General features: G+C 35.7%; 3 gene segments (V, D, J or C); all 3 read left to right on the plus strand.

The window, feature by feature from the left end:
• The first annotated feature begins 8,164 nt into the window (after positions 1–8,164).
• On the plus strand, positions 8,165–18,545 carry LOC111719793. The segment is given in 2 exon segments: positions 8,165–8,433; positions 17,393–18,545. Coding segments are annotated over 2 exon segments (369 nt in total).
• Positions 18,546–23,587: 5,042 nt separating this feature from the next.
• Positions 23,588–25,257, plus strand: LOC100928752. The segment is given in 2 exon segments: positions 23,588–23,912; positions 24,031–25,257. Coding segments are annotated over 2 exon segments (348 nt in total).
• A 37,057-nt stretch (positions 25,258–62,314) lies between these two features.
• On the plus strand, positions 62,315–63,067 carry LOC116421017. The segment is given in 2 exon segments: positions 62,315–62,433; positions 62,643–63,067. Coding segments are annotated over 2 exon segments (477 nt in total).
• The last annotated feature ends 9,022 nt before the right edge of the window (positions 63,068–72,089 follow it).

The raw sequence follows: 72,089 nt of genomic DNA on the forward strand, positions 1-72,089 counted from the left end.
GACAGGAATAGCCCGTCTAGGGATTCCTGGGTCCCAGACAGAAGAATCAGCTTCCTCCCAGATTTCATATGGAATATGGGAGTGATGTAATATGATTTTGTGGTCCCCTGATTTTAGGGGAGCCTTCTGTTCTAACAATAAATCAATAATTCTAAATCTTCTGGCTTTGGAGTCTGCCTCAGGGACTTCCCACACTCCCAATCTAAGAACAGCAATCTGTCTGATTCTGATTAGATCACTCCTCAATTCATTTCTGACTGTCAGATAGTGTCTGGCCTCAGGATAGTTCCAGGGACCAAACTCCTGAGACAAAAGTGATAATCTTGTCAGTGATACCAGATTTTGGAGACTACTCCTGAACTGCAGAATTAGCATGTCAGTGATAGAAAGCTGGATAAAATGTGTCTTCATACTTCTGTTTCTCTGCTGAATTCTCTTAGAATTCAGTCCGCTTGTAATAGTGTTACAATTACAATAAACTTTGCCCCTTGGCTAAGGAGATGGGATCAAGCCTGCAAGTTCTTTCAAGACACCTCCTGACACTAGTCTATGATGCCAAACTTTTGGGGTCCCCTTCCCAACTTCAACAGGAGGGCTTTGAGAAATGCACAAAAAGTGCACCTGGAATTCTGAGAAGAGAAAGTTGGGTTTCCAGTTTTACCCCTAAGTCACACCCCAACAAGGGGGCAGGACAAGAGGATATGATAAGAAAAGAGTGTTTAAATAATAAGTCACCAAACTGAGAAGGCAGAGGGAAGGTCTCAAAACAGTTCTTAAGTTTTCCTTTAGTTCCCATCACCCTATGAGCAGAGGGGCAGGTGGAGCTAGAGTACCAGGTCAGAACACAAGGTTCCCATAAAGTCAAAGAGAAATTCAATGAACACATCCATAACCATGGGTTAGGCCATTGTGATGGAGCAAAGGAGGACCTGGCCAAATCCCAGGCACCATCACTTCCAGACCAGACCAGAGAACAGGGCATTTGGAAGAGTAGTTTGACCCCACTGTGGGCACTCTTTTTCTGTGCCTCTCCTGTTTAAACTATGGCACAGGCTGGGGGGTTTCCTTCAAGAACAATCCAAGACCAATGGCCGGTGGTATTTGAAGCATGAACCCCGCCATGGTTTCCAAATATGGCAGTAGCTAAAATCTGAGCCTGCTCTCTGATCTTCACCCTACCTCTGCCTTCTCCCTCCTCTACTGTAGATTGATACCTATTATTGAAAACTCTAAAGGCTGTTCCCAACAGCTGTGTCTGGAGAGTTTGAGGACCATAGCTAACTTCCCAGCTTCCTCTCAATGTCTGGGGCAGATTGACTAATGAAATGCATGTTGAGGACAGTGATCCCTTCTAGAGAAGGGGGGTCCAGGTTAGTGTATTTCTTTAGAGCCTCTACAAAGCACCCTGAAAGAGGGCAAGATTTTCCTCAGCTTTTTGGGTAATTTCCTTAAATTTTTCATAATTAACTTGCTTCTTAATTCCCTTAATCAGGGAGGCAGATTAGCAAATGATCCCTTCTCTCTCTGTCTCTTCTTCCTTCCTGATAATCCCACCCAGGATCCCCAAAAGGGAGAGCAATAGCCTCTGGGGAGTATCAGAGGAGAAGGACTCAGCCATATCTTCCCTAAACTTTGAACAAGAGCCCAGATTCTTTTTTTCTCTTCTATGGTGCAGCAAGAAGAGATACTTTTGTTAACATCTCCTCAGGCAAGGTCAAATTGAAGGGAAAAAGCTTTATAAAGTCCTCAGTATATCTAGTGGATCCTCAGAGTAATGGCCAAATTTCCTTAATCTGGGAAAAGTCTGACACTGAAAAAGGCATATGACTATTCCACCCCAAGAGTCTGTTAATAACAACAACAACAAAAAGAAAGCTACTTTTTTCAGTGAACAGAGTTTAGAAGAGATGGATGAATCAGGATTCTGAGGGAGAGAAAAAGGAATCCCACTTTGTGTAGAGAATGGATTAAGGAGCCGGGCCAGGAGGTTTCAGAATGTAATTTAAGAAGTAATGATGAGAGCAAAACTCTGACCTGAGACAGCCCTATAAAGTTATGTAATATCACCAACAAAAAGTTATACAAACTCAAATGGTCTTACATCCTCTGGAGACAGGATGAATCTCCAGAGAATTACTCTTTTCATATACAAACTCAAATGGTCTCACACCCTCTGGAAACAGGAAGATGAATATCCAGAGAATGTCTCTTTTCATATACAAACTCAAATGTCTTACCTATTCTTAGATTTCTGTATAAAACAGGCCTTCAGAAAATGTCTCTTTGCAAAATCACTTCTCTCTTGAGAATGAAATTGCTGCCAAGAAAGCCTTTATCTTGGTGTCTCTCTAACAATAAAAACTTTTTTATCATAGCCTTTGAGTAAGTGAATTTCTTTGCTAGGAGCCCATGCCTTGGAGAACAAGGAAATCTCTCACCCAATCCTTCCATACCTCTCCTTCACGACCTTCACGACCTTCACGACGAAAATGGGTACAACTGCACTTCTATCACTTCTCACTTCTACCTTTAAACCATAAAATTATCATATCAATGACTTGAAGAATCTGATCTTTGTTTCTTTTTCCTATAAATTTATCTTCTTGCTTCATGTTGCTTGCTAAATTTTCTTTGGAACTTAGTCTACTGTTAGCAGCATAATAAATTTTTGCCCTTTAACTTGGAGACAAACTGAGTTTTTGAATTCTTTCACTATAACCATGACACTGACCTGGGGATCCTGTGTCTTCCACCTCAACAATTTCTTCTAGGAATTATAACTGATGTTGTCATGCTTTCTTTTTCCTTGAGGATTTTTTTGTCAGTATTTTAGAGTTATTCTCTTGTTCTTTGTTTGAAGCTTGGACAGACTTCAGAGCATAATAGTGGTGTGTCTCTTTTTGTTTACTTTTTTTGGTTTTGCTTCCAAGATTGGGATTTTCTGTTCAGATCAAACTCATTATGTAATGCCAAAGAAACTGAGCAAGACAGAGATTGGAGACCAATTCAATAATTTATTAAATGGAGAAAAATACTAGGACCAATGGATCCATGTTGATCCCAGGGCTAGACGAGACTATCATCTCAAAGAGTCTAGCCCCAGTATCAGGGCAGCAAGCTTTTTATGGAATAACAAGAACAATGACATTACTGATATTCTAATGACATCTGAAATGGATAAACCTTTATCTTGTCAAACATTAAGGAATGTCTATAAAACCTTTATCTCAAACATTAAGAGGGGACGGTTATAACCTAAGGCAGAGTAACAAACTAGGACAATTGGAGGAATTGGGTCACCCCATTAAAAGGGGACTTTGGCATAACAATTACTATTTAAGACAAATCTAAAATGGTCTTTTATGGTTGGAGTGTCTCATCTTGGATCTTGCCTTTATATTTGAATTTGAGTATGGTATTCTTTATGGAACACAGGCAGAGCTTGCAACAGAGAACTTTAAATTTTCTTTGTGCCCTCTAGGGTCTATCTGATCAATGGCATAGTCTGATCTCTGTCTTTCTGGATTTTCCAGGATCTAGACCCTGATTTGGGACTAATCTTTGTAGTTATAGGCTTGCCACTGGAGGGGGCTCTAGTAGAAAGCTAATGGGCTGTAGGTTCAGAGTGAACACATTGTGTGCATATTTCTGTTATGAGTCTGGGGTTGATTCCAAGAAATTCATCTAGCTGGCCTAACCCTGTTCTAATTTTCCGGTTGAGTCCACAATTGCACTCTTGGGCCAGAGCAGCTGCTCTGTGACTCTCTTCTAAATCTAGATCTGAGTACAAGATCCTGTTATAGGGTCAGAATGATGAGATATGGATTGTGGCAGGAATATGGGTTGGTCTCCTAGTTCTCCAAAACACCAAGTTAGGGCGGGTTCACAGGGAGAAATTCGCTACACAAATGGCTGTGATAAGAAAAGGCACTTTATTAAAGAGAGAGACACCAAGATGTTCACTTGGTGGGCAATGTCAAAGAATTGCAAAGAGACATTTTCTCAGGGCTTACTTTTATACAGAAACAAAACAATTTAGGTTTTGTATCCGAAAGGAACATACTTGAGATAATGTATGGGAAGAGAATCTTTCCCAGGGAATGTAGATGTTCTTCTGGGCTAGGCTGTATTGTCCTCATAAAGAGTAGTAGCACTATGCTAACTGATAACTGTTTTGAGCTCAGATGTGGAGTTTTCAATCCTGATCCTTTCCCATTTCACAGTTTCTACACTTATCACTTAGCTGTGAGTTGAATGTGATCTTGGGATGGAATGATGATCTACTGTGATTTCCCCTTACATCTGCCAATTTCTAATTGGTCTGCCCATCTTTTTTGATCTTTATTAGAACTAAGTTGTAGAGGGAACTGGGCTGCATAGCTAACTCTGAAATCATTGCTGATCACCATTTCACAGTATTGAAAAAACATTTTACTTTAAACCATATAAATATTTGACCTAAATGTATTCTTTCAATGACACTGTGTCACACTTGGACAATTGCATTAGCCTCCTAATGGATATCCCTCCTTCACTTCTTTTACTTCTCCAATTCATACTCCATATAGCTGACACATTGTTATTGCTAAAATATAAATGGATCACATCACTCTCTAAAATAAGAAGCTTCAATAATTCCTTATAACCTCTAAGATAATATCCAAATTTCTATTTGTTGGCCTGCCATTTATATAATTTAATTCCCTTTATATGATTTTACTTTGTTATGTATGTACTTCGATAAGCTTTCTTTAAAATTGTTTTACTCTCCATTGCTTCTCTCTGTTTACTGCTCATGCTCAATTGCTTCTGCCGTCCTCCATAAGATTTTATAAACGAGTTTGTTTCAAACAAGTATTGTTTCTTTCTGAAACAATGGTCTAATTTTTAAAAAACTAATATGCTAATATGGCTGTGAGTTAATAAATACCATAGCTTTACATTTTAAATTGCAGTTTACCCAGAAAATAGTCCATACGCTCCACTGGCATACATATAACTTGAGATTTTGAGGAAGTTTCACATTATTCTGGGAACAGCCCTAGAAAAGATATGTGGAATGACACAGGTATACTGTATACTAGTGCAGCATAATTAAGTGTAGATAGATGTCAAGTTGTAGCTTTAGAGGAAGTACTAGAAGTATCAGCACATAATAGGTGCTCAATTAATACTCTTTCCTTAGTGGACTGATTGAATCTCAGATCTATCAGTATGCTGAATATTCCATCAGTATATCCCTTTATTAGACAGCAAAGTCCTTAAGGGCATGAAAAATATATAATATAAATTCGTATCATCCCCAGGACACTGTTTCCAAATCTGATTTATATCTTTGATTTTAAAATTATAAGAAGCTCAAAAAAAGCCTAATAATTTGTCATCAGTTCATGTATCTCCCACTAGGGGGTGGTGTTGAACATGAAAAATTCTTAAAAACTATTAGAATACCACAATTGCAAGAACATGAGAGGATATCTAGTCTAATCCTTAACTGAAAAAGAATTCATTATACATTATATCTCCCAGGTGGTAATCCAGTCTTCCATGTTCAACCACGGTAAACTTTTTAGACATTATGGAATTGATTTGGTACAGTCAATCAAAACAAGATTTCTTTAATAAAGACTTCTTTGCTGAATTATGAATCAGCTTCACTACATCTCCAAACCATTTGCAGGTGAAAATTAAACTCCTCTGTGAGCTGTATTTTTCCATTTGTGCAGTGCTGTACTCATCAGTCATTTTTAACATCATCAAAAACTTTTATAAATAGGTCACTCACTATGTTAGAGTAGAAGTGTTAAACACACATTGCTTGGGGGATTTTGCAGAGGCAGTAGTCACCAGTGCTGCCCAAATGAGATTAAATGTAATTGAGAAATATTTAACAAAATATATAAAAATACAATAGAAGTTAGATAATATTAATATGGTGTTTTCTAAGTGAATATGTGACTGGTAGTGGAACTCATGCACAGTTTAGTGTCCTTATTTCACCATTAGTAGACTAAGCATATGCTGTTTCTTCTGTGTAGAGTTTTAAATATTTACTCTTTACGATCCTCCCAATATAAAAAAAAAATTTTTTTTGTTGCTGTTGATGTTTTGGCTTAAATAGCTAATTAGAGTTTCTAAAGTCACATCCAAGGAACAAAATATGTTAAAAGCAAAAACAAATGTTCTCTATAACATTATAAAAAATATTAGGTCAACTTTATTCCATTTTTGGATAGGATTAGTTATTTCCATTCTGTCCTGATAATGGAAGGAGCATAAAAGATCATTTAATCTAATTTTAATAAAAGATCTTCTACTGCCTGGTACCTGAGACATTGGTGCTTAAAAAATGCTTCATGTCTTGATTGGTTGTTTGATTGATCCAGCTTCTGTTGAGAGACCTCCAATGAGGACTTTACACCTTCAAAAAGTAGTCCATTTCATTGTTTTAATTGTTTTAGGAAATTCTTCCTTACATTAAGACAAAACCTGACTCTGTAAATCTCTATATTTCTCCTTTTTGTAGTCCTGCTACATAAGTCTATTACAATTGCTGTCATGAATTCACCATATCATCTAAACCTCACTGGTTCATTAAATGATTCTTATACAACAGTTTCAAGTTCCCTCACTATTTTTGTCCCTTTCCTTTAGACATCCTCCAATTTGTCAGTGTCATTCTTAAATATAGAGTCTAGAATATTACACAATAGAATTCTTTACTTAGAGTTGTCAAGGCTTCTTCCAATTATGATAATTTTTCAATTTTCAAGTAACACTATAAAAGCATATGAACAGATTGTGTTAAATATATTAAGTAGTAATGAGTAAGGTATATTAAAGGCACTATCCAAAAGAGGAAATTATGCTCAAATGCACTGTGAAATATATCTTAAAAACTTCTCGATTGTCTTGTTTCTTCTAAGGGACAAGAAACCACCAGTCAGTATTTGTACTTTGTTTTAATATTGATAATACTTTAAATATCTAGGTGGAAAACTATGGATGGTATATTTATGTGGTTTTTTTAAGGGTTATCAAGAATAATGATCCCATTCCAGAAGGAAGACAAATATTAAACAGCTCCTTTGTTTGGACAGTGGAATTATGATTTCATCAGTTTTAAGAACTTCTAATAAGAAAACTCCTCTTACTCATGATCTAGTTAAAAAACCTACTGTGCAACTTATAAGGAGTATATATAGAGTTTAGTGCCTGTGACTACAGAGCTGCTATCCTCATTTTACAGGTAACAAAAAATTGCTGCACAGGTTAAATAAGTTTTCCAAAGTCACACAAACAGTAACAGGCTTTTGACTTCAAGTCCAGTGTTCTTTTCACTAAATTTCATTGTCTCCCTGCTAAGAGAAACTTTCCTAGGACAGAACTGTTCCTTGTTATTATTCAATCATGTCAGTCATGTCTGACTTTTTGGAATCCATCTGGGCTCGGCAATGCTGTAGTAGATTATCATTTCCTTCTCCAGGTCATTTTACAGATGAGGAAACTGAGGCAAGTAGGGTTAAGTGACTTGCCCAGAGTGATACAGACAGTAAGTGTCTGAGCCCATATTTAAACTCAGGAAAATGAACCTTCCCAACTCCAGGTCAGGCTCAGTGCTCTATCCAATGTGCCACTTGGCTGCCCCTAACTATTTTTTAAAAAAATATGGATTAGATCTTATTTCAGAATTTCTGTACTTATTATTACTGAGGCATTTTTATACCTTCATCAAAGTATCTGTGTAATGTAGCATACTTGCTTTCAACTTAGGAATCATCTTGGGCATAAAACTTTTCCTGATTTCTACCTTCCCTAATGACTAGAGGCTTCACTTCAAAAGATCTTTACTTAATTTGCATCTTTTCACATTTATTAACGCTACACTTATGCTATATGTAGTTTATATATGTATGTTGTGTTCCCCCTTTAGAATGAAAACTCATTTAGAGGAAGGATTGAATCATTCTAATTTGCATCCCTAAATTCTGGTATATTGTAGACTCTTTAACAAATACTTGTTTATATGATACATTCTTTTCTAAAATCTTAAAGGAGAAATGCTTGTTGAACAGGTATGTTTGTGTAGTTGCTAGATGAAACAGGAAATGTGTCTGATTACAGATGGTACATAAATTTGGCTCATTCACTTAGCCTCTGATTGGTACACAGTTGCATTAACATAAAGACTTTCAATAAACCTCATCTACCCTGAAAGAACTTCAAATGCATTGAGTTTATCAGTACAACAGTACATGGAAGTGTTGAACTGGCTGAGTGGCAGATTCAGAAAAATTCAACTGTCTTTATTATTCGGGTAACTGCTGGCTGCATTTGAAACTAGGATTCTGTAAACAAAATTTTAAAATATGAGTACTGAAAGAATTTTTGCAAAAGTGCTGATTGGGCTTCTCTTGGTCTCCGTTTTGAGGGGTAAGTAACAATAATACTTAACATCTCCATAATGCTTTAAGATTGGCAAAATGTTTTATAAATATTATCTTATTTTAGCCTCACAAAACCCTGCTATTATTATCCCCATTTTACAGATGAAGAAAATTGTGGCACAGAGATCTTAAGTAATTTGCCCAGGGTCACCTGGATAAGGATCTAAGGCTAGATTTGAACTCAGGGCTTCCTATGTTCAATAACACTGTTCATTTTTGCCAACTATTCTCACCTCCTTCCCTCCCTTCAATATGGGCTATAGTAAGGACTTTGATAGACTAGGGATCATTTTCAAAGTTTTCCCTGCTTATACAGTGCTTTAAGACAATTGTCAAATTAAATTTCAATGCATGATTCATATGTCACTCAATATTCAGCAAACATCCTTGAAATATTTATTACATACAAAGTATTATGCTTAGTTCTGAGGGAATAGAAAGATGAATAAAATACAATGTCTGTCTCCAAGGGGCTTACAGTTTAGTAGCAGAGATACATTGACAGGCAGGTACCCAATGCCAATGGTAGAAACCATTTTCATGTTATTTTCCCTGTTGCAGTTGCAGAGAGCCAAGTATCTCAGCCTCTTTCTGCAGTGTCCTCTGAAGGAGCTTCAGTGATACTGCCCTGTAACCATTCTGTGTCCAATGGTTATAGTTTCTTCTGGTATAAGCAGATCTTGGTATCTGCTCCACACCTCATCATTTCTGGCTCAAAGGCAATGCAGAAGGAGAGATACAACATGACATACACACGATTCTCCTCATCTTTGGTCATTCATCAGGTGCAGAGGGAAGATGCTGCCGTGTATTACTGCGTTGTGACAGACACAGTGACAGAGACTGTAGGGGATGCTGAACCTAAACCTTTGAATTCTATCAGCCTTTGTAAAGCAGAAAAAAGATACTTTCATGTTGTAGTTAACTGTCAATTCTTTAGCTTCAGAAAAGCATTTGATAACACACACAGAATTCTAACATGATTTCACTTAAGAAGAAAAAAAAATCACAGCAAAAAATAGTATGTTAGAAATTGGAGGATTATGGGATATCATTTAATCCACCTCTCTCATTTAACAGATGAGAAATTTGAAATAGTGAAAGTTTAAATAACTTTTGTAGGATTCCATAGCTGTTCAGTGGCTGTCTTCCATATAGTCAAAATAAGTAGGAATGTTCATTTTTGGGGGAAATTAAGGGTTTTTCCCTTTTTTCCCTTTGTATTTAGCTGAGGGGGAAAGGAGAAGAATAGAAGTGTAGTGGACAATTCAACAATGAGTGAAATTGTGCCAAGATGAGTAGCTCTTTATCTAGAAAGTCTGTCTTGAATTTCCTTAGGAATAGAGGAAGAAGGCAGACTAGGAAATTAGGAGAAGGAAATTGTGGTATAGGATCCTGGGGGTGGTAGTATGGGAGGCAGTGTGGTCATGTTGTCCAGATAATAAAGGAATAGAATATATGGGGATGACATTCTTTGGACCACTGCGGGAAGGAAATGCCCATCCTTCTCTACCCTACATGACCAAGAGGAAGTACATTTCCAGTAGATAACAGAACCCTGCAATAAGCTCCTTGTCACTTCACGCTAGTTATGGCCCTGACTCTCTATAATTATTTATAGATTACATATAATAAAAAACAACTATGTTAATGGTATAAGATTCTTACATATCCTGGGGAGGTAATTGTGGAAAGCACATGTCAATAACTGGCAAGATTCTGAACTATGAAAAGTGGCTACTATGTTATTTAGTGGAAAAGGAAAAGTGGAACATGCAATAATGGATTTTTTAAAAAATCATGGTAATGTTCTGGTTGCTAAGCTAATTTTCTGGGACAGTGTGTGCTAACACCACCAGTTATATCGAGTATGATAATAATAAACTTCTTCCCTTTCCTTTTTCCCTTTTTTTTGATCGTTAGCTCCCCTTCTTATTTCTCTTTTCTTCCTCATGGCTGACATGTTTGACCTGATTAGGAATATGATCATCTAAGAAATTCCATGTAATTTTAGAATTTCTCAAATTGAATAATTCTATTTACAAACATTTCTTTCAGTACAGTAAGGGACAAGACAGCAAAATAAATAATCTGTAAAGTTCTCTGTTTCTATTTTCTTAGGGTCTCTGGGAACAGCCATCCTTTCAGTTCAGTAATCACCACAAGTACAGCCAGGGATTATAAAGTCCAAATCCTTTATTGTCTCTTTCCAAGTCTTGTCTCCTTTTCTGGGGCCCGGTTAGCTTTCTTATAGTCCAGATCCTTTATTATCTCCTTCTTGGGGCTGGACAGCTTTCTGGAGAGCCTTTCAGTCTGGCCTTGGTTTTAGTGGGGGAAGTGTAGGAGTCCAGGCCAGCCTCCAGGAAGATCAAAGATCGAATTGAATTTCTCCCCTTGGTTCTGAGAGCTTAAGCTCCTTCTGCCAGTCCTTTGCCTTCTCTCCAAATGTTTCTGAATCTCCCTGGATGAGGCTGCTAGCTTATATGCTCCATACTGAGTATAAACCAATCATTATATCACTAGGAAACCATTCTTTGTTGTAGGATTAAATCAATGCTAAACTAGATTTAACTATTGTCTCCTCAATTCCACTTAATATGTTGTTTCAAGTTCTGGCTCATAACATCTCCTTATAGGATTAAATCAGTCATACTGAACCAGGCTAAATTAGATAACCGTTGTCTCTATCAATTCCACTGACTTAGTACCTTGTAAGACTCCTTTGTTTCAAGTTCAGAGTTCTGGCCCATAACATCTCCTGCTTTCTTTTGTTTTAGAACATAGGTGGTCATAACCTGACTTCTCAAAAAAAAAAAAGGGGTGAAAACACCATAAAAGTTGGTGATCATGCCCTCCCTGACGTCTCAGGAAGGGAGATGAAAACACCAAAGGAAATAGGAAATCAAATCAGATTAGCGGGTTTCTGAAGGGTCTCACTCTTAAAACAGACATACATAAATCTATCAATATGGGAGGTATTACATATAATTACATAAATTATATAAGCACATAGTAACACAGGCTAGTAGCAATGTAACAAATAACATGAATCAACATGAGGAATTATACATGTCCATAAGTCATAGAAATAGTCTAAAACCAATCTATTGTCCGTTAGTTCATATGCCAGGAATCTAATAATTCCTGCAAGTTTTGAAGTCCTGCAATAGTCTCGTGTTAGGGAATCCAATGATTCCTGCAGATTTTGTTCTTAGGTCTTCTCTTTTGTTTTGAGGTTTTTCTCTTTTTCTGTCTCTCTGAGCCAGGTGCTGTTGGCACCCATCTGATTCTTTCTCCATCTGTAGAAATACAAGCAAACCCTTTCTCCCAAGCAAATAATCTATCTAGTCCCTTTTATTTACATCAGAGTCCTGAATTTCTAAAGGTGAACCTTGGCTGCCATCATGTCCTACCTGTCTTTTGTTTGATATATTGGAGTTGGGCCCTGCCTCTCATTTCCCTGGGTCACTTTAGATTCTGAGGCCCAGTGGAAACCATGGTTGTATTTTGGACATGGGGTTTTGGGTCTTCTCACACCCTGTCTTCTCACTCTATCTCTTTGCCTGCATTGAGTTCTCAGGTATCCTATTTTTCCACATTGAAAGAATCAACGAGTCTCTCTAGAAGTCCCTTGCCAAGAGGGATCCTGTCTTCCCAGGTTCATCATCATAGCATGAATAGTATTTGTGCCCACTGTGGCACAGCCTCTTATGATCTCCTCTAAAGGAGCATCTTTGTGTAGTCATCATATAATTCTTCTACAAACCTTATTAGCATTTTCCTTAGCCAGTTGTCTTATCATAATTCCTATAGCTGCATTTTCTCCAATGGTTCTTGTGACAGATGTTTGCAGACATCCCACAAAATCAGCAAAAGGTTCATTGGGACCTTGCTCTATTTTTGTGAAGGCTTCCCCTACATCTATTCCTAGGAGGGAATCCCAAGCTTTTATACCAGCAGCAGCAATTTGCTTATATGCTGCTATGGGGTCATTAATTTGTGCTGAATTGTCTGCTACTGACCTCACCTGCTAGTTGGTCAAAGGTGACTTGTATGTTAACTCCAGTTTGCTTATTGCTTTGGGCTTGTATCTTGCATAATTCACTACATTCAGAAAGCCACAACAAGTTTTGTCCAGGTTCTAAACATGTAGCCCCATAAAGAGTGCAACCCTTTTTCAAATCCTTAATTTTTTCCAGATTAAAAGGAGTGTATCTTCTCCTTTGTTGACCTGAAGAGTCAAGCTCTTCAATCACAGGGGATGCATTTATTAAATCAGATATATCCTGTTCTTCTCTCTTAGCCTTAACCAATGCTTTTTTGTAATCTTGTCATAGGCTGCTTCATAGGTGGGGATGATTGTGTTACTGCATCTCCCTCTCCTCCTTCTCCCTCCACCCATGAAGGGTTAATTGAGGGAGGTAGGTCAGGGGATGGGGAATGCTCTAATGGCTCCTGCTGTGAAGCACCACACTCAGAATTGTACTTATTTTTATCTGAACTCCTTTCTTGTCTAATTCTTCATCCTTTTCACCTAGTTTATCTGGATCCTCCCCTGCTCTTTCTTCTTTTTTCTTATTCTAAGACTTATATAATTTCTTAAAGTCAGTTGTATTAAATTATATGTATAAGTGTTTTTTTGGAAATTGAGTCAGGTCCATTATCATTGTAGTATTCACATAATTGCTCTCCTACTAATTTCCACTCTTCTGGAAATTTTTTTTTCCTTAGAGAGCCAAGGAGATATGTACTGTATGATTTCTAAAAGTTCAATGATCTGCTCCCAAGTTACACTCAAACCTGATTTTTCATAAGTCTGACAATGTTTTCTATGCATTTTCTTTGAATTGGAAAAGAAGGCTGTTTTCTAAATATCTGTTCCGTTTCAGCTGAAGCACTAGTTTAGCCCTTTACAAAGTTTCCTTTTTTTAATCACCCTAATTTCTAGGTCACAGATGAAGATTCTTGGTCCCACTTTCAGGTGCTAAAATGTAATGTTCTCTGTTGAGATTTTCTTGAGGTCTCTGGAGGCAGCCTTTGATGCCGTAATCACCCTAAATGCAGCTAGGAATTAAGGTCCAAATCCTTTATTGTCTCTTTCAAAGTCTTGGCTCCTTTCCTGGGGACCAGTTAACTTTCTTAGAGGCCTCTCTCTTTGGTTCCAAGAGCTTGAGCTCCCGCCTGCCTTCTCTGCCCTCTGAATCTCCCCAACTCCCAAGGGTTTGTGCTTCAGCCCCCAGCCACACAAAGATGGACGATAGAATGAATCTGTTTCAGCCTTGGAGAGCTTCTAATGTGCTTGTCTTTTTTGGCCCTGAGAGCTTCTAGCTTATATGCTCTACACTGAGTATAAATCAATCATTATATCACCAGGAAACCATTCTTTGTTGTAGGATTAAATCAATGCTAAACTAGATTTAACCATTGTCTCCTCAATTCCACTTAGTACCTTGTTTCAAGTTCTGGCCCATAACATCTCCTTGTAGGATTAAATCAATCATACTGAACCATGCTAAATTAGATAACTATTGTCTCTATCAATTCCACTGATTTAGTACCTTGTAAGAATCCTTTGTTTCAAGTTCAGAGTTCTGGCCCATAACAATAATCTATTTTCATATTTCTTTATTTTTTAGAATTAGGTTTCATTGGTATAGGCTACTCCTGATGAGGAACTTTATATGCCAATGCAGATTGGTATCTCTCTACAACTAACAGTTTCAGAATTAGGGGTGATGGGAAGACATTGGGAAGTCAAATGGTTCCATAAGACCACACAGTCAATATTGTCAAAAGTGGGATTTGAACCCAGGCCTTCTTAACTTTGAAGCCAACTCTCTCTCCATTATGTCACATTCTTTCTGTGTCTCTCTGTCTCTGTCTGTCTCTGACTCTGTCTGTCTGTCTCTCTTTCAATTGTGACTTGTTTCAAACCAGAGCTGCATCCTCTGGAATATGTTCATAATCTGCTGAATAGATATAATCTGAACACTCAGCTGAGTTATAGGATTCTAGGTTTAGAATTCTAAGGGACCCTAGAGGTCATCTCTAGTCCAACTTCCTCAGGCTATAGATGAAGAAACCAAAGTCCAGAGAAATGAGGAAATTTGTTCAGTGTCACCGAGGAAAGTGATAATCTTGCTACAAAATGATGATATTTATCACCATTCTCCCTAGTTGCTCAGTCTTGGAAACTTAAAACTACTTTTCCTCTTCCATCTCACTTTCCTCTAGTCCCTATAATTAAGTAGCTGTCAAGTCTTATTGATTCTAACTCCTCCATATCTTACACCTCTTATAATCATCTATATCATCATCACTTCTACTTTAAACTATTATAGTCATCTCCTATTCTTCTGCACTCCCAGGCTATTCTTTTTTTAATTCATAATTTAAAATATTGTTTTAATTGAAATATTTTATTTTTATATAACACTCCTTTCTGAACATTCCTTCCCCTTCCCCTTCCTAGCAAGCCATCCTTTGCATTAAAGATTTAAAAAGAAATTGTGAGAAAAATGCAGCTCAGCAAAATCAGACAGGATATTATCCATGTTTGATAGCATATGCAGCATTCACAACTCCAGCACTACACTCCCATCAAAGAGAAGGAACTATGTTCTGATTCATTTTTTTAAACCAAACTACTATAAATTTTCTTAATGCAGAAATTTAAAACAAAAATAAATAAAGATCCTTTTAATATCTCCTTATTATTTATAGGACTAAATGCAAATTCCTTTTCCTGAAATATTAAGAGCATTGACAATCTGGTTCCAAATTCCCTTACCTCATTCCATTTCCCCTCGTGCAGGTAATAGTCTGACCAAATTACACTGATGATGGTTTTAACTAGTTTGATATATCACTTTAAAATGGGCAAGCACTTTATAAATATTGTCTCATTTAATCCTCACAATACCTTATGTGATAGGTGGTGCTATTATTCCCATTTTTACAAACTTTTACATTAAAAAAACTGAGGCTGAGAGAAATAAAGAGAGTTGCCTAGCGAGTCATGAGGGAATTTTCTAATATATCTTTCAACTTTAACAGATTGTAAAGCTGTTTAGCCCCGAAACTGGGTCTAATGGAAAAGAGTGACATAGAAGAGAGTGGCAGAAGAGAACCCTTTATCATTGATTCATTCTCTTGCCCACTGGAGGGCACTGCTTTTCCAGAGCAGACATACAACCAGAGTCAGCAAGAGGAATGCTAATTCTGCATCCTACACGAATCACACTATTTCAATCCTTCTTGAGAAGTAGAAAGTGAGGATCTTTACCAATAAAAGTCATTATTAGATTGAAGAGCTGCCACCATCACAATCACCATCATCATCGTCATCGTCACATTTAAGATCTATAAAATATGTTATGGATGTCATTTTAGTAGATCATAGCCAAGTGCAACTCAGGATAAGGTGTCGAGGTCGATTAAGATACTCAGGTCTTTCCAAAGCCTTTTCCAATGCTCCTGCCTCAGTGATGGATATCCTACTACTATTTGGTGACGAAAATGTTATTCAAAATTTTGCATTTTTTCCACTTACCAGTTTGATTAGTAAAATCTAGTTTCTTATTAAATCCTACTAATTTCTCAAATTGATTTATTCCACTTAAAACATTTCTTTCAATAAAGAGACAAATGAGGAAGAGAAAGGGAGAATCTATTATCACATTGCTTTATATATTTTTTTAAATTAAATTTCATTGATGTCTGGTAGAATTGCTGAAAAACTCCATCTGCCAGTGTAGATCAGCACCTTCTCTACATCTGACAGTTGTGCATGTCTACTGCAAGAAAAAGCCAGAATTCTCTGGACAAGAAAGATCAATCTAAGCACCTTTCAGGGGATTTCTTAGCTCTTCAGTTAATAGGCCTTCCCACTCATGGCTCTCGGCCCTCGTGCCTAATTTCCAGCCACAAAAAAACAAAAACCAAAAAACAAAACCTTAGTCTCTTTCATATATGTTTCTGCCTATTTATCCTTATAACCTCCACAATAGTAAAGGCTCCCTTTGAAATTTGCTAGGAAAATTTCAATAACTTTCTTTCTAGTTTTTGTATCTATTCTCCCCTTCCTCTAATCTATTCTTCACATTGTTGCCAGATTGATCTTCTTTATGTACACATCTGATCATCTTATTATTCTGCTGAAAATTTTCACTGGCTCTGTATGTCTCCTTTGGGATTCATTTTCCTCCACTACTTCTTATCATTCCAGCTTTTCATATTCTATTCCATAAATGATATGTTCTGGCCAAACTGAGGTACTTGTTGCTACCATTTATATCCCATACTGTCCCACCTCACCACATTTGTGCTAACATCATTCTATGTTCTTGTAATGTCTTCCACTTTTATACTATGCATTTTTAAAAATCCTATCCATCATTAGTTTTTTCAAATATCATCACTGTCCTGCTTCCTTATTCTTTTTTCTATCCCATTAATTAATACTTCTTTCTCTTCTGATACAAGATGGCAGAACATAGACCTTAGATGTCTTACTTAGTAGGTACATATTTGGAAAACAGATTTTTGTCTCTGATTGGTTGGTTAGCCAAGCTGAGAGTCTTTTTACTGAAGTAGGAAATAGGGTAGAGAAACAGCCTCTTTGGTAGTTAAGGATGTCTGCTCAACATCTCTGACAGTAGAACTAAATTTTTGGCAATTCCTTGGAGAAAGACAAATGGAGGTCTGGAGAGTCTCATTAATGATCCTGTGGCTTCAGTTGATCTGTAAGTTGATAGTTTTCTAGAGATGGAGAGAAGACCTAGAGAACATTTCTCATAAATCAAGAAGAGGAAGATAAGGGCACAGATAGACTCCTCTGGGTCTCTATAGCTATTATAGTAAGAAAATAAGAATTCTAGAGCTTTCATCTCTGGATTCTTGTCTGATTAACAATATCTCATGCATGAAATTATCTTCTTGAACAGGGTCAAGATCCCAAAATAAGGTGGAACAGAGTCCTCGGCTACTGACTGTGAAGGCAGGAGAAGATTCCACCTTCAAGTGCAGTTACAAGATAACCCCTTTTAACAACTTGCAGTGGTTCAAACAGTCTCCAGGAAAAGGCCTTGTCTTCCTGACATTTACTCGTTTTTCTGATGAAACAAAATCAAATGGAAGATTCAAAGCCACAATCAATGCTACCTCTGAAGAGGGCTACCTGCGTGTTACAAGCTCCCAATCTAAAGACTCAGCCACCTACTTCTGTGTGGCAAGCGCACAGTGTTTCTGAGCCACCTGCAACCTGCACCAAAATTTTGAATCTATAGCTCCAATACTACTCTTTGCCTTATGTGATAGGCAATAATAGCTAAATAAAGCATAATAATAATTTGTTATAAAACATGAAAGTTATTATAGAAGCAAAGCTCAATTTAGTACTATTAAAATACGTTGTATTTATAATTATGTTCCTCTATATAGACATATTATATACCCATTATACCATATTGCCTCCTATATCTGTGAATAACTAGTTTTTTAGCTATTGTCCATCACACATGGAAGAAAATGGGATGGGCAGAGAACTCTAGCTTCTGTGAGAATGGTATGAAGACGAATAGTGAAGTGGAAAAGATACTGAGTTTGATTAAAATCCCATTTATGCCATTTGTTTCTTATATGGCCTTAGACAATTAACCTCTTTTCATATAGTCATTACAAACACAAAGAGTTAGAAGGAAGACCTGAGGATTGGTGAAATGGAGGTGGGGGGTAGTATAGTAGCAAGAGGAAGGTATGATGATAAAAAGAGGGCAGTTTTATTGTGGGTAAAGTCTCAGCATGGGTAGGACAATATGGTATTTCATAAAGCAATTAGGAGACAGTGAATTATGTGGTTTCTTCCATTCTTTTGAAACTGGCTTTAACTATCCAGTTCCCAGCCTTCAGCTTCTCCAAGGCTCTAGCTCAGTTCTATCAAAATGTTCTTTTCTTAGGACTCACATGAACAAAAATGTTTTTGGCAGCCCCTTTTGTAGTGACAAGACACTGGAAACTGACTGCATGTCCTTCAGTTGGGGAATGGCTGAATAAGTTACAATATATGAACACAACGGAATATTGTTGTTCTGTAAGAAATGATAAGCAGGCTGATTTTAGAAAAGTCTGGAAAGACTTACATGGACAGATGCTAAGTGAAGTGAGAAAAACCAAGAGAATATTGTACACAGTAACAATAGGATTATGTGATCAGCTGTGATGGACTTGACTCTTTTCAACAATGAAGTGATTTAGGATAATTCCAATAGACTTGTAATGGAAAATGCCATCCACATTTAGAGAGAGAACTATGAAGACTGAATGTGGATTAAAACATATTTTTATCTTTGTTCTTGTTATTTGCTTGTTTTTTTCCCTTCTGATTTTCTTTTTGTGCAGCATGATAAATATGGAAATATGTTTAAAAAACTTTTATTGGATTGCTTATTGTCTTGGGGAGGGGAAAGGAGAGGGAGAAAAATTTGGAACACAAGGTTTTGTAAAGATGAATGTTTTGCATGTATTTGTGAAAATAAAATACTATTTTAAAATGTTCTTGTCTTTTTCCATTATTTAGAAGTGTCTTTACTTCTAGCGTCATTCTTTTATCAGGTGATTTAGTTACATTTGCCTCCTCCTCACATCACTGAGAGATGTGTCTTTTTAGAAGCTCCCATTGGCTCCTACTTTTCCATCTCCCATATTTCTTTGGGGGAGATGGCCTGGGTTATTCAAATTACCTAAGGGATGATTCCAGAAAGATTTCCAAAATGGGAAGGGTGAAGTAGAGCTCACTATTATCAGAGAAGGAGATTTCATGAAGAAAGAGAAACTTATGCCAAGAGGTGATTTTTGCAGTCCATGATACATTTGAAAGACATCTGTTTAAAAAAATTCATTACTAAATTATCAAAAAAATGAAAAGCTGACGACTACTGAAAAGAACATTAGTATTGCATCTTGATAAGGGAAAAGAAAATTTTCCTTTTCTGTCATCTACCCATCTATCCAACTTGAGATAAGGAAGTCATAATTTAAAAGGACTGAAAATGCACTGTAGTCCCAAAATACAAGATCAAAAAAAATCACACTAGAGAAGAAAGTAGTAAAATATTCAAAGAAGACAGGTGGTGTGGAGATGGGATGGGAGGCAGGGGTAGAGTGGTATCTGGGCTCTGTAGTGTCAGACTTAATAAGAATATTTATTTGGAGTGCTTTATATAAAATGAATCAGTAATAGATTTATAGAATCTTGGAGTTAGAAAACATATCAGAAGTCATTTCATTTTATGCCTACCAAATAAACCTTCCCAATAATATACCCCAGGAAGTGGTCATCCATTCCTTGATTAAATACTATTCAGTGAAAAAGAAAATATTCCTCCCCTTTGATCAAGTTACCATTCTTGTGTTGGATACCTTTGGTAGGGAGTTTTTGATTACCTTGAATTGAAATATCACTCTCTAAAACTACTTCACACTGTTCTATATCCTCTCTGAGTATAAATGGAACATGTTTAGTCTTTGATCCTATGTAAAACAATGAAAGATATAGCCATCTCTTTTATTTTTTAATAGTATGACACTGTATACTTAGGTTTTGGATATATTTGTAATGTATTGTGACTAAATGCTTTACAGTTGTCTCAGAAATAAATGATATTTTTTCCAGCTGTTTGGATTTGTGGGTTTAATGAATCCTGACACATGCATGTATATATACATACACACATATATATTTTTATTCAATTTTTTTTTGGACAAATACCAAACACAAAGTCATGGCAGCAGGGAGAGCAGAAAGCTGGAACTGTGTATTTGAGTCAGTAAATACAGAGTGACAGTGTCTTAGGGACAGAATAATACCTAGGACATAGTGACTCAGTTTCTCCTTGGAGCATTGAATTTTGGGAGGTGCTGACAAAAGTCATGCTCCTTCTAGAGAAATCTTAGCACCTAGTTAGCAAAAATAATTAGACTAATAAACTAGTCAGGTCCATTTTGCTGTATTAGAAGACAAATGAGTTACTGTTCCATTTCAAATGAGTAACTATTCTGAAGAAATATGTGTAATTTAACTTTAAGAACATATTTTCTCACAGGAGATTTCAAGTAAAGATAGGGATATCTATTACATATATAAGTTTACATATATTAAAATATGAGTGTACATATATGCAAATATTTATGTTTTATATAGATATACTATAATACTTTTGCTCACTTGCTAAATATTTATTAGCATATATGTATGTATATGGACACTAATATAGCAATACCTTTTGTATGTTTCTTGCATTCTTGAAGAAATTTTTCAGTACAGATTTCCCAACCTTTCAGTTTTATGTACTTGTATAAGATAAATAACTGTCTGCAAGGTTATGTGGGTAAAGTTATTCACCTGTATAAAATAAATAACTATCTTCAAGGCCATGTAAGTAACCAACCAATACACTCAAATTGTCTCTTTGTTCACTTACATATATACTGTATGCTATATTCAATGCTTCAAAATTAATCACAAGCCAGACCAGCCCAAATCAATTACAATGGCCCGAGATGCTAAGGCAAAAATTGACACGTTTAGGTAAAATATAGCACCTTGTCTTCTTACCAATTCAAATTTAGGAAAATACAGAAGTTAAAAGCAAATTTTCGCACCTCACCTCTCACTTCCCAAATATAAAAGCAAACCATAAATTCTCTTTTCCTATGAATGGACAGATATTGAATCAACATGTTTACTGAAGGGAATAATCAAGCCATGTTTTACCTTAATTAAGGACCAGTTAGCCATGGAATAAGTGACATTTATATGTTGCTAAATTAAAGAAAACAAAAAGCTACACACCATAGAAGTAGAAAGGCAATGTGGTAAAGTGAAAGAATGCTTAAAAATGGTAAAGGGGAAAGGATGCTGATTTTGGAGTTAAAGAATTAAGGTTCCAATCCTGCCATTTACTATGTTTGTGACTCTGGGCAAACAACTCAACTCTTTGAGAGTCAGTTTCCTTAACTTTAAAATAAGGAGATTGTGCTGGCTGGCCTCTAAAATCTATAATCTGAGGAAGGATTGCTCATCCTGCTCACTTTGGGACAGGTTATGCTGGTGTCTGATTGGCTATTGCCAATCCGATATTCCCAATTTGGCTCCTCTGCCCCTCGCTGTGGTAATCTCCCTAGTAGTGATTGTTTAATGGTCTCAGGTCTCTCCACAGTTTACCTGTCCTACTCCTTGCCTAAAGCCTAAATCTAAATTGACTTTGGTGCCAAAATGGCTAATTATGGCTCTTCTGGGAGCAGGAGAGAGCAGAATGGATTCATACATAACACCTGCTCCCTGGCTTTTCTTTACCCTTGAAAAAGATCTCTCTCAGAAGAGACCCTGCCTATGGAGTACAAACTCAGTAGGTAATTAAATATAATTAGATAATTTTATTTTGGCTTGTGCAGTGACTTCTGTTTGCCTTAGGGTGAGTCAGCAAGGTGCTAATTCTCAGTTAAAGACTCCTATCTAGGTTATGTTGTCTAATCTCCAGAAAAAGCTGAAGTCAGTCAGAAATAAATTAAGCTTCACTCATGAGCTTCCTCAGCAAATAAACTCACAAACTCAGCAAACACATTTGGGAAATAGTTTGCCACAGAATTTTACTAAAGGAATTAGTCAAATGGAGTCACCACAGAGAGACAAAGAGGACAGAGAAAAAAGAGACAGAAGCACAGAGACAGAGGCAGACAGAGATAAAAGAGAGGAGAGAGAAGATTTGTAAATGAAAGAGGGGAGAGGGGTGAGAAGATAGAGAGGGAGAGGAGGAGAGAGGGCAAAAGAAGAAAAGACAAAAGAGAGAGGGAGGGAGAGGGAGAGAAAGAGAGACAGACAGAGAAAGACAGACAGACAGACAGACTGAGAAGATGGGGATCACATTCTAATCAAATATAAACAAAAGGGTTTTGCATTGACTTCCTGAAAGCATCCAATGTTTGTGTTACTCCCAGGGCTAAGTGAAACTTATGTATGCACACAGTACAAATTGGTCTCCATCTTTAGGGAAATGATAGGGCTGGAGGGATGCAAATCTCTTCTCCAGAAGATAGTTTTCTTTGAAAGAATGCAAATAATGCTTTAGGGAGGAAATAAAGCAGGAAAAGGATATGGAGATGCCACACCACAATTATTGGAATTATGTAAGAGTAAAATAAGCATGACACATGGAAGGAAGGGAAGAAATCATTTAACATTTGAAGCTGAGTAATAGGTATTGTTCTTTTAAAGGTTATCTTAGATGCACAAAATTTGAGAATTGGAAAGAGCCTTAGCAGCGATCCAGTCCAACCCATATAGAAGAAAAATCCCAAATATAAACTAATTTACAAATGACCCATTTGTAATTTTTTCTTGAAAGAGGGAATAATTTCCAAGTAAATTTGTGGCTATCCCAAGGAATGGTAATGTGAATGGACAGATTCCTCGAGATACCTAGGATAGAGTTGAAAAGGACTTCAGAGACCATCTAGCACAACTACTATGTTTTTAAGATGAAGAAACTGAGACCTACAGAGCTTACATAACTTGTTTAAAGTCACACAGATTGGCAGAATCAGAGACAAAATTTAAAATCAGACCTTTCAACTCCAGAAATTCTTCCATTATAATATAATGTCTCTCCCTCAGGGAGAAGTCGTAGAATCAGAATGAAAGCTATGAGACCTCAAAAGTCTTTTTTACTGGAAAGAAAATTGAGGCACAAGGTGGTTAATGATTTTGTCTATGTCATCGGGGTAGTAAATAATAGAGTGCTTGCACTATAAAGTTAGTGTTCTTTCGATTGTGTCCTGATCTGGCTCTGGTTTAGGACAAAGTAATAATAAATCAAGTCTGACAGACAGTGGTTGAGCTGCTTCCTAACTCAGGCTAAAGGATCTGAAGGTGGGGGCAGGAGACTTTTGTCTGCAAATTTGACACTCCAATCCAATCCCTACATGGAAGGAATTGCCGTTACAGTATACTTGACAAGTAAGAAATCTAGTAGTTTCTGCTAGAAGATAATCAATTTTCATCTACTCCATATTTCTGGACGTGGCCTCCAGAGGGCAATATTACACTAATGACATGACTCCTTTGTAACTAACTACTCAGCAGCATTCAGTAGTCTTACCTCCCTACACCTCCCTGAAGTTGTTCAGACTCATCACTCTCCGGATACCTTGAGGACCTGTACAAATCTAAAGCCAGAAAGCAACTGAGCTCACTGCAAAAGAGCCTCTGCCAAGCCAGACCCTGCTCTAAGGGCAATCAAGGACAGCTACTAGTAAAAAACATTTCCCATCCCAGGCTCTCCCAGGTCTCCAACATCCTTACACTCATTCTCTTCTGTGAAGGTGAGCCTAGGAAGAATCCCCAACTCCCTCACAGCTGCACCATGACTCGTGTGCCCATCCCCGCTCTCATGATGTTCTTCGTTCTGAGTGAGTAATGTTTCCCTTCATTTCCAATATCCTTCTCTAGTTGTATTATGTATGAAATACTTTAACTTTAGCAGGACAGTCTTGTACCAACTTCTCTGATGTGGATTGTATTTTGCAGGAGAAATAGGAGCTCAGTCAGTGACTCAGCCTGAGGACCAGATTACTGTCTCTGAAGGGGATCCACTGCAGTTAAACTGCACCTATTCTTATGGGGCAACTCTGTATCTCTTCTGGTACATCCAGCATCCCAATCAAGGGCCCCAGCTACTCTTGAAATACACATCAGGGAGCAACCTGGTTAAAGGCATCAAGGGTTTTGAAGCAGAATTTGACAAGAGCAAAACCTCCTTCCACCTGAAGAAACTCTCAGCCCAAGGGAGTGACTCAGCTGGGTACTTCTGTGCTATAAGTGCACAGTGAAGGAACCTCCAGAGGGAGCTGAACCTAAACCTCTTGAGATGATGTGATTTTCAGGGAATCAAATTTATACTGTCATATCTCATCCACAGTCCCCCATTCTGTGCAGACAGCACTACGGGGGAGGATGGAGCATTCAGAAATAGCTGAATTTGTATTCACATTCAGAACTGCTTTGTAGACATAGGTATTTTAAAACAAAACAAAACAAAAATCTTCCCTTTACTGTTATTATTTATGTCAGATAATAAACAGTCATCACCCTAAATCTAAAATAGAGACAAAAATTTTCTGGTTATTCCCTTAAAGAATAATATCTTCTACTACCTAGAGGATTTTTATTTCCCAGGGTTTTGCTGGATCTGGAAATGAGGGAGGAAATAGAATCAGGACTAACCTGTAAACATTTGCTGAGTAAGAAAGGCATGACCTTAAGTAGAACAGTCATAGTTGATACTGGAGGTAGCCATGGAGGATATGATGGAGTTGAGAAGGACAAAGGGGAGACAAATTTTCTTTATTTCTGTTCTTTCTCTAACAAAGTCCAACAAAGACAAGATAACAAGCTTCTATTCTCTTATATGATAATAAGGTAACTATATTCCTGCAATTGTCTCAAGATTTAAATAGTGAAAGAGACTTTCAGTAACCATCTAAATCCAATCCCTACATGGAAGGAATTGCCGTTACAGTATACTTGACAAGTAAGAAATCTAGTAGTTTCTGCTAGAAGATAATCAATTTTCATCTACTCTAAAATTCCCATAAATCCTAAGATGTCATCTGGACATATATCCTAGAAAAATCTCCTTCCCTAAGTCTTTCCCTCCCCTCTCCCAATTAAGTATCAAATATTCTGCCAAAATTTAATTCTTTATGTAAAAATAAATAAACAATCCATTTCATTAGCATACAAATTTGCTTTTTGTCTTAAATAATGGTATAATTATATGTATATCATAAAGGATCATTTTAAAGTAAATTAATTTATGATTTATTATCACTAAATGTTTCACTTCTACACCTATTTTATATATCTACATACTTGGGATCATGTAAAAAGTTCTCTGGCAAAAAGGGGTCATGAATGGAAAAAGTTTAAGAAGTGCTGCCCTACATTAATGAAATCACAAGATTGGTTTATAATGATGATGATGACAAAGAAGATGAGAACAACTGGCATTTATATGCTGCTTTCAGATCTGTGAAATTCTTTCCACCCTTTATCTCATTTCATATGTACAACAACACCATAAAGTCAGTACTAAAGGATTATTATCCTCATTTTGCAGATGAGGAAGCAGATTCAAATTGGGTAAGTGACACACATGGTCTATACTAGTTTTTAAAAGGTCTATTTCTTCAGTAAGGTTTGTGCCATTTTCTCTTCCAATCAAGTTATTACCCTTTCAATTATTTCTTCTGTAGATTTTCTTTCTTTTTCAAAATCTTTTGATTTATTTTGCCTTATTCCTTGTGAAACATCCATTTTTTTTCTTTAAGTCATTCTTTGCATTTGTTATAACATTATTCTCTCCTTTTAGAGAATCTGTTGTTATTCAATTGTTGCAGTTGTGTCTGATCCTCCATGACCCTATTTGGGGCTTTCTTGGCAAAAATATGAGAGTGGGCTGCCCAGATGAGGAAACTGAAAGAAATAAGATTAAGTGGCTTGCTCATGATCATACAGCTAGTAAGTGTCTGAGACTGGATTTGAACTCAGGCCTTTCTGACTGGAGGCAAGGTACTCTACACCTATTTTCTCTTTGGGGGATCTTTAGAGTTACAATTAAATTTTTAAACATTAGGTAATTTTTTCTTGTAGTTACTCATCCCTCTAGTGTTAATACTTGAATTGAACAATTCTACCTGGGTTAGGTATCATCTTACTGCACTTTTGAGTGAAATGGACAGCCCTATTTGGTCTTTCCCTGAGTCTCCTGGATTGCTATGCTGACATCCACCTTTTGGTATTAAACTTCCATGAATCTTTGAGGTTTGGAATGTTGAACCTTCAAGACTTTCTTTGGGTTTCAAACATAGTACTAAGGACTTCAGAATCACTGGGCCTGGCAGTTGGGGTGAAGTACTGAAATGTTTCATGCAGAACGGGTCAATGATACAAGTGTTCTGAGTTTCCTAGGTCCTCCCTCTGGGGATTTCTGACTATGCTGGATCTTTCTCAGAGAATTTCTCCACTTTTGTTGGTTGAGAGCAAAAGCCACTGCAAGCTGCATGCATCCTTGGCTGCCTCCAGTTGCCTGGGCAGCTGTACTGTATCACTACCCGATTTGCTGACAGTCCCCTTTCCTATTATCTACAGGCTTTGGGTTGACATCTTGTATGTTTCTCCATTGAAAGAGGAAACTTAACTGTTCTTTCTCAATGAATTCTTTGATCAATATTCTAGCTGGTGCAAATATTGGTTTATTGATATAAGTTATGGGAGATCTAAGTGATCTATCTCCATTCAGGCAGTCTTCTTGACTGAAATTGCTCTTCCTCTTCACTCTTAAAACACTTATTGTCTGGACCACTCCTATGATTCACCATACATTTGCTTTTATTACAGTCAAATGTCTGTTCCAGAAAGAGTATTGCTATGATTGTTGAGGACAATATTTTCAGCAGATTATACATTTTTTGAGAACAGGGTTAATTTCATTTTTGTTTCAGTATTTCTAGTATTTGACACAATGACTTGCATATAATAGGTATTTAATAAGTTTACCACTTATGATGGGACTGATCTATAGTAATTCAGTGAAAATTCCTGTGAGACAGGAAGGAAAAGAAGAGAGATAAGGAGAAAAATATGACAAATGTTTTCCTAGGAAAGTGTGTGGTCTAATTTGGGGAAAATGTCATTGGAATGTAAAACCTTTATTGGCAAAAGAGTACTGAAGAGAGAGTATTCTGACAAATCACAGCATTTTAGAATTGAAAGGGATCTCTATAATCATCTAATCAATTAGCTCTCTATCCAAAAAAGGAAAGCCCACTAAGAGATTCCTGATTAGTGGTCATCTGACTTCTGCTTCAAAATATCTACTGGAAGGAAGTAGAAAAGACACTTATGAGTAATTAATCATTCAGGAGGTTTTTAAAAATAACATCATATGCTGTGATGGCTCTTTAAAATTTCATCTCATTGTTCTTGGTATTTTCTTATGAGGCTAAAGAAATCAAGTTTAACTCTTTCTCTAAGTCTTAGCCTTTAAAATTCTTAGGGAGAGAAAAAATTTGAGGGAAAGAGAAAAAAATCTGGAATACAAGATTTTGCAAGGGTGAATGTTGAAAATTGTTTTTGCATATATTTTGAAAATAAAATAGCAATTATTTAATAAAAATAAAATAAAATAAAATTCTTCAAAATATTTACCATGGCCCACCCCCATATCTCTTCTTCTCCAAGCTAAACATCCACAAATCTGTTAATTGATCCTCATATAATAAGGATTAAAGGCCCTACCTTATTCTGATTGTCTTCCTCTGTATGTTTCCCAGTTTATGAATGCCTAAACTTTGGCATCCAGATCTTTACACAATACTGAAAATGTGTCTTGGATAGAGAAGAATACAGAACTATCACCTTCTTACTCCTAGAAGCCATTCATCTTAATACAACCCATGGCCACATTAGTTTTTTTGGCTGCCACATAAAATTGTTGAATCATACTGAGTTTGTCCATTGGAATCACACTCTTCCCCCCTCCACATGTGTACAAGTCCAAGAAGAGACGTCTGGTGTGCTCCGCTGGAGGCCTCCTTCTAGGTTGACAACAGATCATTAATGACTGCTCTTTGAATCCAGCCTTCCAACCAGTTCTGAATTAATCTAAATCTGCTACTATAAAGCCTATGTATCTCCATATTTTCTAAGAAACATTTGAGATGCTTTATCAAATACTTTGCAAAAATCTAGATAAATTATTTTCTTCTCTTCTGTGATCCATCAGGAAAATAAACTTGTCAAGGAAAAAAAAGAAAGGAAAGCTTATTCTGGCATGATCTAAACTTATAGAGCCATTACCTTATTTTTTTGAGTGTTCATTGCTTCCTTTACTAGATAGTGAGTATATTCTAGAATTTTCCCAGTAATCAAAATCAATTCACTGTCCTATCATTTACAAAGTGTTTTTCCCTTTTGGGTCCAAAATCCAAGCTCATTGTATTTTTCCCTCAACTCACACATTATTTTAATTTCTACATCCCTGTAGAGAGTACTGCAATTCATCTTATCATTCAGGTTCATACCTAAGAGTCAACAACCCCCGATATTATAATTTTATGCACACACACACACACACACACGCGTGCGCGTGCGCACAATGAAAGCTTTAATGTCTGAAAAATGACTTTATGAAAATCATTTAATTTTATGTTTATAACAATATTGAGAGGTGTTATTATTATTATTATTATCCTCATTTTATAGTTGAAAAAACTGAGAAATGGAGATTCCAGGGTCACACAGTAAGTGCGCAAGAATAAATTTGTACTCAGGTCTTTTTGACGTCAGATCTAATACTTTATCCACTAAGCCAATTAGCGGCCATATCTAGTCATATGTATTAATTTTGATTCTGCCTTAACATTTTGCTTATCTATATTTTTCTCTTCATGCATACCACAGCCACCTTAGTTTAGGCTTTCATTGCCTCTGGAAAGAAGTCTGGCAATATCCACTTAACTGATCTCCCCATGACCAATTTCTTCCCCTGTACACTCAAAGATTATGGATGTCCAGCTGTGGATTACCCACTTATGCTCAGGAAACAGTAATAAAGTAAAATAAAATGATAGAAAACCAGACATTTCTCTAGGCCAGTACATGTGCAATCAGTAGATATTTTTTGGGGTAGGGGAAAGTATATGGACATGATCTCTGCAGGTTTCCCTCACTGGAGGGAGGGAGAGAGAGAGAGAGAGAGAGAGAGAGAGAGAGAGAGAGAGAGAGAGAGAGAGAGAAAGAGAGAGAGAGAGATGAGAGACAGAAATAGAGAGAAATCTAGAAACAGATAGGCACAGAGAGACAGAGAGAAACAGATGAGAGAAACAGAGATAGAGACAGAGACAGACAGAGATAGAGACAGAGACAGGCAGAGATAGACAGAGAGACAGAGACAGAGACAGAGGGAGTATTGAGGTTTAAAGGAGACCCAAAAAGTTGAATTTGCAGGCTTGAACCCATCTCCAAATCAAGGGGAACAGTTTATTATAATTTTAACACCAATTGAAGCTGGCTAAATTCCAAAAGAATTTAACAAAAAACCAGAAATAAGGAGATACATTTATAGAAAAAAGTTAAGAGAGACCAGGAGCTTCATGTGACTTATTTGCTAGTTTTATGATTTACAGGTAGGTATAAGGGGTGTCCTATTCACTGTTGTTTCAGGAACTTTGTTTTCACTCACCAAAAGAATTTTTATCTTTCAGTTAGCAATGTTTGTAGGACTATACTATAGTATTCCTTAGGCCAGGAGACTTTAGGATTATTTACAAACAGATTGTTAGAAAAATAGCACTCCTAAGGTCAAGGAGCCTCAGGATCACTGATATATCTTCTCTAAAAGCTAAGAGAAGAAATATTACTACAGTATTCTTAAGCTCAGGGGATCCCAGAGTTATTGCAACATTTACCCCAAAAGCTGCACCCCATAAAGAGAAAGACAGAGAGAGAGAGACAGAGATTGAGACTGAGACAGAGACACAAAGACACACACAGGCAGAGAGAGAGACAGAGACTGAGACAGAGAGAGACAGAGACTGAGAGAGACAGAGAGACGCACACAGGGGGAGAGAGAGAGAGAGAGAGAGAGAGAGAGAGAGAGAGAGAAACAGAGACAGAGAGAGAGAGAGAGAAACAGAGACAGAGAGAGAGAGACAGAGACAGAGACAGAGACACAAAGACACACAGGCAGAGAGAGAGACAAAGACTGAGACAGAGAGACAGAGAGAGATAGAGACTGAGAGAGACAGAGAGACACACACAGGGAGAGAGAGAGAGAGAGAGAGAGAGAGAGAGAGAGAGAGAGAGAAACAGAGACAGAGAGACTGAGAGAGACAGAGAGAGAGAGAGACAGAGAGAGAGAGAGACAGAGACAGAGAGAGAGAAACAAAGACTGAGACAGAGAGACACACACAGAGACAGAGAGAAAGAAAGAGAGGGAGAGGAGACAGATACAGAGAAAGAGAGAGATTTAAAATTACAGTTTACAATTCAGTTTCAGAGAATGGAAGTGGAAACTTCTAAAACTAATATAGCATCCCTGCTTGTCCTCAGCTAATTAAATTGTGTGTACTTGGCACATTTATCTACATCCCCAATTCCAGAAGTGTCTCTGGACTACTGCGTTTATGCTTTGTCGTCCTTTTAAGTGTCTCTCCCAACTGGCTCGCACAAAAGAGTAACAATAAAGTTTATGTAGCGTAATTCCTTTTGCCTCCCCAATGCTAAACACACACACATATGTATGTATATCTGCATGTATCTATATACTCAAATATAAATATATATACTTACATGCACAGATAAATGTTGTTTGTCCTTCTTTCTCAGAGAGTTCCCTGACATCAGGGAGGAGATGCCATGACATGGAATTGGATTTGAGTAAGGGAGGCTGGGCAAGTTCACCGGCCTCCCTTTCCCCACCAGAGCCCTCTGGGTCCAGTGGCAGATAGAGATCAGGACGCCTGGAGATGGCCCTGGAGACCTTGGCCTTTTTATACTAAGGTCTTTAACAGGTCTCAGTTTGTCTGAGGCAATGACCATTTGGAGGTTAAGGCTTGGTAAGAAATGAGTCAAAGAATGTGCTCTTTTATGTAGTCAACAAAAAAAAAAAAAAAATCAGTCTTGCAGGGGAAGACCTTCAGGGTTTCTAATCAAAACAGAAAGAATTTATATTGTGCTCATTCTAAGCCATATGAGACCAAACCATGACCAAATGAGACTTGGGCTCAGACCTATTGCTGCCCAGTCCATGAAAGTCAGAGTGGTTTGGATTTAAGGCACAGTCTTTTAGAAAGAATTCTACCCTGTAAACCTGAAGCTATCTTGTGAGGTTTCAGTGAATAAAATTTATATTCCTTTGGGCAGAGCACCCATAGGTAAGGCTATGATTCCCTTTATAGAGAGAAGAAGTGGAAGGGAAAGAAAAGACAGAAGGGAGGAAGAAAAGGAAGAAAGGGAAAAAAAGAAGGAAGGAAGGAAGGAGCGCCCATTTAGGGTATATATGTGTGTGTGTGTGTGTGTGTGTGTGTGTGTGTGTGTGTGTGATGGGGTTTTCAATGTTAAGTGTAGTTTGTAGAGGAATTAATCCCTAAAGCAAGAAGACAGAAGGCTCTGATAGAGGTTAGTTTAGCTCCATGATCCCATCCTTTGGGGAGGTGGAACAGTCTGAAATCCAAGTTATGTCAAACTCCTGAGATCCACTCTCTTTAGAAATCCCAGCCATGTGCCCAAGGTTAAATTTTCCCTATAAAATCTGTTGTAGGCCATTCCATGGTTGCTACCTTCCTTTCAGTCAGCCTGTTACCACCCTTTGCCCTATGGTGTCTTTCCATTCCCCTTCTCTCATGCCTCATAGTGTCTCCCTTCTAACTCCACTATGCTTCCCAATCCCACTTCTCTTTCTTACAGCTAACGAACTCTTTTTTAAAAAATAAATTTGTGATTTTTTCCCCTCTTTTATTGAAGTTTTTTTATTTTCAAAACATATGCAAAGATGATTTTTCAATAATGACCCTTGAAGAACCTTGTGTTCCAATTTTTCTCCCCTTCCCCCACCCTCTCTCCTAGATGGCAAGTAATCCAATAAACATGGTAAAAAATATGTTAGATGCAACACATGCATACATATTTATATAATTATCTTGCTGCACAAGAAAAATCAGATAAAAAAGAAAAAATGGGAAAGAAAATAAAAATTCAAGCAAACCACAACAAAAAGACTGAAAATGTTATGTTGTGATCCACCCTCAGTTCCCACAATCCTCTCTCTAAAGTATAGATGGCTCTAATGATCACAAGATGATTGGAACTGGCCTGAATCATTTTGTTGTTGAAAAGAGCCACATCCATCAGAAATGATCATCATATAATCTTGCTGTTGCTGTGTATAGTGATCTCCTGGTTCTGCTCATTTCACTTAGCATCATGTAAGTGTAAGAACATTAGTTCATGTAAATCTCTCCAGGTCTCTCTGAATCATCCTGCTGATCATTTCTTACAGAACAAGAATATCACATAACATTCATTATGCCATAATTTATTCAGCTATTCTCTATCTACTCAGTTTCCAGTTTCTTGCCACTACAAAAGGGCTGCCACAAACATTTTTGCACATGTGCGTCCCTTTCCTTCCTTTAAGATCTCTTTGCTCAGTAGTAACACTGCTGGATCAAAGGATACACAGTTTGATAACCCTTTGGGCATAGTTCCAAATTCCTCTGCAGAATGGCTGGATCTGTTCACAACTCCACCAACAATTGCATCAGTGTCCCAGTTTTCCCACATCTCCTCCAACATTCATCATTATCTTTTCCTATCATCTCAGCCAATCTGAGAGGTGTGTATCTCAGAGTTGTCTTAATTTTCATTTTTCTGGTCAATAGGGATTTAGAGCACCTTTTCATATGACTAGAAATGATTTCAATTTCTTCATCTGAAAATTGTCTGTTCATATCCTTTATACCATTTATCAATCAAAGAATGGCTTGAATTCTTATAAATTTGGTAAATTTCTATCCCTGTTACATAGGATGCTTGCTGATGGTTTAAAATAGATGTTACTGATCATTTTAAGGAAAACTCCATTTATTCCTATACTATCTAGTGTTTTTAATAGGAAGGGTTCTTGGATTTTGTCAAATACTTTTTCTACATCTATTCAGATAATCATATGATTTTTGTTAGTTTTATTTTTGATATTTAACCCATTTCTCCTTCCAGTTAACTAACTCTTTTATGGTGCTAAGTCCTTTTCAGGATTTAACTTATCAGCTAAGCGCATGTCCCAACCTCGTGGGGTGCTCCTTTTCTACTAAGTAATGATGAATTCCACTAAGGAACTTGTTTTTCATATGCTCTCTCTCTCTTTCTCTTTCTCCCTTTCTTTCTCTGTCTCTTTCTCTGTCTCTGTTTCTCTCTCTCTCTCTCAATATATATATATATATATATATATATATATATATATTCTTATATGTGTACTTTCTCTGATTTCTATTTTGCTATCAAATTGGAAAAATGGATTTCTTTGATATTTGTTTTGTTCATATATGATATATTTATTGTGGAACTGGTATTTGGTAGGAAGGGAATCAAACCTTGGATATAAACTTGTCTTCATTTACCCATTTAAATTAGTAATCAGGAATTTAGCCTGAATCTAAAAATTATAACTCCTAGATTAATAAGGAAATAGATATAATTCTAGCCTGGTATCTCCCTTTTTTAAGAATAGCAGAGTAATAGCCTCAGGTCCCAACCTCTTGGTTTCCCTCCTGATAGGAATTAAAGTTTCCCTTGGAGAAGAATGGGAGTTGATGTTAGAGATTTCTATTTTATTTCCCTGAAGGCTACACAAATGAGATAGCCTACATTGCACACACATACACACAGACACACACACACACACACACACACTCACACACGTGTATATATACACATAATATTCTTAACCACTTCTTTCAGCACAGTTGTTAAACAATTCTAAAATGCCAGGAATATGCCTTGCTTTATACTTTTTTTTTTTCTGCTGAAGTCCATTATGTCACCACTCAACTAATTACATCCACATCCAGTTAAAGGACTGAAAACTGATTGTTCAGCTGCATTGTCATTTAAATCATCACTTCCTCACTTATAATTCCTTAAAGTAGGAAGCTTTTTTAAGGTATGCCTCTTTCAGAAACAATTAGATGATGAAGTCCATTTCAAATACAAAGATCATTATCTTGTCCCATGGGGGAAGGGGAAGTAACATTCTCAGTATTTGTCCATTTTAGTGATGAGAAAGTTACTTTAATCTCCCAAAATTCAGGTTCTCTAGGGTGCTTTGGAGGTGAACAAAGCTCTGATGAAATCATCTATAGCACATGAAGAAAATATAAATTACTAGGTTGCCCAAGGACATCCTAACTTATGGACCTAAATTATTTATTGTAATTATCTTCAAGCTACAATTCTTAAGAACATAGTTCTTATGGATTATGAAGTTACTCCTTCATAAATGGCCACAGAGAATTTGTTCTTTACTCTTCCAGGAATACCAGATTTTATTTGTCTATTTTTGAAGAGGACCAGTGACATCATAGAGTGATATTTTCACTTGTGTATGAACTGGAATTAAGTAAGACAGGGTTGTACCAAGTCATCCATCTCACTCTTCGGGAATCAAAAGAAGTACAGTGGGAAGACAAAAGTCAAGATGGTGGCCCAGGATGCAGTGAATGACTTTATTGTCTTCAGTATGTGGCCAAGCTCTAAGTGTTCCACAGTCTACTTCAACTGTCTTTATATCTGATGGAATAAATTATTCTTATCTGTCCATTTTGCTGAGGGGAAGTTTTTTCATGTGTGGAGTAGATATCTCTCTAAGTCACTGAACATATATGCTGAGATGATTTACTGGAGTCTAACTGCTGCATATTCTACAGCTTGTTTCAGGTGATGGTTGGGTTCTAGATAGACACCAAAAGTGAATGAACAATCCTGAAAGGGACTCCAAAAGTCCTCATACTAGAGATACTAACCTTCCTTGAACACCCCATAACCAGGTGCCTCATACTAAAAGACAATCATCCCTAAAGGAATTATCAAAAGTGCCATCAAAAACATAAAAGTCAATCTGGGATCACTGATCTTTTCATTGTACTTTTAATTTTCTAATTAGACACAATCATTCTTTTCCAATTCTGTAGCTCTTCATGAATCATGGTGCTCTCGTTGAGATCTCAGACTACTTTCCTAGTGGTTTATATTTAATATTGAAATGGAGTTAGACACTTCAAATGAGACACAGTCAAATATTTAACAGAAAAAGATTTACTTAACCATAGCAGGAAAAGGATATTCAACAAGGATATATGTTCAGGACATCATCCTCTGCTGATTCAGTTGAGTGAAACTCCCCTACCTGAGTTTCCTATAAAGGTTCTCTAGCTAAGAATCAGGGAAAACTTGGAGTTCCTCATGACTGTTTTGTATTTAGGCAACCAAAATTGATTCTAATAGACTAGGCCATTAGTCCCTTGAACTGACAAAGTCTTGAGGATAGTTTTAATACTTTTTTAAGAAAAACAAAACAACAGCCTAATGGCATTAGAAAGAGGTTAAGATAAAGATCCCAACTCCTCTCTCTAAATTTCCTTCTTCCTTAGAGAGAACCACTATTCTTCTAATCATCCAGGTACATTACCTTAGTGACCCTATTTATTCAATCAGCTGATAATTTTTTTAAAATTCTAACTCCTTAATATCTCATTTATCTACCTCCTTTTCTATAACCCCTCATATGAACTATTGCGATAACAATGTAACTGATCTCTCTGCAACCACCTGCTCTAATCTATCCTCCATAGAGCTGTCAAATGATATTACCAAAGTGAAGTTTCACTGATTCCTCATTGCTTCTTTGAGAAAACATGAACTCTAGTGTCTGGCACCTGAAACTTATCACAGTTTAGATCCAACCTTTCATCCCAGATTAATTATATATCAGTGCCTCCTATGTACCCTATCTCTGGCCAAACTCCTATATTTTCTGTGCACAGAATTCCATATATGGAATATATGATATTCCATAGCATGGAATTCCTATATTAGTGTTATTATACAGCCTATCTTCCTTGCCTTGAAATGTTTCTATTCATTTATGAATTATGGAACCCCTAATTCCTTTCAGTGGCCAGTTCAAATGCTATTCTTAAATGCCATCTTCTTCAAGAGGTCTTTTCTGATTCCCCTTGTTCTTAGTGCTTCCATCCTAAAATAACCTTACTTACCCCAAAATATTTTGTATGTATATATATATATTTATATTTATCTCTATACCGATATATGTATCTACTTAATTACATAATTGGTATAGTCCATCTTCCTCATTCCCTGCTTCTAGCAGAATTTTAGCTCTTTGGTAGCAGGGAAAATTTATTTTTTATATTTGTATTCCAGACATCTAACATAGTGCTTGGCATTTCATAAATACTTAATAAATATTTGTTGATTAGGATATAAATTTTTTTAATCATAAAAAGGGATGTCTAACCTTTTTTCACAATCTGTCAAATATCAGTGAGAGAGGTTCAGTTGTCAGGTTATTTCAATACCTTAAGATAAAGATGATAGAATCTTGGAATTATTAGACTTAGAGTTGGAAAGACTTGGAGTTCAATCAGCTCTTTCCTTTCTTGACCCCATTTTAAAGATGAGGAAACTGAAGCCCAGGTAAATTAAATGATTTCCCCAGTTACATAAGTAAGCATAAGCAGAGCCAGATTCATACCATATCATACCTCTCCCCAAGCTCCAAATCTAGCATCTTTTCAACTCTACATTTGGACCAATTAACTTGAAATTTTCACAAGCTTTTAACTTACTGCTATTCTAATAGCATTTATTTTTCTACCTTTTATAAAGTTAAAATGAGGTCTTTGTTAAGTATTATATAAATGCTAGAAATTATCACTCTTGATACTTAAAAAAATTATGCCATGCCTTTGTATTCATTGCTTGCTCACTTTCCATTGCTTATCAAATATCAGTTGACTGATGAATTACTTGTCCTATCAGCTTCCTAAATTTGTGCTAAACTACCTTTGTTTGGAAAACTTTTAAGGGTAATGATATAAAAGTGGTCTAATTATTTTCTTTTTTATTATTAATTAAAGCTTTTTATTTACAAAACATATGTATGGGTAATTTTTCAACATTGACTCTTATAAAACTTTCTGTTCCAGATTTTTCTCTCCTTTCCCCCATCTACTTCCCTAAATGACAGGTAGTCCAATTCATTAAATAAGTCAAATCCAATATATGTATACATATTTATACAGTTATCTTGCTGCACAAGAAAAATCAGATCAAGAAGGAAGGGAAAAAAATGCAAGCAAACAACAACAGGGAGAGTGAGAATGCTATGTTGTGGTCCATACTCAGTTCCTGCTGTCCTCTCCCTGGGTGTAGATGGCTCTCTTCATCACTAAACAAGTGGCACTCATTTGAATCATCTCATTGTTGAAGAATGCCGCATCCATCAGAGCTGATCATTGTATAATCTTGTTGCCATGTACAATGATCTCCTGGTTCTACTCATTTCACTCAGCATCAGTTCATGTAAGTCTCTCCAGGCTGCTGATCATTTCTTATAGAACAGTAATATTCCATAGCATTCATATACCATAACTTATTCAGCCATTCTCCAATTGATGGGTATCCACTCAGTTTCCAGTTTCTTGCCACTACAAAAAGGGCTGCCACAAACATTTTTGCACATGTGGGTCCCTTTCCCTCCTTTAAGATAGGGATATAAAATTCCAGTAGAAACATTGCTGAATGAAAGGGTATGCACAGTTTGATAACTTTTTGGACATAGTTCCAAATTGCTCCCCACAATGATTGGATTTATTCACAACTCTACCAACAATGTATCAGTGATCCTGTTTTCCCACATCCCCTCCAACATTCCGCATTATCTTTCCCTGTCATTCTAGCCAATCTGACAGGTGTGTAATGGTATCTCAGAGTTGTCTTAATTTGCATTTCTCTGATCAATAGTGATTTGGAGTATCTTTTCATATGCTAAAAATAGTTTCAATTTCTTCATATGAAAATTGTCTGTTCATACCCTTTGACCATTTATCAGTTGGAGAATAGTTTGAACTACTATAAATTTGAGTCAATTCTCTATATATTTTGAAAATGAGGACTTTATCAGAACCTTTGAATGTAAAAATGTTTTCCCAGTTTATTGTTTCCCTTTTAATCTTGTCTGCATTGGTCTAATTAAAAAAAAAGACTAAAAACTGAAAAATACTGAAGAATAAATAGCAAAACAAAAACCAAAATTCATCAACAAAAAGATATGAGGCAAGCATATTACAAGTGGGTATAAATGGAATGATTAGAGAATGTGATTCTAGACTACAGATCACCTAGCACAGATGTCTGAATAATGGAGGCCTGTTTACATTCCTTGAGAAGGATGCAATCTTTGGGATTCAGGTAATAACTTAAATTTGGAACTTATAGCCATTTAAATGGAATTGAATTGCTGCTATCACTGCTACATAACTGTAGACTTAAAGAATCTTAGAAATGGATCTGAAGTCATTAAAGCTAATGTGTGCTTAAGCCAGAATTTTTTTGATACCATCTTGACAACTGTTTATTCAGATTTTGAAAGAATCTTTCCTATGATGAAGAATTCACTATCATTTAAGGCAACTCATTCTTCTTTAGGGTAGACATAATTGTTAACATTTTTTCTTTTTTATATCAAGTAGAAATCTGTCTCTCAGTACTAGTGCTATGTACTAGTGCTAATTTTATTCTCTGGAGTTAAGTAAAATAGGTTTAATCATTATTAATTTTTTAAAAAGTCTTTAAAATGTTTTCAAATAGTTATATTTCCTTGAAGTCATTTCTTCTTCTGTAGGTTAATTATAATTTTATTCAATTATCTCTTATATATCATGGTTTCAGCTCCTTTCACTGCCCTTATAATACTCTAGACTTGGCTCACTTTATCAGGTTTGCTCTTGAGAGATACTGCTTAGAGGTCAATCTAGAACCTAGCTCCAGGAAGGTGCTTCAGAGGATAGAATGTTAGATCTGTAGTCAGAAAGAGCTGAACTAAAAATTTGGCCTCAGACACTTATCTAAATGATCCCAGGCAGGCAAGAAAAACTTCATTCTGGTTCTTTGTGATCTTGTCTTTCCTTTTCCATTTCCATATGGACACTTAACCCTCAAGTCTAGGGAAGTGTTCTAGAGGCACAAGGTAGTGGTGAACAGAAAAAGTACATGGCATATGAACCTACAGCCCAATCACAGAGATTGATTTAGGGTAGGTTTGGCAGGTCCTATCAATAATCAGTGTCAGTCAAAGGAGAACTCAAGCAGCTATGAAAAGTTCTAAAGGACTTGGGTTAACAATGACCTCTAGGGGACTTGGGTTGCCTAGGACATTGGTGACAAATTGGTGGCCACTAATCCATACAAAAACATCCCCGTGGGCTATATATTGACTTAGTTTTGAAATTTAATATTAATTATGTTTTATTGTATTATTATTATTAATTTTGTTTATATTGCCCAATTGCATTTTAATCTGGTTCTAGCCTGCATTGAGAAGTGTTATGGACCGTGTATTTGACATGTTTCAGGATGCTGAGAAATTAGGGATTTGCTCAGTGTTGCAGCCAGTATATTAGGGATGGTCCTTGAACTCAGGTTTTCCTAGTTTTGAGATAAATTCTGTATCCACTATGTCATGATACCTTTCCAGTACTGTTTCCATGAAATCGTCTATTGCTCAGTGATAACACTGGTTAATTAACATGTAGATATAACTATAACTGCAACCTCCACTTCTTTACAGTTCACTCTCTCCATACATTGTGATTTGGCTTCTTCTATTCCTAAATTTGTACTGATAACATTCACTCAAATGTTGCCAAACTCCTCCTAATCATTATATCCAATGGATAATCTTTACTCAGATGTTATCATCCTTCATCTTCCTGCTTTGTTTGATGTTATTAATTATCTCCTTTCTAATGAATATTCCTTCCTAATATCAGAAATATCACATAGTTATCCTAGTACTACCTTTCTAATCACATGTTTTTGTCTCTTTTACTGACTAACTTGCCTTTTGAACTGGGTGTCTTCTAAGGATTTGTTCTTAGCTTTCTCTTAATCTTTGTTTATGCACATCCCTTCATTAGTCTTACTTGGTGGCTCTCAATGCTTCAACTAAAAGCTTTGTTTTATTGCTGTTTTATCTTCCTAGGCAACTTTATTGTGAGTTAATAAATCATGTATATTTGTTAATTCATTCATTAATTCATTCATTATTTCATTCATTTATTCATTTCTATCCCCCCTTGTAGAAGTACAAATTAGTACCTGAATGGCCTCTTGTACAATAGTCTTCTCAAAGATGTTTCAGAGATACTGATGGTCAATATACTAAATGCTAACATATAGTAAATGCAGCCAACCGTTACTGGATCATTTCTCTGCTTTCCAAAGAGTAGTAAAATATCATGTAATATGACAGTATTTAACCAAATAATAGTGATTGAGGTCTGAAGACTGGGCTGGTGTAGAACAATTCTTTAACCATAAGATGGCAATCCAGTCACCTGTGAATCACTAAACTACTCACTACTGGTTACTCAGCTGGACAGTGATAAACTGATCCCAGTTTACTGGATGTAAATCCAGTGGTAAGATCTGGAGCATATCACAAATAACAAAAAATTCAAAATATCCTCAAGTTATAAATCCTCCATACCATAGATTGATTTTACCCTTCCAATCATACTTCCCTCTCACTTCATAAAATTTGACAATTTAGTATTAATAGATTTGAATTATTAACAATAATCAAGTAGCACAGAAATTTAAAGCAACAATCAAACAAAGCTTTAAATATCAATCTGCAATGTAATTGTAGTTGTAGTTATACTTACGGTTCATTTTTTACCATCCTTCCCCCTACCTCTTAGACACTCTGAGGGAAACAAAGAAGAAAGTAGTTGATTCAGATTAAAAAAAATGTAGTGGGAATTTCTTTAGAAATACAATGAAGAAACCAAAAAAGAAAGAAACTGGATTGGAATTCTGCTTCGTCTCACCACAAGAGCAATGTTTTAAGTTCTAAGAGCAATGAAACTTCCAACTTACTCTATTTCACTCCACAGCATGCATCCTTTCCTGTTCTGTTCTTTCTCTGTCTCTTCATTTCTATATTTTTGCTTCCTCCAACCTAAATCAAATCTATGAATAATCTCATAAACTGATGTTCCTGCTCTACGTTCCAGTGCTTTCTGTGGGGATTTTCAAAGCTGCCTGATGTGCTAGAAAAACCACTGAGGCAGAATTCTGAGACAATAGCACATTATGAAATGGTCCATTGTCAGCTCTAATGAAATGGACTTCAGAGCTTTCTCATTATTTGAGATGCCCATTTCCTCCAGAGCATTGATGTCTGAACAATACAGGAGAAGCAGACTGAAAATGCAGAATCTCTTGGTTAAATATATTTTGCCTTTGGCCTTTAGGAGGGTCTACACAAAATACAGAATCCCCTTAGTTGATTAATGGGCTTGTGAGCAGACCCTAACAGACCTATTTTGACCTTCCAGGAGGTATTTCCAAGCCTATGAGCAGTCTTAAGGGGTTGGGCTGATAAGTGGATGCCAAAACATCTACATGGGCTGAGAGGCTGGGAAAAGAGCAGGCTGAAGTCTGTCAAGCAGGGTCATTTATTGGCTACCTGCTTATGGTCCCCTTCCCATGTTGGACAACAAATGGATTCCAGGACAGGAAGGGCAACAAAAATACCTGGGGGACTTTCTATGTAACTGAGTCACCTCTGTCCCTCTGGGCTTAGACACTATGCAGAGGTCCTCAAACTACGGCCTGCGGGCCAGATGCAGCAGCTGAGGACATTTATCCCCCTCACCTAGGGCTATGAAATTTCTTTATTTAAAGGCCCACAAAACAAAGTTTTTGTTTTTCTATAGTCCGGCCCTCCAACAGTCTGAGGGACAGTGAACTGGCCCCCTATTTAAAAAGTTTGAGGACCCCTGTAACAAGGGGGAAAATGAGGGAGGTCCTCTACTTAGCTTCCTCTGAGTGAGCATATGAATTTATAATCTGCAGTTCATAGCTCTGAGACCTATTGCTAGAATTTATAATCACTACTCCTATGGAATCACATCAAATTTATTAATGCTGATTGGAGTAATCGAATAAATTAAGGGTCCAATTAACCATCTAAGGATCCAATTAACCATCTATTATATCTCAATCACTGGGATAAGGAAACATGCAGTCCTGGGAATTATGAGTCTTCTAAAGCTAAATTTTTTCCAAGGGCAAAGAAATGTGCTTGATATATATAATTTCTATGATCCCTTTATGCTAACCCTTCAAAAGGGTCTTAATAAAATTACATAGTTCTTACCATATCCATTTTCTCTTCTTTCCAATAAATACTGCTTACAATCATCCTTATATATAAACTGGTTGTGTTACTTCTTGACTCAAAAAGATTTCAGTGGCTTCCCATGGCCTATGAAATGAAATAAAAATTTCTTTTGATAGACACTTAAGATCAAGTACAAGTTAAATTGTATTCCTTTCTAACCTTGATTTCCTTTCTATTGCTTCTCATTTCTGTTCTTTTTCTCATCCTACTTCTGGAGTCTGCATAGTCTTCTTTCTCTCTCTTTTTTGTTGAATTCATACCCATCATTAAAAATACGTCTTCAACATCACTTCATTAATACTTATTTGTCTCCTCTTTCATAACATCATTCACCTCTGAACCACATGTAGCATTATGTTCCTTGCTTTTTTTCTAATTATGTGTTATAGTGATTTCAAGTTTTTTGGGGAAGTGTTAGCCTCTTACTAGACTTTAAGATCTATAAAACATACCTGAAATCTCTTATCTAAACTTTGTAACTCCCCTTGCCTAGTAAAATGTGTTATACAATAGATGCTTAGTAAATGATTATTAAATTCAATTGAATTTTGAAATCTTATTAAAAATATCATGAAGAGATCCAATCAGGGAGACATCAGTATTAACCATTTGTCCCTAGAAGAAACCAACACAAAAAGGTTCACATATGGAATTATATATGATAGTGCCTTTAGAATTTTGCCAAGTTTTAGACTGACTTTAAAGTAGGAACATTTCTAAATTTCAAATAGAGATTTTTTTCCTACATTTTTTTTTTCAATTCTATATAAGTCACCAAGAATGACTTCTTCACGTTTGAGAAATTTGATGGGATAAGTCAGATACAGACTATAGGGAACACAGTTTGCATTTTAACCTTCCTTTTTCTTCAAATCAAGTCAACAAGTAGAAATTTTAATAAGTATTTCTTAATTGATTGATTTAATGATCTAATAATCATAATGACCATAATTACTTGTATTGATTTTATGAGGAAAATTGCTGGACCTCTATATTGGAAGCAAATATGGATCCACATAATTATTCTATAGGGTTTAAAAACAAACAATGAAACAAAAATCTTCCTTCCTCTTCACAGAGTCTGATCTCAGTTTCTGCAGGAACTCCCATCTATTACATATAAGCTGTGGCTGGAATTGGCTCTGACTGGCTTTTGAGAGGTGTTTGTTAAATTATCAGTGTGAGAACTTTGACCACAGAAATCACTACATATCAGGACTTGGCTTATTGCTTAGGTGATTGTTTAAACTTATAAAAGTTTTAATATTGCTGATTAAACTTAAAAATGTGTGTGCATGCATTTTCTCCTAATCCTCCAGGAGACTTCGGTGTTGAGTATTTAACAGCATACCCCTGTATTGTTGAGCTCATCAGGAGTTCCATAGAAGGCCCAGAGGATGAATTCATCCTCAGACTCAGATGAGGGGCCTAACAACAATGATAACAACAAAAACAGACATTTTAAGATTTGCAAAGTGCTTTAAATCTATTATTTCATTTGAACCTTACAAAACCCCTGCTTATATAGAACTATAAGCTCAATATTTTTTCCCTTTCCTTTTCTATTTTTTCACCCTTCAACTTCTGTCAGAGGTGAGCATTCCCTTATAGCACTTCAGATTACTTTTCTTTTTCTAATTGAAATGCATTTTTTATTATTCTTTTTAGGAACTTTTCATTCTTCCTGACAATTTGGTAAATTGAGAATTGATTATTCAAATCTTTTGTCTTTCTTTTTTGATAATGAACAGTTTGTATTTTGTATATATAATACCTGTTATTTGTCCCAATAGAAATATAAACATGACACCCTCCCTATAGTTCATTAAAAACATCTATTTGTCTTCCATACTTGCTGGAAATGAGGTCCTCAGTTTTGAACGATTCTTCTTAGGAGCTCTCTTAGTTAATTCTTGTAGTGAATTGTCAATGCCTGTTTACTGCACTGGTGACTCTTGGGAAAAACAAAAACAAAAACATTTACTTAATTAGAACAGTGTTCCTGCCTTTGGTGGGAAGGGGTGGTGATGATGATACTATTGTTCAAGTTTGCTCAACTGCCTTTCCTTGAAAATTAATAGATTTCTGTCAGTTCACATTGAAAATAAGTTTCCCTCAGCTAATGTCTGAAAGAGTCTGAAGTAAGAGTACAATTATTACTCTTTCCCTCCATCTTTTCTGCATTTTCTCTCCTTTTTTCACTGACTGGACTTTAGGTATTTCTCCCTTTTTTGCTATTTATTTGTTGCAAAATCCTTGTCCAAATTCTTTATTTATAGCTGAGAAAACTACAATCAAGAGAAAAATAACAATTGATAGTACTTGAGACCAGATCCTCTGATTCCAAACGCTGGGTTTTCCCTATACACTAAAGGACTCTAAGGAAGTCTGATCTCAGGTTATTTAGCTTACATAAACTTCAGCAATATAAAATATATATAAAAAAAGGACAGCATTCAGAATCATTTCTAAAGTCTTTAACATTCTGTGGTACTATAATTAAGAGTGAGAATGATATTTTAGTCGTATCCTCATGGAACATGTCTTCTGCATTTCTTTAGTTCACTTGAGAGGGGCAGTGCTTCTATTTTCAAAAAACTCTAGCTGACAACACTTGTGAAAGGAAAGGACTGAGAATGTGAGAAGGTTGCAGACATGATTCTGATTGGCTGGGCAGAATTGGCAGGTTCTTTGTTTCTTGGAATAGAAAAAGAAAGACAGAAAATAGTTTCTCTGATTGAAGAATCCAGTCATCATCTCAGATCCCAAAGCAGAGTCCTCATTGAACCTGGTGGGAAAAAAATGGTGAAATCCCTGGGAGCCTCATTAGTAATGCTATTTTTCCAACTGGGCTGTAAGTTGGGAACAAGAGATGGGATTAAGAAATTGCAAGACTGAAAGGGAAAGACTGGGGCTTGGTTAGTGTGATCACGGTGTTATTGGATTGATTGTACAAAACAAATATAAATGCTGAAGAGTAATAACTTGGTATTGTCTTTTTGCACAGGGGTTACCAGCCAGTCTAAGGTAAAGCAGAGTCCACAATTCCTGCAGGTCCAGGAAGGAGACACAGCCCTAATTAATTGCAGTTTTACAGACAGTAATTTTGATTACTTCCCCTGGTACCAGCAAGTTTCTGGGAAGGCCCTCACATTTTTGGTAGCAATTCGTGAGACCCAGGATATGCAGGAAGAGGGAAGATTCATCGTCCATCTGAAAAAAAGTGCCAAACACTACTTTCTGCATATCAAAGTCTGTCAGCCTGAAGACTCAGGCTTCTACTTCTGTGCAGCAACTACACAGTGGTCCCCAGACACCTGCAGCTTGTACGTAAACCCTGCAGTGGGTTTTTTTTTTTAGTATGTTCTCTTTTTTGGCAATAAAAATATAATCCTAATGTAACACCATGAAAATCTGAGTTCTGTGATTATCCCTGAAGTATTGTAATGCTGGAGAAACTGAAGCAGGAGAGAGATTAGAGAGTTTTCAAAAGTTTATTAATTGGAGAGTATAATTGACTGGACAGGACTCTCGTCTCAAATTATCCAGTCAGATAGAGATAAAGATATACTGGGACCAAGGAATCCATGTTGGTCCCAGGACTGTCATCTCAAAGAATGCAGCAAAGAATAAGAGCTGCCCCCTTCTTTAAATAATCCTAGAAACAAAGGCCCCCAAAAGGCAGGAAGGCTTCTGTCAGGTTGTGGGGAGACCATAACTTCTAAAAGCCCAGAGACAGGATGTCTGAATACTCAGAGATAAAGATGTCAGTGAGGTATCTTGGAATATTTTAGAGGGATATTGTAAATTCTTGAGGACAGGGGAGGGTCAGGAGTTCTGCTCTCTTGTTTATCTTGCTAGCAATTTATAACCTTAGAGTAAATGGTCCCCAGTCTTAATGGACTAGAGTGGGTTTTTACAACTAAGGGGATTTGACAGAACAGTTGAGGAAACTGAGACAAAGGAAACTAGTTCAGGGAAACCAAGTCAGAACAATTAAAGAGAACTGAGGCATAACAGTATCTGTATACATTAAAGCAGAATTCTCCAGACTTTTTTGATTGTGTACCTCATTCATACATTTTTCGTGCATATACCTCAGGGGTCTGCTGGTAAATGTTTAACAGTGGAAACATATGACACACTTTTAAGTTTAATCTGAATTATTAAATATTCTCCATCATTTTTAAGTCTAGACACTCAACAACAAAATAAAGCCAACTCTTACTTGTAGAGTTTGTTAATTTCCAAGGTGTAAATACTCATAGTGAAAATTCAATAGTTAACTCTTAAGAGCTGGCTCTGGCATTCCCATTAAGTAGCACAATATGTGTATATTCACTTATTTATAAATTATATACATTTTAAACTACACTAATTATTATCAATGGTATTAAACTCATAGACTCTCCAATGTGCCACAAGTTGGCCCACAGCATTCCTGAGTGCAGCCTGACTATATCAAAATGTACTGGGAAATGTTTAATAAAATAAATAAAAATACAATAAGATATGGATAATGAAATTTATGGTTTTCTATTCAATATGTGGCCCACAGAGATTCATTTCTATTTGAGTTTGCTATCACTGGTGTATATCACAAAACTGGCACAAAAATAAAAATTAAAAAGAATAAAATGAAGATGAAATGATATTTGATTCTAGAACAAATAGGGAGCTATTGAAATTTGTTGACTAGGGAACTGGTATAGTTAGAGCTCAACTTTAGAAAAATTACTTTGGTAGCTATGTGAAGGAAAATGGATTAGAGAGGAGAAAGACTTGAGGCAGGGAGAAAAATTTGAAGACTACTGTAATAGTCCAGGTGAACTAGGGTGATGATGGATGTGTAAGCAAAGAGAGTGGGTCATAGGGGAGAGATGTGGAAGTAGAAATGACAAAGACTGTATGCTTCAGATGAGGAAGAATAGAATTAAACAGGACACAAGGTTGTGGATGTGGGTGATTGGAAATGTAGTTTTCTTTCTTCTTTCAAAGGACAAAGGGAACTTTGTAAGAGAGGGCTATGGAGAAAGGAAAGAAAAATATATATAATATGATCTATCACAACCCATTCATACTACTCATCCAGTGAGACTCATTTTTGTTCCATTCAAAATGAAAAATGGGAAGACAGAACTTTAACTCACTGATCATTGCACCAAGGCACCATCCTGCAAGGGCCATTTATAACACATACAACATGATTTGGAAACTAGAGAATGTATGTAGTTGGGAAGAAGGAGATGGGGTTTTCCAAATGGCATCTACATAGATGCTGCTATGGATGCTTGGGAAGCAATTGTGTTATAACTGTCCTGAGGGTCATATGGTCAGTTGGAGAAGGGAGAAGTTAGCAATTTGCACAGCTGAAAGAACTAATGAAATTGGAGTATTGGGAAATACAAACACATGTGATTGTGTTAGAAATAAGTCCCATGATGGTTATCCCAGCATGGTAGGACTCAACTTTTTCCTACTCTGAAACTGGTTTATCAAACATTGTGGATCAGGCCACAGCCCTCTTAGAGTAAGACCATGGTTTTGGAGACCACCGTTTTAAAAGGATGATTCATTCTTAATAACTTCTTAAAGGAAGTTAGATAAAATCTTATCTATTTTCAAAAGACAAATTCCCATATAATCTCCTCCACAGATTCTCAATTCCATCCCAGTCAGAAATGATCCTTCCTACCCTGAAATTTTATAATAGTTTGTTTTTTTCTGTATTCTGTTTTCTTTAAATCAGGAGATTAACAATTGTGGCCAAGATAAGAAAGGATTATACTTCCTAGTATGCTTTGGGAAGAATGTGTAATATTTTCCTGAATAAGTAGGTCTCCATTTCCCATGAGTCTATATGCCCATGATTCTGCTATTGCCTAAACAGAAGAGAGTACTAGAAAGATATGAGGATAAGGGAGATCTCTTATAGATTCATAGCCATGTAGAATGGAGCCAGTATCTTCTGCAAGACATTCCAAATGCTACATAAAGCTAGTGAATGAAGACTCTTGCCTGCAAAAAGTTGAATCAGAGACTGCATAAAACTGGAACAACACAAAGCCATGTGGAGAATGGTAAGATAAAGTCTAGATGAACAGAGAGAAGTTGATCATCTAAAGGCAGACTAGATCATTTTTTGAAGCCCTCACTCTTGAATCTATCCAGGAATAAACTATGCTAGCAAGGAGAGCTGACACAACTTCCCTTCCTATCCGAGCCCTTAATTGTGGTATTTCAGCTCCAAACTACTGTTGGAAGATAACAATGAAACTTGTGTCAAGGCCATCACTGGGTGGGACAGTGGGATGAACCAGTACCAACATACTGCTCATATTTCTCCCAAAACTCAAGTCTTGACCCAGCCTTGTCCAGTGCTTTACCCACTAAGTGGATTGAAATACAAATGATTCGGCCAGGGTGTAGACATTAAGGAATAAAAGCATTTCCTACAAAAAGCAATTGATAAGAAGGGCAACAAAAATGATTCCTGAGCTCTAGGTACTCTTGAGTTCCTGACAAGGTGACTGTAAGAAAAATAACATTTTATATCTTTCTTACAAGTTTTGCTTTTTGAAGGAAAAATATATTCTTTTATTCCTTAACCAGTAAAAGTAGATTTTAATTCTATTTTACATTTCATAAATGCTTATTTACTTTTAAATCCTAAACTCGAGAGATTGGACCAGCCTAATTCAGGTTTAGCCCATGAATAAAATTATTCATTCAGGAATGTATCATGTAGTTTTCTATTGTTTTGCTATTCATTTATGTCTTTACATCAGTCAAATCTCTGTTCATCAATTCTTATTGCACAATAGTATTTCATTACATTCATATACAATAGCTTGTTCAACCATTCCAAACTGTTAGGCATCCCCTCAATTTCCAACATTTTGCCATCATAAAAAGGGCTGCTACAAATATTTTTGCATATGTAGGTTCTTTTCCTGTCTAGATCACAGGTTATACATAATTTAGTGGCCCTTTGGGCAAAGTTCCATGAATGTTTGGATCAGTTCACAATTTTGCCACCAATGAATTAGTATTCCAATTTTTCCACATTCTCCCCAACATTTATTACTTTCCTTTTTTTGTTTTATTAACCAACCTGATAGGTGTGAAGTGGTACCTCAGAGATGTTTTAATTTGCATTTCTCTAGTCAAAAGTGATTATTTCACATGCTGTAGATAATTTTGATTTCTTCATTGGGAAATGTCTTGTATTTTTATAGATTTGACTCAGTTCTCTATATATTTGAGAAATGAGGCCTTTATCAGAGACACTTGCTATATAAAGGTTGTTTCTTAGCTTAGTTTATCTTCTAATATGTTTGTACAAAGTGGTTTCTTTTTTAATTTAATATAATCAAAATTATCTATTTTGTATTTCATAATTCTCTCTGTTTTTTATTTGGTCATGAAATCTTTCCCTACTCATAGATCTGACAGGTAGACTATTCCTAATTTTCTAACTTGATTATTATGTCATTCTTTAAGAATCTGGATGCTATGCCACTTGGGACATATGTGTTTAATATTGATATTGCTCCATTGTCTGTGGTACCTTTTAACAAGATGTAGTTTCCTTCCTCATCTTTCTTAATTAGACCTAATTAATAGACCTATTTTATTAAAATATTATATTAAATATTAGATTATTAATATTATTTAATATCAATATTAAATATTAAATTAAAATAGACCTATTTTTGCTTTTACTTCATTTGATATCAAGTTGTTACCCCTTTTCTTACTTTAGCTGAAGCATAATATATTCTGCTCCAGACTATCTTTACTTTGTATGTGTTTCTTTGCTTCAAATGCAGGAAGTCCTGTATAGTGCTTCCAAAGAAAGGAAGGAAGGAAGAAAGGAAGGAAGGAAGGAAGGAAGGAAGGAAGGAAGGAAGGAAGGAAGGAAGGAAGGAAGGAAGGAAGGAAAGAAAGAAGGAAGGAAGGAAAATGTTTGGGAAATGGATGGGCATTTTGGTTTCCACAGTTATGAAAGTTAAATTGGGGAAATGAAACTTAAATTAGAAAACTGAAATCCACAAGGACATCAAAGAATAATCAAGAGTGGAGGTTATCTTCCACCCAAAGAGCATAAACTCCCTGGGGGTAGGGAGTCACTTTTGTAATAAGGGATGGTGGCCTGAGATTTGAAAAGAATCTTTTGCCCTTAGCCCTTAGCCCTTCTCAGTTACCTTCCCACTTATAGAATGTAACCCTTTGGGGTGGAGATTGACTGTATAATAAGGGGTGGGGATTTATGTACTATGACTCCTGTAACATCTAATTAATGAGGAATCAGGGGAAAGATTTGTGCTTCAGGATGGGAAATAAAATACTGCTTTTGAAGTTTTAAAGATGTATCTACTCATCTAGGCTCCTGTTCTTGCAAGAATGTAAAATAAATCTTTCCTGCATTCATCATTGAGTCAATGGAATTTTTGGTAAGATATTTTTTTCTTACAAAAGAAAGAAAAATAAAGAATATAAATTATAATAGTTATATCCCCCCAATGCTAAAACAACAACAACAACAACAAACTCCAAAGTCCTAATCACTTTCATGTTTAAGTTTCATGAATTAAATAACTCAACTGGGGTTCTGTTTTTCAGTCTCCTTCCAAAGTCTGCCATTCAAAAAGACTGACAAGCCTTAAGAAATAAGGGTTGGGGACTCCATATAGTTGGATTTTGGACTCAAATTTAGTGAGATCAATGCTCTGTAGAAACTAAGTGAAATTGAGTCTAATCTCCTTCCCCAAGTGATAATGTGGTGATGTCCTATGCTGTTTATTAGTTAGATCTTACCATATCTTTGAAATAAATATTCCTTTGTAAAAATTAATCTCATGTTTAGTGGATAACTGGTGTTAGTCATCAGGTTCCTAAAAATGGAATTAATAAGGATTTAAGACAATGACAAAGAAGAGAGACTTTCCAAATACTTTAGGATACTAGCCAAGCCAATAAGAGATAAGAAATAACACAGTTGGCCTTCAAAGTGGGGCTAGAGTCAAACCATACTATACAAGAAAAAACACATTCCCACAGTAGTCATATGAGATTCCATTTATGAAAAAAAAGCAAGTTCAATCCTTATTTCTTTCTTTTGATGAGGACCTGAGTGACTGGATGGGCAGTGGCAGAGAAAGCACAGATAGGGATAAATTCAGCTTTACAGTCCTACTCCTGTGGAAGTCTTGGGAAATCTCACCTTACTATTTCCAATTAGAAAGCCAAGATGAAATTTCCTCTCTAAATCTGTCCATGGCTTATGTCATCTTTGCTAAAATTCCTTTTTAGATTTTTGTGGATTATAGTGGAATGATTATTTTCTTCCCTTCTGAATTTTTTTTTTTTACTTTCTTTCTTTTCTATGCTATAAGCTCCCTCAGTTTACTACAGAATAGTCCATAAAATACTTTAGTCCTTCCTGAGAAATATGAGGGTACAAACAGTTATGTTTAGTGTTATGTTGGATAATGTTATTTTTGCCTATCATTAAAAACAAATTCATTTTCCAAAAAAAATAAATAAATCCATTTTTGGGTACTATGCCATCTGGTATCTTTCTCCTCATCCCCACTTCTATGCCTCATGTTGTCTTTTTCCTTGTTATAACCAAGTCTTTTAGGGTGTTAAGTCCCTTTTAGATTTAGCCAATCAAAGATATAATTAATCCCCTTCCCTTGTTAACCCCTTTTGGGATTAGTCTGCTAAACTCTTCTATGGATTTAGCCTGTCAATTAATGTCATACTTCCACCTCATGGTATATTCCCTTTCTTCTGGTTAATTGTAAGTTATACTTGGGAACTTGTTTTTCCCTTGTTAATCACTACATTTTGTAATCTCTCCTCATAAATAAATATGCCTTTTGGCAAATAGAACACCATTGTGAAATCTTCACATGTGCCTTGTGCTTTTTATTTGAAATAGGGATTGCTACCCTGACCTCCTCATTTTGTGATCAGTTCCATCACTTTCTACACTAATGCATTCCTCTTCTTATCCTCTCTTCCCTTTCCCCCAAAAAACCATCAGAACAAACCCAATCTATCCCAGGACCTCTCTTTTTCTTGAGTCTCAAATTTAATGTTCTTTTGAAGACACTGAGGTTGTGAAGGTACACATTTTCCCCTATCTTCTTCTTTTAGAAGATTAGCATTGCATCATTGTCTACTTCCTTATGTATCTCTTTCCAAATGTCCAAGTAAATTTAAATTGCTAGGTTTCTCTAGATTTCTGATTTTTTTGCATTTCAAAATTTCTTCTCTACTTGGTCCTTTCAGTAGAAGAGCTTGAAATTCCATTACAAGTGTATTTTTCCATAGGTAGACTTAAACTTAGATTTTCAGAATGTTATTTTTAGCTGTAAGTCTATCCCTCTCTTTTGACTTGAAATTTTGTACTCCAAAATTTCCTTTCATTTTTCATGGTACTTGCCAAGTTCTATGTGATTCTGACTACACCCCTTGATATTTGAATTGTTTCTTTCTGAATGTTTGTGATATTTTTTTTTGACATGGAAGCATTTGATTTTTGACTATGACATTTCTAATGGTTTTCCTTTTGTAGTTTCATTCAGAGATGATTGATGGATTCTATCTTTAGTTGACCTCTGGGCAATTTTCATTCATCATTTTTAGAAATATTTTATGTATAGGGTTTTTTTGTTAAATAATAGTTTTTAGGCAATCATATTTTGCTTAAGGTCTTTCTTGATTTTTTGTTCAGGTCAACTTAAAAAATACCAGACACTTTATATTTTTCTCCTAGTTTTCAGTCTATTGATTTGGTTTTCATGTGTCTTATTGTCCAATGGAGTTGTTTTCTATTTGTTTTAACATTTTAGTTTTTATGGAGTCTATTTTTTCAATAAAGTTTATTAAATTGTTTCCTAGCATATTCTCCTCTTAATTTTTTCTTGAGATTTTTTTTTTTCATTTTTTAAAAACTTCTATTTAATTTATTTTAGGTCACACATATAGTCCATGTGAGAAACTAATATTTGTCTTCTTTTGAGTCACTACTTAAACTTGTTATAGGATTATTCTTTTCTTTTTGGGATTCTCTAGACATAATTTTTAAAAATTATTGCCTAATGATGACAACCTGTATGACCTAAGGTAAATATATGGATCTTAGTTTCTTCATTTGTAAAATGAGTAAGGGTGAACTAGATAGCCTCTGGGATCCCTTTTAAATCTATATCCAGAATTGTATTATTAGAGAAAGAAAAGCATACATAATTTTCATGAATACTGTATCTCAAAGTAGGAAGGATATTCATTCTTTAAAATGCATTATATTCCAAAATAAACTTTATCCCACCTAGTTCCTATTACAGAACAAATGATTAAATTGTCATTACTGACTTCTTTCTCCACTGTGTCCTTAGTAATATTAAAATTTACCCATGTACCATCACAAATGCAAAATTATTCAATTTAATTCTCAGGGAAAGGTAAAAAGACTGCGTGGAGGTTAAGAGTTGATCAGTCATTGCTAGCCTTTGCAGAGAGTAGCATGGCTTGTCAAGACCAATTTTGTTCTACCCAGAAATTCTATTTCCTTTCAAAGAAAGATGCGTAACAGGATCCTTATAACTTTACATAGGTCACCACTAGCAATAGATACTCTGACTGAGTTCCAACATTAAAGAGAAAATATAACTAATATATTTTTCCACGGTTTGCTGTGGGCAATTGTAACATCCAATTTCCTTGGTAAGAGCCACACTAGCATGGCAATTGTGGTAACTCCAGGTGATATGGCTGATGTAGACGCCAAAAGGCACTAAGTGATGTACTTTAGGAGAAGCACCAAATGTTGTTCTTATGAAGAATTCACAATAGTCATTCTCTTTGGCAAAAGATAGGTTTATTTAGGGGGAAAGGTTACAGACAAAAGAAGAGGTTCAATAGGTACCAGGAATGGTAAATATGAAACAGAGTTAGGAAAGCATAAAAAAGGATAAAAAATTTAAAAAGCAAAAAAAATCATAAAAAAGTTTTAATAATTAATGATGGAAAAGGCAAATTTCCTAGTGGAACTTGCCATTTACCAGGAGAAAGGAAATATCCATGAGGATGGGGCATAACCTTAGTTGGCAGGCTAAATACTTAGCACCCTAAAACAGCTAGTTATAAGGAGAAGTAGGGTTGAGAACCATAGTAGGGTTAGGGGAGGCAACACATGATGTGGTGGGGTGAGGAGAAAGATACCACAAGGCAGACTGACCCAAAGGAGAGCAGAGAGTAGATTTTATAGGGGAAATTTAACCTCAGGGACATGATTTTTGACATGGCATGGCAAAGTGAAGCTGCCCAAGACCCCTACAAAGGGTGGGCTTCAGGGGTTTGACATAACTTGGATTTTTGACTGGCCACAATGCTAAACAGATTTTTATCAGTGCCTTCTCCCTGTCTGTGCAGGGATCAATTTGATCAATTCTTCAATTTCTCTCTGTTTAACACACCCACCATTTAGGATCTCATTATAGTGGTTCATGGGGAGTAATTAATTACATTTATTAAGACTGTTGGGCCATTCAGAGAGAAAGGGAAACAATATCCTCACTCCTCTAATTTACTCCTTAAATCTTAAGGATTTTAAAAAATCTTTAATCTTTAAATTTTAAAGACAACAGCCCATCCAGATGGAACCCAGCAGATCCAGGCTGTTTTCATCTTTTTATTGAAGAAGCCAGAATAGTCTGAGTCCATTCAAGGGTAAGCAACAATGTCTGGCAAGGAAGACATAGCAGTCTCTCACCTACAATTGTGAGTACAATTATACTTTGTTCTGGGACAACTATCTGGCAAGAAGATGATTTTCTTTATTCATCAAGGATGCTTTTAAACAGCAGAACACAATGAAGAATTAATCTTCAGTGAACATTCAGAAAACAAATCCATCAGTGTCATCCTCTTGGACTTATTTCTGGATTCTCAGAAAAGTCACAAGTGACAGGAGGAACTACAGATAAACAACATTATTCAGCTTTGGGCCTCTCACCTACTTCCAGGGCCTTGGGGAAAAGATATGCTAAGCAAGACAAAAAGGCACAGCACCTGTGCTAGAACAGCTGGAAATCTCTAAAAAAAAAAAGGTCTTTCATTTTGAGAGAAAAAAGCTACCCACAGATGGATTCAGAGGATATAGTCTAGGAACCACAACTCCTTGAGAACATTTTTATTTTCAAATCTTTCAAGTGCCAAAAATCATATAGATGAGTTGGCAAAGATGAAGAGAACATCACTCATGGTGATGGATTAAAGTGAAAGATGAATTAAAGATGGTTAGAAATAGAATTGATATTTTTTGCATTACAGAAGTTTGAATTTTCAGATTTGGAATCATTCCCTCTGATTCAGAAGTATGCCAGAATTTATTCAAACTGCAGCCAACTATTAAATTTTTAGTGTGAGCATTTTTTACTCCTCAGAAATCAACAGACTACACATCAGGATTTATTGCTTTCTTGATAGTGTAGAATTAAGAATGTGATCAAGAAAATGCTAATAATGCAGATTAAAGTTTAAAATACATTAGGATACTATTTTCTCTTGGAGAGCCCATTATTAAAAAAACTTACGAGAAATCCTTTCCCTGAATCTTTCTATGTCTTATACCATTGCCAAGGTATAAATGGTTTTAACAATCTTCTAAAAGCCATGATTCAAAGCCATGAGATGTATATTTGATTCTGCATAGCTCTAGATGTAAAAATCTTTCTTCAGCATAGAACTGAAGATCCTACAATTCTGACCAATTGGTTATCTGTCAAAGTGTGGGAAATATTTTTCATCATACATTTTTTTGAAGCAACCATTTTCCTCTTTTGTTTAAATGTAGCTTATGTGAGCTAAAAATTATTGTTAATGTAGATAACACCACAAGTAAGTCATTGTAGAAATAACTTTTTTTTGGCATATGTTTGATTCAAGGTTAACAAAAATCTGGCCATCTGCAAAAACTCCAGTGATAAGTAGGTCAAGTAAGGTAGAATTCCTTTGTACTTTTAAGGCTTATAATCATGCATATCCTTCAATGTCTTTCTATATTCTTGGCATCCTTCCTTTACTTCCTCTGGGCAAAAGTCTCCTAGCTTAACTGGCCTGCATCATCAAGTAAATCCTTTTAAAATTTTAACACATCATTTATAATTTTCTTTTGATCAAAATTAAAATATTCTAACTATTCTGCCAAGCCAGAAGTCTTTCCTCTGGGACCTGGGAAGCTCTGATTTACAATGGCATAGGTTAGGGACGGGCTGTTTTGGCTCGGCATACTGACACTAAGGGCATAACTTTCCTCTATACATTTAAAAACTATTCCAAAAAAAGTAAGTTTTTGTCCAATGAATGAAGAATCAGTTGGAGGAGAAACATAGTGTAACAGATAGAAACTGGACTTGGAGCCAGTAGAATCTGAGTTTGTTGCCTTAGCCAAGCTTTTTTTTTTTTTTTTAGCTATGTGACTGCGCAAATTGTTTAAAACTCTCTTAGTCTGTTTCCTCTTCTGTAAAAATAATTAAACTTGAGGTCCTTTAAGGTCCCTCCCAGATATAAAGCTATGATCCCCTCATTTCTTAGGCTTTCTATTTTTCTTTTAACTTTCTTTCTATTAACTTTCTATTTACTTTCTATTAACTAACCAATGAGCTGAATGAAGTACAGAAAGGGGTGAATTCCTTAAGTTCAAAGCAAGTATTGCTGGGCAACAATCTTTTTCATGCTTGTGGCTCACCCATACTTTTACATCTACACTATTTCTCCCAATATGGACTCTTCTTGATCATAGCCTTTCTCCTAACTCCCTTTAACATCTCAAGGTGATGCATTCCTTTGACTGAAGCTCTCAGAGATAATCTCTGGCTTTGAACTTGCTTAATGCTTTATACTCTGTTTAGTTTCTGCTTCTGATTCTGCTCTATTTCTCAAATGGACAGTTATCCATAGATTTAAGCCTTATTTTGAGTCTCCTTGGTCTTCTTGCTATTACTACCATTGATCTTTGATTATTTCATTATCCCATCTAATAATGTCAGATTGTAAAGCTTTTCCAAAGGCTCTAATGGCTACTGTTATAATCCTATTCCCCTCCTACCCTGGCCATGTCACAAATATTCCTATTTTATCCCATCTACTTCTTGAATCTTCTACTCATTCCTAATATTACTTTTTCATATGAAAATGAATACATCTTTCCCATAGTGATTCAATCTACTTCTGCTGCTGGTGACATCCTCACCTGAATATTTGAGAGGCACTGGTTCTCATTTCTCTTAAACTTTTAAATTCTTGGTTCTGTACTGAAAAATGTGACTTGACCATGATCTTCTTTTCATCTTGTAAATCAGTTAAGCTAAGATTAGCTATCTGAGTTTTATCTTTCTTTCCCTTCAAATTGCTGTTACTAAACTAGTTCTATAAATAGTTGCACATCTTAAAAGATTTACAATTGTAAATTCCACATCCTAATACATTTTAATTGAAACAAACATCCTAACATATTTATAATTGATTTCAAAACCATTAAACAAGACAACTCAGTCTGGGTTTCAGATTTTGAATCATTCCCTCTGATTCAGAAGTTTGTCAGAATCTGCTCAAAAATGCAGTCAACTATTAAATTTTCAGTGTGAGCATTTACTCCTCAGAAATCAACAAAGACTACACATTAGGATTTAGAGTTTTCTTGATGGTGTAGAATCAAGAATGTGATCAAGAAAATGCTAATAATGCAAATTAAAGTTTAAAATGTGCTATTTTCCCTTAGGCTTGACCTATCTTGTTAACTGAACCATGGAGCTCTTAACAAAAGTTTTATAAAGATTTCTGATCATATATGGATCCTTTTAGACTGTGCTTGTAACTTCAGAGTACACATGGAAATGTAGAGAATAAGTTGAGCTAAGAGAGAAGTAAGCATGACTGAAATCCCTTAGGAATAAAAACAGGTGAGGGACTTCGATATATCTCCAAAATATTTTACATATCCTAAATATTATCTACATCGAATATATTATATAAATCCTTTGTAACATACATTCCATATGTAATTATATGTGTGTATGTATAATTTATTTTTACTATATATGGGTTTCCTACTCCAGTTCTACAGTGATAGTGTATCAGAAATGAAACTTGAATCTAGGCTATGAGACAAACTCTCTGTTCACCATGCCATACTGCCTTCTCTGTACTTCCCCATAGCTATACTAATAGAAAGATACAAAGAGTTAATATACAACTGCATATGCAAGAATTCTGGCTCTGTAGATATGAGGACTCACACAGCTGATAAGGGACCCATGACTAGTCCTGATGACATATTCTCCATGCTTGTCATTTGCTACCTGCCACAGCTCCACTGGTATTCTCTGCCATCACTACCAATCAGGTAACACAAAGATCATTGTGTCTAAGTTAACTGGGTAGAAATTCCTTTGCTTTTTAATTCTGAAACTTAGATTCCAAATAAAAATTACTTATAAAAATCACCAACATATTTTCTGAGCTCAGAAGTGGTACAGAAACATTAAAAAACTCTTAATCAAGGAAAAGAAATGATCAAACTTATACTTCAGGACAATTATTTTGAGAGCTTTGAAGAGAAAGAGAGACAGGAACAGAGAAACAGAGAGACAGTGAGAGACAGAGACACACAGAGAGAGACAGAGACAGAGAGAGACAGAAAGAGAGACAGAGGGAGAGAGAGAAAGAGAGAGAGAGACAGAGAGACAGAGAGACAGAGAGACAGAGAGACAGAGAGACAGAGAGAGAAGATGAAATGCAACATTTTAAGGATTTAGGTTGGCTGAACTAAGGGTAAAAGTTGAGAAGATTTTGTAAAATCATCACAAAGATTGGAGCCAATTTTGGCTTTAAATTTTATTTAAGAAGTGATATAGGAACATTAAAAACTCTTGATCAAGGAAAAGAAATGATCAAACTTATACTTCAGGGAAGTTATTTTGAGAACTTTGAAGAGCATTACTGGAAGAGTGATAGTGATGTTGGCAGTATAATTAAGAATCTATAGTCCAACAGGATAATTTCAGAAAGGCCTGGAGAGACTTACACGAACTGATGCTGAGTGAAATGAGCAGGACCAGGAGATCATTATATACTTCAACAACAATACTATATGATGACCAGTTCTGATGGACCAGGCCATCCTCAGCAACGAGATCAACCAAATCATTTCTAATGGAGCAGTAATGAACTGAACCAGCTATGCCCAGAAAAAGAACTCTGGGAGATGACTAAAAACCATTACATTGAATTCCCAATCCCTATATTTATGCACACCTGCATTTTTGATTTCCTTCACAAGCTAATTGTACAATATTTCAGAGTCTGATTCTTTTTGTACAGCAAAATAATGTTTTGGTCATGTATACTTATTGTGTATCTAATTTATATTTTAATATATTTAACATCTACTGGTCATCCTGCCATCTAGGGGAGGGGGTGGGGGGGTAAGAGGTGAAAAATTGGAACAAGAGGTTTGGCAATTGTTAATGCTGTAAAGTTACCCATGTATATATCCTGTAAATAAAAGGCTATTAAATAAAAAATTAAAAAAAAAAAACTAGGGAAAAAAAAAAGAATCTATAGTAATAGTCAAGGTGAGGCAATGAGGCCTTGAACAATACTGGTAGTCATATGAGTGGAGAGAAGGGTATAAATATAAGTGCTGTTTGTAAGACTTGAAAACTGATTAGAAAGGAATAGTGAGGGAGCATAACAAATCTGGGGTGATGCTCGGATGCAAAGCTCCCTATTTTCTGGTGGGATTGTGGTGCCCTCCATAGAAATAGGACAATTTGGAGGACATTTGGATTTTGGAGGGAGATGATGATATATTTTGAACATGGTGAATTTGAAATGTTTATAAAACATCTATATGTAGTAGCCAACAAATAGTTGAGAGATTAATCCTTCATTTATAGATATAGGAGTCATATCCAAAGAGATGATAATCAAATCCATGCAGTTTAATGATATCATCACAAGAAGAATTGAAAGACCAAAAGGCCTAGAAAAAGAACCCAAGGGTCACTCATGGTGGATTCAAGGATCTAAGGGATAATCTAACAAAGAAGACTGAGTGATAATTATACAAGTAAGAAAAAAACCAAGAGGAAACTGTCATGAACACCCTGTGAGAAGAGAATATCTAAGATAGACATGAGTTAAAACTGTCAGATACTAAAGAGAGATCAAGAAGAAAGAAAACAGAAAAAGTTTAATAGCTTTATCATTTATTATAACTTATTTTATTATATTTAATTACATATAATTAGATTAAATTTTATTATAATTTATTGAAATTAGGAACTTTGAAGAAAAGTTTATTTTAGTTTGAAAATAAAGTAGTGGTATTAGAAATCTGATAAGAAGAGGTTGAAAACTGAGTGAGATGTGAGATAGTGGAGTCAAAGAGCATACATATGGCTGTCTCTCCCCTCCCCTCCCCTCCTCCTTAGAGTTTGGTTATGAAAAGGAGGAAGGGTAACAGAAAAATAACTTGAGGGGATGTCAAAATGAAGTGAAATGAGAAGCAAACATATTTGTAGGCAGCGAGGAGATAGTAGAAGGAGGAAAGATGAAAAAAAATTTAGGGAATGAGAGAGCTCAATAGCATAAGCTCCAGGAAGAGATGGAAGGAAATGGAATAAAGGACACAAGATGAAAGTTTTATTTTAACAAGGAGAAGTTCAGCCTTTTCAAAGGCTAAAAAAAATAGAGAAAGGTTTATAATGCTCAGGAGTTCTGAGATGTGAGACACAAATGTCCTTTTTTTTTTCTGAAAAGTAAGTGACAATACTGTCATTTGATAAGAGAAAGAGATATGGAGAAAGCATGAAGAGAGGAGAAAATTTGCAACAAATAACATGGGAAGTATAACAAAAAATTTATTATGGAATTTTAAGAGAGGACTGTCCAACTCTAGCCCAAATGGACATGTACAGCATAACCTTCTAGTGAGGGACAGCTGTGGAAATAGAAGCCTAATACTAATCAAGGACTAATTTTCAAAAAAAGATTACTCTGGCATTTCCAGGCATGGAAAATAGTATATATAAAAATATAGAGACAGCAGATGGAATTCAGAGTTTTAGGAATAATAAATAACCAAGATTGGCTGAAATAAGAGCATAATGTGGGAAGAGATTATAAAATAATCAGAAAGGTTAGGAATAGATTTTGATTTTAAATGCCAACTTCAGGCCCCACTTTCCAGAAAATTAAGTCTATAATCAAGGAAAAGTACTCTCATGTGCATCATGTTTTAAATATAGAATAATATTATGAACACATAAGTCCATCTGACAGTAAGAGGAAAATCATTTAGTCATAGTACAGAAAAAGAATCCTTGGATTTAGAATTGGACATATGGACTTGGATTCTGGCTTTACTCTTATTACCTATATGACCTTCTCTCTAGTATATCTAAGGTTCTTTCAAGCTCTATTTTTATATAATAATCCCATGGTTTCCAGTTATGCACATCATATGGATCACTTAATCCAAAAGATATAGATATTGGCAATAATTCATTACAATTGTGAATATGGCCTCAAGATGGCAATGTTACTATATTTTTATAGTATTCAATATTCTTGTAGAATATGAATGGCTTATTTAGCAGGGTAGATGAACGTATTTGAGAGAAGGGCTTGTCTCTGATTGGCAGCTAAATTAAGACTTTCAGTCTTCTTGTATTACAAAAATTAAGAAGAAGATGCTCACTATTGTTGTGCATCCTTAGAATACTACCACAAAGACTGGAACCTCAGAATGGAGAAGGTCCTGGGAGTCTTATCAGTAGTTTTTTGGCTATACCTGGACTGTGAGTTGAAAATGGGTGTTGGGAAGGTCATTCAATGAAGCAGATAACAAAAATCCTTGGGGATATGCTCTGAAAGCAAAGAAGAAATGGGTTTATCCTGGCTTGTCTTGTTTTTTTTTTTTTTTTTTTGAGGAGTTTTAGATGAAACAAAGTATGGGAATTCTGAACAAAAGATAATTTATTGTGTCTAACACTATGTTTCTAAACAGGCGTAAGCAGTCAAGACAAAATAGAACAGACTCCTCCATCTCTGAGCATCCAGGCGGGAGAGAACATCACGATGACCTGTAGGTATGCAGTAAGCAATTTTAGAGGTTTACAGTGGTACAGACAATATCCTGGGAAAGGCCCCAGTATTCTCCTGGCCATGTATTCGAAAGGAGAAGAAAAACAGGAAAGAAGATTTAGAGCCATATTAGAGAAGGAGCATAGCAACCTGCACATCCTCGCTTCTCAGCCGGGAGACTCAGGCACCTACTTCTGCGCTGTTGAGACACAGTGGTTCTTAAGCACCTGTGAGCCCGTGCATAAACCTAGCAGGTGGGCTAGACAAGTTCAACTCAAGATGTTCAAAAGTGACATTTACCAGAACAACGAATCATGTTCCTCTGGCTATTCACAAAGAAAGAGGTAGAAATGTAAATCACTATTGTTTCTCATTATTTAATCCCTTGTCTTCTAAATCAACTTATTTGGCAACAGATCCCCGTGGACTGTCACTAGATCAATGGTTTGCTTTTTTCTAGAGTCTGCCTTAATTGACATTTTGTACTCTCGAGATGTTAGAGCTGGAGGAGACCTTAAAAATCCAACCTCATCATTTTAGATGATGTCCAGAGTAGCCAAGGCTTGGCCATGTGAAAATTATGGCAGACGCAGGACTAGAATACCTATCTCTTGACTCTCATTTAAGTACCTTTCCTCTACACAATATTACTGTAGTAATCTATAAATGATTATTTTATTATTAACTAAAATTATGACTCTAAAGAGTGCATATGTGTGTGTGTGTATACAAAGATGTCTATTTCTATGAATGTATTCAGATAAAGATATTCTTATATACACTTAGATATGCCTACATATATGCAGATATATCCCTACAAGAAATGTTGATAGGTTTCCACAAACATTGCAAAAAAGGACAAGGAGGATGACTGAAGCAGTCTGTTAAGATATCTCCAACCAATCACCTTGTGAGTCAAGAAGTTAGTTAAACCACAAAGTTTAAGGGGATGCAGGCCTAAAATTGGCTAGAACTGGCTGGGATCAATGATAGAACACAAGCTTTTTGCAAGCACGTAGGATTAATAAACATCATACATATTAACTAATACACCCTGAGTCATCCTCGTTGAACATGGGATGTATGACCAGTGACGGGTAAGATGTCTAGGAGTAACATATAAGGGTGGATGTGGAAGACTAAATCAGAAAGGCTCAGGCCGACCACAACTCTCAAGGGAGGAGTAGGTCTATAACCTTAGAGTAAAAAAGCTTGTTCTTTCTGTATCAGTGTGTGAGCTCATATGGAGTTTTTATACTTGCTTCTGCAGAAGTGTATTAAAGTGTATTAAACTCATCCTGAGGTTGTTCACTTACTGCATCCCTTTTGGGTTAAGAATTTTGTTTCCAACATCCAGATATAAGTATATATGTATAATTTTACATGTATTTTAGTCATGTAACAAATATACTTTTATATTTTGGATGTGACCCAAATTGTCTTATCTTTTAGGAATACCAATTTATCTATCAATTATTAAGTATTTGTTATATTCTAGGCATCGTGCTCAATTCAGGAGATGTAAAGGAGGAAGAAGAGGAGGAAGAAGGAGGAAGAAGAAGAGGAAAATGAGGGAAAAGCAACAGCAGCAACAGAAGTAGAAGAAAGAGATAGAGGAGGAGGAGGAGGAAAAGAAGGAGGAAGATAAGAAAAAAAAGAAGGATAAGAAGAAAAAAGGAAAAGAAGGAGGAGAAAAAGGAGAAGAAAGAGAAGAACAAGAAGAAGGAGAAGAAGGAGAAGAAATACAAGTAGAAGAAGAAAAAAGAAATAAGAAAGAAGAAGAAAAAGAAGAAGAAGAAATCTTCAAAAAAAGCTGGTATTTTATGGATTAGTATACCACATAAGTATGTGTGTGTGAGTGAGTGTATGAATATAAAGATTAAGTAAATACTGGATAAATACCAAATAAATAGAAGTTAGTTGGGGAGGGAGGGTGCTATTGGTTTAGAAGATGAGGAAAGGATTTATTTGGACCAGAAGTTATTGACCTGCATGTCATTCCCCTGGTAAGTAAATGCCAATCACTTCCTATTACCTTTTCAATCAAATACAAATTCCTACGTTTGACATATAAATTCCTGAACAATCCTGAAAGTGGAATCATGAAAATATTCCCAAATTTCTTTGATTGTTGGTTAGCTTTAAAGAATCACTTTAAAAATATTTTTATACAATATGGCTATTTGACTTTCTGTGATGGTAGAAGGAAGTAAAAGAGGTTGGAAAATGGAGCAATGTAAAAAAATACACATAACACTTTTCATAAAGGTAGTGAGTTTGTATGCTAGAAAGCAATTTGAAATTGCTAAAAGCACTGCTCAGTTTCTCAAATGCAATACATTCTATTTTTTTCTAGTACTAATTTAATTCTAGCCCCAACTCATCATCCTCCTGCCATGCTTTCCCCAGACATTTGCACTGATATATCAACTCAATTGACTAGCCATCAAACTGCAAGTCCTAGGACTAAGCATAGGCATTTTCACATGTGGTTTGTTTATTTGTTTGTTTGATTTTTTTCTCATATAGATTATTGGGCCAGTCTCTTTGGCATTCTCCTGAAGCTGATATCTTCCCCCAAATCTAAACTTTTGGAAAATAATGCTTTAAGAAAGTTAAGTCCCTTGAGAAGTGGAGGAAATTTTCTATTTTAAAATGAAGTGTGAGACCATAGGGAGAAATAAAAATTGAAAGATTGTCATAGACTCACGTGCAGACTATATTGTATACCAGAGGATCCCTGTAGCTCTGAGTCAATGCACTGAGACATACAGACATGGTTCAAAGTGAAGTTGCTTTAATAAGAATTTTTTTCTGTTTTCAAAGGAATAAGTATAAACTCAAAGAAGTAGCATTAGATACTGAAAAAGAACGCTGGATCTAGGTAGGGAAAGAAGACAGGTTTGAGACTGAACTCCAGCTCTTATTAGCTATGTGACTGTGGGCAAATTATTTAACCCCCCCACTCCCAAGCCTCAGCTTCCTCATCTATAAAATGAGGATAATAATACTTGCTATAATGACTCCCCTAGTTAATATCAAATGAAAAATATGTGAATTGATACTATTCTCAAATTTTTCTACCCTTTTGCTTCTCTCACCTGAACTTTTCAGGTATTAATAATAATAACTAGCATTTATTTGGATCTTTATGGTTTGCAAAGCACTTTATAGACCATGATTTCTTTTGGTCCTCACAACAATCCTATAAGCTAGGTGCTACTAGCTATTATCTCTATTATACTACTATTATCTCTACTCTACAGGTATCGAAACTGGAAGAGAAGTTATATAATTTCCCTAAGTAACATAGTTAATAAGTATGTTGAAGCAGAATTTGAAATCAAGTATTCCTGACACCAGCACTCTATCCACTGAGTTACCTCACTGCCTTCAATCCATTTCAACATATGTACTATCCCATTAAGAGATTGCAAATACAAGAGAAGTAATCCTATAATTCAAATTTTCCATCTCACTCAGTGATCTGAATGCATTTTATTCAGTTGTGTCTGACTCTTTATGACCTCTTTTAAGGGTTTTCTTGGCAAAAATACTGGAGTCATTTGCCATTTACTTCTCCAGCTCATTTTACATTTGAGGAAACTGAGGCAAACAGAGTCAAGTGACTTGTACAGCTAGTAAGTGTCTGAGGTTGGATTTAAACTTGAGTTTTTCTGATTTCAGGCCCAGTGCTCTATCTATCCACTGCATTAAGTGCTTAATATAGGCTTGTTGAATTAATTGAATTCAATGAATTGTTCACTTTTCTATAAATCTTTAGGGGTTACAAAATATTTTCCTCAAGAAAATTCTGTGAAGCAGATAAGTAAAAGAATTAACATTATTTTACAGATTTAAAAGAAAGTTTCAGAAAAAGTCAGCATTTTTTTTAAAACATGGTAAAAATATATGTTAACTCCAATGTACACATATATATCTATACAGTTATCTTGCTGCACAAGAAAAATCAAGCCAAACAGGAAAAAAATGAGAAAGAAAATGAAATGCAAGCAAATAATTGCAAAAAGAGTGAAAATGCTATGTTGTGAACCACACTCAGTTCCCACAGTCCTCTCTCTGGATGTAGATGACTCTCTTCATCACAAGATCATTGGAACTGGCCTGAATCATCTCATTGTTGAAGAGAACCACTCCCATCAGAATTGATCATTGTATAATCTTTGTTATTGCTGAGTACAATGATCTCTGAATCATTGTACAATCTAATTCACTTAGCATCAATTCATCTAAGTCTCTCCAGGCTTCTCTGAATTCATTCTGCTGATTGTTTCTTACAGAACAATAATACTCCATTACATTCATACACCATAACTTATTCAGTCATTTGCCAACTGATGGGCATCCATTCAGTTTCCAGTTTTTTGCCATTACAAAAAGGGCTCCACAAATATTTTTGCACATGTGGATCTCTTTCCCTCCTTTAAGATCTCTTCGGGATATAAGCCCAGTTGAAACTCAATCAGCATTTTTTAAGGCATTAAAATGTATCAGTATCAACTGTATAAATATGTATACATATATTGTATTTAACATATTAACATATTTAACGTGTATGGGACGACCTGCCATCTAGGGAAGGGGGTGGAGGAAAGGAGGAGAAAAGTTGGAACAGAAGTTTTCATAAGGGTCAATGTTGAAAAATTACCCATGCATATGTTTTGTCAATAAAAAGCTTTAATAAAAAAATTAAAATAAAATGTGTCAGTATTATGGCAAGCCCTGAGCATATGAAGAAAGGGGGGAAAGAACAGCTCCCAAAGATTTTCTTTTTAAAAGGTGAAAACAATAGGTAAATAATGGGAACAGATTGTTGTATGAGTTTCAGTCATGTTTGACACTTTGTGATCCTATTTGGGGTTTTCTTGGCAAAGATATTGAAGTGGCTCTCCATTTCCTCTCCAGCTCATTTTACAGATGAGGAAACTGAGGTAAACAGGATAAAGTGATTTGTCTAGGGTCACATTGCTAGTAAATGTCTGAGGCTGGACTTGAGCTCAGGTTCTTCTAACTTCAGGGCTGGCACTCTCTCCACTGAGCCATCTAGCTACCTGCAAGACAGTGTAAGTGGAAGATAATCTCAGGGAGAGACTGCAAAGGAAAAGGTCTAGCAAGGGTTAAAAAAAATAGATGGTATTTGAACTGAGACCAAAAGGAAGTGAGAGGAACTAAAATGTGGAGGTCCAGGGGCACAGCATTCCAGGCAGGAGCAGAACTATTATAATGGCACAGAAATGGAGATGGATCCATATTTGAGGAAGTGCAAGAAAGTCAGTATAACTGGTTCACAGAGTGGGTGGAGAACAGTAAATTGTAGATAAACTAACAAGGTTGAAAAGACCCAGGTTGTAAAATTTTAAATGTCAGAGAACATTATATTTGATCCTGGAAATAAAAGGGATCAACTAGAGCCCACTGAGTATGTTTGTGTACAAGCAATGGAGGGGTGAAAAATCAGTATTCTGAACATAGTTAAATATACACTATAAAGAAAAGTCATGTTGGCGTTGTCCTTCTATAATTGTATAAATAATGAATGGCTGGATGGATGGATAGATGGATGAATGGTTGGGGAATATGCTTTAAATGCCTGTAGGACAAATTATAATAAAATCCTGGGGGATTTTTCATATGTCTAGCAAATTTCTACTAATTAAAAACAAAGAAAAAACCCTGAGAACTTCAGTGTGGAACATCATACCATGTATTATCTCTAACTTCCCTTGCAAGCATACAGTTCCCAAAGGAAGTTATTAATGTATATTCCAAAGGACAAAAATAGCACTTTTATGACAAATCATGGAATTATTGGCATACATCAATTAACAATTATTTTCTCAATCTCAATATAGCTTCATTCTCTTATAATACACTAATTAGAACTTCCATTAAGTTTTACCTCTTACAATTCATTGATGTGGAGCACCTGCTACAGAATTCCATAAATCTCATCAGTTATAATTTATCTTCTGTTCTACAGTTCTTCATAGATCCCAGCAGATTGTGCTCATAACTCTTGAAGAGCTATCAATAGAGCCCAGCAACTGATAGCTCCCACAATCCCTTCATTGGTTTGTGAGCTCTTTGAAAGAATTGCCTGTCTTTTGCTTCTTTTTGTATCTCAAGCACTTAGCATAGTGCCTGGCACAGAGTAGGATTATTCAAAAAATGTTTATTGATTGACACATCTAATAGAGTTAATGCAGTATCTGTAGCTTCAGCAGGTGAAGTTGCTAGGCCTTTTTTCAAAGAAAACTCTTCCAATATGGAGTCATACCAAGAATATCATAAAGAAGTATTTCAAAGCTCCCTGTCCTGCCACAGCTGTGATTATGAATAGAACTAAGTTGTATCTACTCTGAAGCTTCTCTCTTGCACTATAGATTTATTGTTTCTGAGTTTTAAAAGAAAACCAACTCCAATCCCTGCTGTAAAATGGTACTGTCTTAGTCCTTCAGGTTGCAATACACATGACTATGAGAAATATCTTGACTGATAGCCACTATTCCTCTCATATTCAGATGAATTTCTTTCATTGACATTGATGAGTCACAGCAAATTCACTTTTATATCTTCTATCTCCAACTCCCTGACAGCATATTTCCTGCCTGTATCATCTCTTCCCACTTTTTGTGGTTCAATGACCTTATCTTTTGGGAAAAAAGAAAAAGAAAAAACTTTCCACCTCTGATTTAGCAGTAGGAAAAAGCTTTGTTTTTCCATCTTCTATGGAAATCACAGGAGTATTATAAAAGTGAAGGTTGAGGCAGTATTGGGAATCATGATTCATCAGCATTTGAGTACTTTAAAAAATTTTAAAAAAAGATTTTTCTTTTGACTTACCCTAGGACCTCAGCAGGGTAAGAAGCAAATTAAACTGACTATGGAACAAAATTTGCTTAGATATGCTTTTAGAATGTGGATTTAATTGCTGCATTTGCATTATTTATCCTGACTAAATAAATTCAAACTGTGAAATGAGTGCTATATGACCCAAAATGTTTTCTCACTCCCCTCAAATCCAGGTCCCATTGTTTGTCTCAAATAGTGATACTAGTTGAACCAAATGTATATGTATAGAAAGTATTTTGTAAATCTTAAATAAAACTATGAAAATATTTTTGTTATCATTTCTTATAAAATTAGAATAAGGATTAGAACTGTGATTTCACTCCTTAAAGAATTTCACAGGGGAGGAAATCCCCTCCAGTATTGCAGGTTAGCATCTTTTATGAAACTTATAGTTTAAAAATGTGATCTGTCCAGATCACACAGATAACAGAGATGAGACTTGAATACAGGTTTTCCTGCTTGGTATGATGATTGTCAGATTTATTATGGAGGGGATTCCTATTTGAGAATGGATTGGATTAAACATACTTGGAAACTGTGTGTTCCAATTACAATGATCTGTGATTATGTGATTTGGCAAGACATAGATATATGCAGAAACTGTATATAAATATATATTTTTTCTCATCCTTGTGAATGGCATTTTCAGTATATCCTTTGTTTTTCTCATCCCCTATTCTGGATAGTTTAAAAAGCAAGGAACCCAGTGATAACAGGGAATTTTTTTCAAGTTTCTAACAATAATGGAGAGGGAGTTCTGAATAGTGTCTAGAGAGCTATTGCCCACAAAAATTCAACCTTAATTCTTTGGGTGGTTTGGAAGTATAACCACTTCCTTGATTTTCTGTTCTCCATTATGCTCCCCAGAAACATGAGTTATCGTAGCTGACACATAACTATGTGGTTTTCAACTGTTTATGTCTTAAAAATATAGACTCAGTTTTGATAAACACTAAAACATACATTACCAGAGAAAGAATTCCGTATTTATGAATTTCTGAGAATATGAGTTTCTGAGAAAATTGGAAATCCTTCTGGCAGAAATTAGTCTCAAAATGATACATGATATTACAAAATAAATTCAAAATGTATATAACATGAATTTTAAAAATTGTATCATTTATAAAATTATATGAAAAGCAGATCATATACCTTTCACAAGTATGGGTAGGACATGTATTCTTGACCAAAGAATAAAAACAATTATAAAATATAAAAAAAACATTTTGAATAAAATTCAAAAACTCTGACACAAAAGGAATGTACATAGAATAAGAAGAAAATTAGTTTTCTGGGAACAGATCTTTTCACGTGATATCTTAGATGAAGGCTTGGTATTCAAGATATAGATATGACTAAGAGAAATAATTAAGATCAAAGAAAAATACTTAAGATGTAACTTTAAAAAGTAATAAAAGGATGTGAGCAAACAGTTCTTAAAGAATTGTATACTAATAACTGAATGAAAGGGTGTTCCAAATCACTAATAATAATAATAAAGCAATAATCAACAAGCCTGAAGTTTTCCCCAGGCTTGTGAGGTTTTACCTTATACTGAGCAAACTTGCAAAGATGTCAAAAGATGAAAATAGTTCATTTTGGAGGAATTGTGCACGGTAATACATTTTTGGTGAAAATATGCATAAGCATAACCATTCTGGGAAGCAATTGAGAATTATGCAAATAAAGTAACTAAAATTATCCTTGCATTATAATTCAAAGATTATGTTGTTAGAATGACACTCTAAAAGGATAAGTTGAGAAACAAACAAGAATCCCCCAATCAATCACATATTTGTAGCAATGCTGTTTGTGTTAACAAAGAACCAGAAAAAAAGTATCCTATTGATTGGGGATTGATTAAATAAACTGTGTTACATGAAAATAATAGAAATTTCCAGTGTTTTATAAATGGCAATATAATGGATACAGAGAAACATAGAAAGACTTACATGAACTGATGCAAAGTGAAGTAAGCAGTCAAGAAAATAAAATACACAAAGACTACAAAAATGTAAATAGAAAGAATGACCACAAAATAATAAAAAGGGATGTTATAAAGCTACACATAAAAAAAAACTTGACTCTAAAGAAACGTAAAACACTTCTTCCCACTCTGTTCTTTAAGTAGGGGGTCCATGAATATTGGACATTGCATATATCATCAGATTTTTTTTTCCAGTACTGGTTTTGCTGATTTTATTTTCTTTAAAAACATTTCTAATATGAGATCACTCTCTAGTCAGGAAAGTAGAGAGAAATGGGTATATTTAGAAGATATAAATGTCTCTAATATTTATTTAAATTATTTTTTAAACTTAAAGCATTCAGTTTTTATTCGTTGTTTTATTGAACCTAGTTTGGAGGACAGGTATGGGAAATCTACACATTTATCACATCCACATCACATCAATTATGATATTTTCCATGGCAGGAGATCCCAAGTCCTGATGGACAAAGTCATAGGTCTTTCAAGAGAAGAGTGGATAAAGGAGTA

This window comes from Sarcophilus harrisii, chromosome 2 (assembly GCF_902635505.1).
Source record: "Sarcophilus harrisii chromosome 2, mSarHar1.11, whole genome shotgun sequence".
In the NCBI taxonomy this organism is placed as follows: domain Eukaryota; kingdom Metazoa; phylum Chordata; class Mammalia; order Dasyuromorphia; family Dasyuridae; genus Sarcophilus; species Sarcophilus harrisii.